Source organism: Ambystoma mexicanum, chromosome 4p (genome assembly GCF_040938575.1).
Source record: "Ambystoma mexicanum isolate Mex_15411 chromosome 4p, UKY_AmexF1_1, whole genome shotgun sequence".
Classification (NCBI taxonomy): domain Eukaryota; kingdom Metazoa; phylum Chordata; class Amphibia; order Caudata; family Ambystomatidae; genus Ambystoma; species Ambystoma mexicanum.
The window spans coordinates 1139911544-1139983632 of record NC_090927.1 but is presented as its reverse complement, the minus strand read 5'-3'; positions in this window follow the sequence as shown (position 1 = coordinate 1139983632).

The window sequence follows — 72089 nt, the reverse complement described above, 5'->3', positions numbered from 1 at the left end:
TCAGTCCTCCCCTTTGGTTATCCACTTCTGTTGTACTGTTTCCTTAATTTCTCTCTGCTAGCTTTCTCTTGTCTTTCCAGTCCTGAGTTACCATTATTGATTCCCGTGTACTGTTTTCCGGTCGCCGTTCCCTACATTTAGATACTAGTTTTCTGCCCTTCCTTTCTTCCGGTTCTCTGTCCTGAACCTTGATCTCTTTGACATCCTTTTCCCTGGATATTTCTGTTCTTGTCTTCACTTGTGTTTTATGTAATTCCTATGTATAGAGTTTGGCTGCTGGATTTCCAACAGGCAATCTCTGCCCCTTCCCTTGTCGCGTTTCAGTGTTGTACTTCGTGCCATTGTTTACAGTGTACTGGTTCCTATTTCAGGAAGCAGTCATTGTTCGGTTCCTGCTGGACCTGTACAGGCTTCCGTTTTATGAGTACTGTTACCTTGTTCGTGCCTTAGGGTTCAGATACAGACACCCACTGCTGTTGCTCCAAGCCATGAGCATTCAGAGTGGGCCCCTGTAATAGCAATCTGTTCAGAAGGCTGGATTTTCCCAAGTTCCGTGGAACACTCTTTCCCCATTTTGCGTACACCTCAAGAGGGAACCCAATGTGTTTGTTAACTTTGTATTCCCTGGCCCTTTTTGTTCACAGCCTCTGTTGCCTATCCTTTCTTGTCTGCAGGACTCTTCGTAATCCAGCTTCTTGTGTGCCTTTTTCCCTTTGGCTTAGTGGGCACACCTCTACCCTCAGGCCCCTCCTGACAGCGGGAAGATAAAAATATTGGCAAAATTGCAAAAAAAAAGTCAATATAACACACAGATCCTGTTTAACAAAGTGTTTTTCAATGGCATTGTGCCATTGCAGAAGTTGACCAATCCACAAAATCACTATCTTTGTATTTATTCAGGGCCTTCACAGCACAGAGCCTGTCTTTTGTGGGTTCGAGCCATGTAACCAAGGATTAAGCACTACAGCGTATATATAAATGAACAAGAATGCCCCAATGGTATTCAGATACGGCAGCGAGTAAGGCAACATTATCGTCCTTCAAAACACCAATGGCGTTTTTTGGTTTCAAAACGCCACACATGCAGGGTGGAACAGAACGCCACTGGGGGATGCAGAAAAGAAACATCAAAAGAACATTGGTTTTGGGAGGGAAGACACCAGTGCAAGGGGATGGACAGTGGAGCCCCCAGACATTTTTCATATGGGTGGCCTGATGAGGTCACTTGTGGTGGCACACGAAGTGGCATGCATAAGAGGCAGGCAGTGCCGAAGGGGGGGCAGTGTTTTTATAAGGGTGGTCATGGCCCCAGTTGGACACCTCTTGGTGGCCCCGATGGGGATGGAGATTGGGATTCAGACCCTCACACCAAAATAGACTTTCTACAAAACGAAAGCGGGGTGCAATGAAGGCAAAGATGCAGCCGGGAGTCATGCCATGTTATGTGCTAGGGGCTCAGTGATGGATATCCTGCCGGAGTGTCTTTTGACTGATGCGATGATGGTCAGCAGCAGGGAGGAGAGCACTGAGGAAGCCCCAAACCAAACTGCAGACAATTGTCAAAGTCATCACAGCCCAAGAGTTTCACTGGGTGTCTTACAAAAGAGGAAGCAGGTGGTTTGGTTCAGACGCATTGATACAGCAAATTGTCCCAAAGTAGCTTGATGGACAGATCAGAGCTTCACACCAGGCATCGTGGCAGTTGGGATGGGAAGGCGTGATGAGACATTGCTGGGCCATGTCCACAGAAGGTGAGCAGGTGCATGAGGAGACAGCTTCTAAATTACAGGTTCAATTGCAGTTCAAAGGCTCACAATTTAATTAAATATCTTTTTTGAAATGCTGAGCAAAACTAGGATCAGAGGTACCATGTCTCCACTTTTGGTACTGGGGTGTCTTGAGAGCAGGTACCCTTATAGTTCTTCCAGCCGGTGTTCCTTCTATCCCCCACAGAGATTGAAAAAAAGAGTCTATTTCTCTACCCTGAACAATGGGGCTTTGAACTGTCCTGAACTCCAACAAGAATCAACAGAGTGGCCGGTTCCCACTCCATTAATAGCAAAAAACTATCAGGAGGTTGGTGCCTTGAAATCAATCTGCCAGAATCCAATAGGTAGACTTCCTATATAAGTGACCATTCACATTTACTGCACTTCACAGATGCCTCAGCTGTCAGGGGAGTCCTGTTTGGTTAGAAGAAGTATCAATGAAGTATCTTTTTCTCTACTTGTGGTGTCCCCCAGGGTTCTAACCTCTCCCCCTGGCTCTTCAACCAGTATCTGGCACTCCTCGCCCACCGCATCGCCGCTCTCTGCCCCTACTTTCAGTGCTATGCGGATGATACCCAGCTCATTTTCAGGCTACTCTCGGCCTCCTCTTCTCCTTCCCTCATCTCTGACTGTCTTTCTGCTATCCAGGACTGGTGTGCCGCCAATGACCTCTGCCTTGATGCCAGTAAGACTGAGATTCTACTCATCGGCACACCCACTCCCTCCTTCCCTGCAGCTCTCTGGCCGGCCTCTCTTGGCCCTCTTCCTGCTCCTACCTGCAAGGCAAAAAACCTCGGGGTCATCTTCGACTCCACACTCTCCTTCCCTCCTCACATATCTGACGTCTCTAAGAAGTCACACTACCAGATACACCTCCTCAGAGGTATCCTTCCTTTCCTCTCCTTCCCCCAGAAGCTCACTGTCTCTAGAGCCCTGGTTCTCTCGAAGCTGGACTACTGTAACATCCTCTATCTAAATCTGCCTGCCTCTACTCTCCACCCTTTGCAACTCATCCAGAACAGGACTGCGAGACTTGTCCTTGGCCTCAAGCCCAGGGACCGTATCTCTTCAGGACTGAAATCACTACACTGGCTCCCAGTGACTGCGAGGATCAAGTTCAAAACCCTCTGCATTGTCCACAAGGCCTTCTGGGGCCTTGGGCCAAAATACCTTCAACTCTCTCTTCCTAAATATCTTCCTTCTCGAGCTCTTCGCTAATCCGCCTCCAACTCCCTCAGGGTCAGCCGCTTCTCCAAACAACGAGTTGGTGGCAGATCTCTCTCCGCTGCAGGGGCCTCCCTCTGGAACAGCCTTCCTGCCTCCCTGAAACTTGAGGAGAACCATCTCCGGTTCCGGAAGCACCTCAAAACCTTCCTCTTTGCCTCTGCTTTCTCTCCCCCTCTCCCCTGCTAAAATCACTGAAACTGCACTGAATCTGCAACTGGGCCACTCGCCGTTCTCGGTCCTTGGCCCAGCCACTCTCCCCTGCACTGCCTCCCTGGCACCCCCTGCACTACGGGACTGTGTCCGTATCCCACAGCCCCCCCTTCCCAGCACTTATCTGCACTTACTTGCACAGCCACTAGTTGGCCCTTGTTATTTCCTGTATGCTATTGACCCTGTAATGCACTTTCCCCTCTCCCTTTTGCACTTCTCCCTTTCCCCTCTACCCTTGCACTTGCGCGATCTGAATGACACCTGGCCTAGTAGGATCGTTGTCTGTCTCCCTTTGTTTCCCCCCCTTGCCTCGTCGCGCCTTGAAACACTTGTGTATAGGCGCGTTACAAATGCAATATCATATCATATCATATCAATGGAGTTATCCTAATCGTGGAAACAACCTTGCCTTAGTCAAAGCTCCCTGGCAGCCTCCTGGAGAACTAAACACCTTCTGCCAATACGTATCATGCTATTACATTAGCAACCCCTATAGAGGAGGCTCCATTAGTTTGTTTATAGTTTCAGCATGACATTTAGAAACTGACCTCATCAGCTGTTAGGGTGTGAAAGTGTCACTCCAGGCAGCACAAAGGAGGTTCTGGGTGGGTCTGTAGCAAAAGCCATCTGTTTAGAAGTTCGAAAACCTCCCCACCAACTGTTGCCTCTATCTAATGAATCAATGGGAGTAATGGGAGTAATCACAACTATGGGTGAATCCAGAATTTCCATGTGTTTTTCTGTACAATTTTATAACTGTTGCTGCACTTGTATATGCTATTATGGCTGATGGTCAATTATAGGTATCAATGACTCACCACTATACTCAGCAAACCAGTCAACCGACACGCCGGTACTTCCTGGCGCTGTGCCTCTGTCTGGTTTAGCATTGTAAACCATGTATGTGAGGGGGGGCACCACGCAGTTCTCTAACTGCGGTGGTGCCCCCCCCTCACACACCCTACACATTTACACTTCATTAGACCATGCACTCCCAGCATGCATTTACCCCTTCTCTCTAGCTAGGCCCTTTGTCCTGGGCTGTAATCCATTTTCGTTATATGCCATTTGCACCGGTGCTCCTTCGTAGGAGCAGGCGATGCTTTATACAGATACCCTCCATTGCAAGGCTTGACTGGGTTTTACTTACCTGAGTCGATTTCTCTTCTCTTTCCATGACATGACTGATTGGGATTAGACGCTGCACTCTGCAGCGCCATGCATGTTGACGATTATCACCATGACAACCTACTCGCGTTGCGAGTCTCACATAGATCGGAGGTGAATAGTGTCATATATGGCTTCGGCTTGCACCTAGAAGAGTTACACTATCTAAACTAGTAGTTTAGAGTTTAGGTATGCTTAGAACACTTTTTGTAATCCATTTTATCCTGTTCCTTATGTCCGCCGTATGCCCCCTCCAACATGGCGTCCACTGCAGGACCGCGCATGCGCGCGGCTGCCATGACGACCTCTCAACAATTCGCAGTTGGGAATCGACAGCCCACCTGGCGGATCTCGCATACACCGCGTCCGCATCGTGAATGCAGGTAAGAATGGACCTGCAGGAGCTGCATGCTCAGTCCCAATGTCTCTTGTAATAGGTTCTTACCAGCTGCCATAATCGGGTGTGATAATCAACCCTTTCCATGAGACACTACTGACTCAGTTAATACAATGACTCTGAAATTACACTGTCATGAGACGAATTCTCCCTCGTCACGGAATTCAACTGAAAAGTAAAACTTACATTTTTTGATTCTTTACAGCACACGTACTGTGCGAGCGGCTGTCAGTCTATCCACTCACACCCGGGGTGCCTTAGACTTACCTCTGGACGCGGTGAGTCATATTTTTACTCCTCCTTCCCTCTTAGAAGTTTTGAATTCTAGGATAATACAAACCTAGTAACTTACTAGCTGATACTATACTTCTTGCTTCCCATACAGATTATATCACATGGTTTAGAACTCTCTCCATTAAGGTCAGTGCCTATCTTTGGATGTTACAGACAACCTTCATTTTTTCGAATTCCCCATGAGCTAATCAGTTTCCTTACATTTCTATAGGAACACTCACTTATGCACGAAGGAACTACACATTTCCTGCCCTGAAGATGGATTCAACTGAATCCGAAACGCGTTGGCACTCGATTACACCCAGGAGTGTTTAAGACAAAACACACTACCATTACTTTGGAATGTGAATTACTGTGAATGTGTATCATTGGATGTTATGCTACAACCCATCCACATTTTTTTTGTGTCTACGTACACTGTATGTTAACTTGGAATCTAAATTACCACTTGTATTATACATTTACATCAAAGGAAGTTTTCTTTGACGTTATCAGTTATTTGCTATTTGCTATTTGTCAATGTTGAGTTCGACCCTTAAACCAACTGTATGTTTTGACTTGGGTTTGAACTGATTTATTTTTTATTATCATTTCATTCTTTGTAATGAGTTTATTTACATATGCCTATATAAAAACATGTTATGCTCCTGCAGTTTGAAGGTTCTCGGTGGTTCTTGAACTGACTTTACTAGGTGCACATCTTTCTTATTTAAATACATGGCCTATTCTAGTGATACAAGTACTAAACTATCTCACTCCTGAAGAGTTTTTTGTATACTATGGAGGGGGTGTCTCCCACTTTCTAGGAGATTCCGACTCACAACTTGCTATTCAAATTGTTAAGGGATTCTATCCCACTAAGAGTGCAATACAGGGCTATCGGTTGGCAACACCCGATGTATGTTTCTCTTCCTGAATCCAGAATTGCCACACCACAACATTCTCCTACTGGCAGAATTTTACTTTATATTTAGATGTTTCTAGCACCCAATTTTTAGGGTTCTAGGACCCTGCATCCAGGCGAGAAAGAGAGCACCCAGGAGAAGCCAATCGAAATTAGCATGGGGTTTTATGAAATAGAATAAAACCCCATTATCAGACTTCCTTAAATAACTAGATACTTTCGGCAGCTTTATCTTTGAGTAGAGAGAGGGGTGGAGGTGCCACATCTGTCTGACAACAGCCAATTTGCCGAGTGACAAATGGACTTTTAAAGAGATTGCATGAAAAGGTGCAAGACAGTTTCTGCATTTGTACATTTGTACCTGGGATGTGGCAAATTCACACTTCAGCAGCTGATGTGTCTTCTGGGCCTGCCCAGTAGATGAATACTTCTATCCGCTATGCTGAGTCCAGTGATATTTTCACACACACGTTGAGCTTGAAGTCAGCCTAGCACCACCTATGATTATGATACCAGTTTCTAGCCATAGAGTGTACGTGGAAAGTGTGTCAGCTTAGCTGAGCCCACTTTTGTGCAGACAACCCCCCAGCACATTGAATCACAAACATCATATATTGCTGAAATAACGTGCTGTGATTCAGTGAGGCGGTTTACTCTGCTCCTTCTGCAGTGTTTTAACATGTTGCAGGTCAAGTCTGAAATACTCTTTTGTCTCTCAGACATATTCCTAAATCACTGCATATAGAAATTGTTTCATATTTTTCTGAAATAGAGATACTTATGTAATATTTGCCAAATACAGCATGACATTTGGACGTCACGTATGCTTATGACATGATGTTTTTTTCTTTTTCTGCAGTAATGTTTTCATATGTTCTAAACATATGAAAACATTACTGCATTGTGCATCGCTTAAGATTACTAATTGAGAGTTTTGTTTTGGCGCAGTAAAGCTTTCACAAGTTTAGAATCCCTGAGTTTTGGATGGAGCGCACAAAGCACATGCATGTTTAATAATAGTCGGATTGTACTAGCATCTTTAGGAACGTTTGATTTCAATACATTTCATGTGCACATATATGAACGTCATGATTTACAACCATGGGGGTGGGTGGGTTACAAATTGAGCCTTGTTGCAAGTTTGCCTATGCAGTACATTTTTGGCAGTAATTCTGTTGCTTCCACTTTTTTTGGGTGATTACAGGATTACCTCCAACTGTACCACGTAGTGCGGAATTCCAGGATTGGAGGTGAGGTGGAGAGTTCACTTCCAGGTTAAAGCTGGAGGCAAATCCTTCACTTGACCTGGAACCATTCTCAGATTTCCTGCTTCGGATTCGCCAGGCTAGGTACATCCCCAAGGAGGTAGTATATGGACTTCAAAAATGAGGATTAACACTGCATTCCCGCTGCCGCAAATCTCAGTTATTCTGCGTGACCAAGTGGAGGTAATCGTAAACGTGCCAATGAGGCCTATTGCTATATTTACTGTTTCAAGATTGGTTCTTTATACGCATTTTTTAATGTGAAATATATGTGAGAATTCACCTGGACATTTTGAAAGCAGTGAGTAAATCTGCTTTTAATTAACAAGTAGCTAGTAAACTATAGGAATTGAATGGCCCAATCCCATAGGAAACCATTCTGTGAATCAGGCCTCTTTTTAATCTTTGTTTTACAAATTACAGCTGGCTCGACGCCACGATTTTAAAACCTACGTGGATTAAAGCAAATACCTGTCAACCAATACTGTTTTGATAAAAGTATAATTGTAAACACTTAGGCCATGATTCATGGAATTTTTTGCATGGAAAATCAGGGATTTGCACGACATTTGGCACACAAATCCCTGTTCGCCGATTCATAGAATCGACTGCGCAGGACTTATCCAGGACTTGCGTGGAGTATGCGCAGACTCGGCACATCTTTGTGAGCCAACGAGCAACTTGCGTGAGAGACCACGCCCATCAGGGTAGTGGCTTGCACAGAGGGTTTGGAAGAGGAGGGAACTCAGAAAATGGGGAAGTACATGGGAAAAAGTGGGCGTTAGGGGGGATGGCCCGCAGGCAGCCCCTCGCACTCCCATATTTGCGCCAAACGACACTTATTCATGGAAACACCCGTGCAGCCTCTTGGCATACGAATGGCCACGCAAATTCCTCGATAACTATGCCCCCCGAAGGCAGGCGTAACTACACTTGCGTTTAGGATTTGCAGCAGATAGGTGGGTTTGCATTTCGGATTTAGGGGTGCGTGTATACAACCGTGGTTCCGATCTAACCTAGGGGTGCGTGCATGCAGTGTGGCGGTGTGCAGCAACGGTTACAGGGGTTTGCATGCAGATTTTCCAAGATTAGATGAGCTATGATTTTCTATACGCATGTTGTCGGGGTGCCGGCAACAGTTACGGGGACCCTGTGCAGGGTACCCAAGATGCAGGCCTGCTTGCCGGGGAACCCATGCAGTTTTTGAACGGCGTGTGTAACGCACTCGGTCGTGCACGCAGTGGTAGCTGTTCTGGCTGTTCATGCTTTGCGTGTGGGTGTGTCGGGGACGTTCCGAGTGCAATTTCTGAATAAGATTACTTTGTGCAGTAAATTCCAGGAATACGTGGAGTGAACACAATTGATTCTGTGTGCAGTCTCATGCAGTGTCCTTCTCGGCGCGTTGCCCTTGAGGGATTTCTGCGCACATTTTCCATGAATCAGGCCCTTAATGTTTGCCTGCAGCCATTAAACATATTGGGCCTCATTACGAGGCTGGCGGTAGCCATGCCTGTAATACAGGCATGGCTGTCGCTGGTATTTTCTTTCCGGCGCGCAGGAATGGGCAATTACCGAGTCATTACGGCCTTGCTGGACCCGGTAATTGGCCATTCCTGGGTGCCGGAAAATATTCTTCCTCATTCCCATTGAGCCCCATCGGGCTCAATGGGAATGGGGAAGCCAGATGCCCTGGCATCGTTATCAACGGTGCCAGTGCATCCAACATGCTCTGCTCGCGGGTGTCGGTACAGCCGCCAGGTCAGACCTCGCAGCCGCAATAGCACCCGTGAGAAGAACTCGTAGTTTGCTGGTCCGGGAACTATGGTACCGGCATTCCTACTGGTACCGTAGTTCCCGGCAACCTTATAATGAGGCCCAATGGCTGGAAATCGACTTTTTGCCCAAGTAAATAGGAATCAGTCAGATCCCTGTGGGTTCATTAGACATATATCCAAGCTTAATTAAGTATAAAATAAATGTCCATACATAAGGCCAGAGATTATTGACGAGATAGATGACACAGCACAAGAGTACAGGAACCGACAGGGCAGACCAAATTTTCAAGTGAGAGGGAGGGGGAAATGCAATATGATACCAAGGAACCAAATATGCAAAATGGAGCCAAATAGTACTCGGCTAACACTGCAATCTTGAACAATCTGCACGGTGATGGATCCCGGCATCTGCAAGTAGGTCTAATCAAGGAGACCTTGCAGTAGTACAGCGGAGGCACATAAAACAGCATGGTGTACGAAGTGTATGGCGACCTGTTAACAAATATCGCCAGAAGTATCTAAACTTTGACATAATCATAATCGAAAACTGCACAATATGTAGCTGAGCAGAGAAACAGGATAGGTTTGTTTGTTTGTTTGTTTATTTATTTGTAATGCGCGCCAGACCCAGGGGTAACCGGGCGCAGCAGAAAGAATATGCAAAGCTTACAATGTTGCAGGGAATTACAGTGTTACATAATTTACAGTAGTAAAGAGATATGTTGGTACATACTTAGCAAGATGCAGATCTGATCAAAAGTCTGAGGCACTAATGTCAGGCGAAGCAGTGAATTATAAACAGTGTTAATATAAATATTTACAATTGTGGTATAAATCTAATGATACATATATACAGTTCAGATATAGTAGCACAACAAAGGTATCTAGCAGTGCATTACATGTTATTGGCATTGATATGTTTGATATGATTCTTTCTGAAGTATAAGAAAGGTAGGTCTGTTCTCAGGTTGTGTGGCAAGGCATTCCAACATTTAGCAGCTAGCACAGGGAAGCTAATACCGCAAATTTTAGCAAGTTTAAATCCGGGTACTACCAAGCAGTTGGAGTTTCTTGTTGGTCTACTAGAGGTTTTTCTTTTTATTTTGTGCATCAAGTAGCTGGGAGCAGCGTTATTGAGAGCTTTGTGTGTCAGGGAGGTCATTTTTAAGTGGATTTTATTGTCAGTGGAGAGCCATTTATATGGGTGTCTAATGGAGGAGATATGTTCCCTTTTATTTATGCCAAGAGCAGCTCTTAGGGCATTATTTTGTAGGATTTGTATCCTTTTAGTGATGACTTTGTTAGCACCACTGTATAGGGCATTGCAATAGTCAAGTCGGGATAATATTAAGGCTCTCGCCAGGATCATGCAGCTATCATTGGATAAGAAGGGCTTACCTGCTCTTATTAATTTGCAGGTATATGCTGTGGTGGAAGCTAAAGAGTTGACTTGTTTGGTGAAAGACATGGTAGAATCAAGATAGAAACATATTGTTTTTACTTCCCTCGAGACCTTGATGCTATTGCCGTCTATGTTAAACATGGAATAGTCTGTGCCTAACTTGTTGATATTGGCCTGGGTAACGAGGATAATCAGCTCGGTCTTATCATCATTTAGGCAGAGGCCATGGGATGCCATCCATGCCTGAATAATGAGGTACACCCTATTCACCAACCCCCTGTCCTCGCTGTGATCCCTGGAAAGCAGGAGGAGAATCTGTGTATCATCTGCATAATTAGTGTAGGTGATACCTAGAAGGTCCAGATCATCGAAGAGAGGGTGGTGAATATGTTGTACAAAGTTGGTGAGATGCAAGAGCCTTGAGGGACTCCACATGTGATTGGCATGGGATCTGCTGCTGCCGAAGGGGAGAAAACTCTCATTGTTCTCTAGCTCAAAAAGGATTCAATCCATTTGATGGCATGGGTGGAGAAGTGGGCTGCAGAGTCCAAATGTTTGCAGAGGACCTTGTGGTCCACAAGATCGAAAGCAGCTGAGAGGTCAAGTAGAAGGAGGAGTGCTGTCTTGCCTTGATCTCTCAATTCATCTATTTGGGTCCTTAAATCAATGAGGGCAGTTTCAGTTCCATGAAGTGGACGGAAGCCCGATTGTCTAGCTCCCAGTAGTTTGTGTAATTCAACGTGTCTTTGAATTTGTGTATAGGCAACTTTTTCTAGTATCTTCAGTAAGAAAGGTACCGTAGCAATGGGCCGGTATTTAGTGGGGATGCGGGGGTCTAGAGTCTGCTTCTTGAAAAGCAGGAGCACCCATGATTGTTTTAGGTTAGCCAGGATGTTGCCTGTAGCGAAGGAGACATTGATCAGTTTGGAGATGAAGGGTGATAGGTCTCTGGCAGCGTCTTTTATTATTTGTGCTGAGCAGATGTCACCTTTACAATTAGAGGGTTTGAGAGAGAAGATCATTTTCTCTACCTCTATAGTAGAAGGAAAATTTGTTGGTGGGGTCGTTAATGGTGTCATTAAGCGGCGGCTTATTTTGAAGGTTTAGAGATTCTTTTTTTTAGTTGGATTTTATTTTGTAGCGTGGTTATTTTATTTGCTAAGGCAGTTTGGATATCTGCGCACCAGGTCTGATCCTTGATACAGGTATCTGGTGTGGCAATGGGAGACTCAAGTTCTTTCAAAATAGAGAAGAGTTCCTTCATGCTTGAATTAAAATTGGCGATGCGATCATTGTAGGAATTACACTTTGCCAGGCAGATTTCATTTTTATAGTGCAGAGAAATATTTGTTAAATTAACCTTGTTTTCCTCAGTTGGACATAATTTCCAATCTAATTCAAATTTTCTTTTTGTTAGGCGTAAGGCTGTGAGTTCTGGCATGAACCATTTGTTTAAGTATGCCTTAGGTTTGCTTGTTCGCATTTTGAGTGGGGCGACTTTGTCCATAGTAGCACGCATGATACTATTGTGTTGATGAACTAGTGCACTAGGGTCAAGGTTGTCTGGCAATGCATTTAAGGTTGGAAGGATAGCAGGAATAATATTATCCAATGTCATATTCTTTTTGTTTCTGGTAAGGCAGGATGGAGCCGTATGTGGGGCTGGAATGGATGGTCTGGTGGTTAGTAAGTTAAAGGACACCAGTGAATGGTCGGTCCAGGATAGACAGGTGCTTCAAGCAGTCGGGGTCTGGTGCTTGGTGCTGAAGCACACCGCTGCCGGAGTGGGGAAGGGAGCTGCATGACCTTGCAATGGTTGAAAAGGTAACGAGCGAGGAGTAGGTTGCGCCGATCAATTGTGCCATAGCCTCGAAAGCAGAACCAGCGCTGAATAGGTGCTGGACAGCAGTGCGGCTGCCTAGAATTACCTCATAGTGGACAGTTAGGCAAACCCCTCAAAGGGGAAGAGGAGCCTTCATTATCGATAGAGGAAACTACTACACCACATATGGTTAGTTCACCAGATCAGTGACTGGATAACACTATTTTGCCATGCATTAAAAGACGGAAGGGATGAAGAGAAATAAGAGAGCACACCAATTCGTAAAGCATCAATAATAAATGCATGTGAGGACTGGAGCTCTGAAGAAAGTATGAGGTCAAGAAGATTTTTACCACTGGCCCGAAGAATGTGTAGAATAAACAAGATATAAGGAAGATGATCAATATACCAACCATTTAAAAGAAGTGTCGGAAAGTAAATTGGAATAAGCAGAACCATGAACAGCAATGAGATATACACATAGAAAGCTGAGCTGTACCATTGAACCTCGATGTAGAATTGAAGATGCACCTCTACAGCTTGTACCACTCCCTCGATATGAAAGGAGAAGGAATCCTGCAAGGAACACAGCAGCTGCACAACCTGGATCCCTCAAGCAACTCTATCAAGTCCCTCACACATATAAGCTGCTTAGAGACACCTCGAAGAAACAACAGTAGAATGTGGACCATACATACCCTCAGAATCTTGAAAACATATATGTAGAGTCTCAAGCCTCAGAGTTCAAGTACATTTGTGTAACCCAGGATTAACTAAACTCATGCAATGGCTAATCAAATCCGGGAGGAAGGTAAGCAGGTGCTTGAGCTATCAAAATGAATCCTTGTACAACAGTTTTCCAAACTTAATCATACATTTATTGATATGAATATGTGGGTGAAAGATACACACACAGAGATCCTTGCAGTAAAATCGAATATGAAAAAATTCACAGTCAGGATAGCAGAGGTGGAAGAAAGAGTAGGACGTGTGGAGGAAAAAGCGGACAAGGTGCATGCCTTCCAATTACAAGTTGATAAATTGATGACAGCAAAGAATGAATTAGAAGACAGTAGCAGAAGATGTAACGTCTGTTTCTTCTGCTTCCCTGGAAAAAATAAAAGGACGGGACACAATAACCTTCCTTGAGGAATAGATCATAGCTACAATGTGAACAGGGTACAAAAGAGTAACAATACCAACTCAAGGACACCTCAACCGCCCATAGCTTGCTTCTTAAGGTATCAATAGGTTCAACAAACACTCTCAATTGCCAAGAAAGAAAACCTAATATCATGGAAGGGACATAAGATAGACCACTCAGCCGATTTCTCAAATAAAATGATGGAGGTGAGGAAAACATTCCAGCCATGAGGCTATTACTAAAAAAGCTGTGGAATTCCTACAAGATTAGGAAATAAAATCAATGGACACATCACATGAAAACCACTCTTGACCCCTCATCACCAAACAACTACAGGCCCATAACCACTGTCCCTTTTTTGCTGAAAATACTGGACAAAGCAGCATACATAAAGGTGCAACAATACATTGAGGAAAAGAAACTCCTTGGGCTGCGTCAATCAAGATTCCGCCCAGGACATGGGACTGAAACAGCCCTATTCAACCTTAAAAACCAGATGGATGATGCAAGAGACTCTGGCAAACCTGCTTTACTCCTATTCTTTGACCTCCCTGCAACATTTGATCTTGTTGATCACAATGTCCTTTGCTACCACCTGATATCAACAGCCAAATTCTCACCTTAAGCCACCACCTTGGTTACCTCTTTTCTTCAAGGAAGGACAATGTAAGTTTTCGTTGACCTAGCCTCCACCTCACTCACTATCATACTATGCGGCGTGCCACAACAATCATGCATCTCACCCACCCTCTATAATGTTTTCACACAACCCCTCTTCCACATTTTGGACTCATTAGGTATCTCCTACACCAACTACATGGACGATACGCAAATCCTCCTCCCTCTAACAGGTGACTATGACACTGACTCTAAAACCCTCAAGGACATCTACATCACCACTCAGACATGGATGGCGGCTAACAGGCTTTGTCTGAACTCTGACAAGACTGAGCTCCTACTGGTAAGATCTACTGAAACACTTAAGAATCTCGACGCACAGTTCAGCCCCTTCACCATTGACTCCATCTCAATCCTAGTCTCAGACTCTGAAAATACTAGTTTACCTAGACTCCAACTTATCCATGATGCAACAAGTCAATGTCATCGCCTCTGCCGCTGCATATCACGCCAAGCTCCTGAACGCAGCTAGACCTTTTCTCTCTAAGTAGAACTGCATTACCATAGCAAGAGCTATTACAGGGTCAAGACTTGACTACTGTAATGACCTCTTCTTGGGCACTTCAGCTAAGAACTTGAAAAAGCTGCAAGTCATTCAAAACAGCACACTTCGTGCATCCCTGGGCATAACCAAACGAGAACACATCATGGTCGCCAGGAAACAGGCACACTGGCTTCCAATTAAAGAGACAGTACTCTTCAAAGCCCTGACACTGTCCCACAAATGTATCCACCAAACTGCCCCCTCACCTTTCCCAAAGAATTCACCTTACTGCACCCACAAGACTGACCAGAACGCCATACAAAAACCTGCTCACTGTTCCCAGAATCAAGAGAGTAAGAGCAGAGGGGGGCAGCTTCCCCTACCTAGCAGCCTTATAATGGAATGCCCTGCCTCCACACCTACAAGCGGAAAATTCAGATATGGCGTTCCGAAGAGCTCTGAAAACACTACTCTTTACCTAACCACCTGCTACACACCCTTAGATCTATGACCTAGGCATGCTTGACCTGTACCCTATCTGATTCAAATGTATGATTGTATATGTCTTATCTGTACCTGCATTTCTCCTGTAACTAAGCTCCTCAAAAGTAACACTGCCTCGATGCTCAAGGGATGTTTGTGCGCTATACAAATGTAAAAATAAATGAAAAATAATAACGAAAAAAAAACACCTGCAGCATGGAGGTGATGAAGAAAAAGAAGAATCTCACATAACTCAAGAGGAAGCTGGAGATGTGAAAATGCTACAGACAGGCCTCAGACTTGTTGGCAAAACCTATGGCTGTAAGAAGATATGTGACTGAAGGTGCTAGCACGCACAGACATTCAATGGGATAAATCCAGATCGCCACTAACGGCGCATAAATGAAGATTGATCAGGTCCGGAGCTGGAATAAAGATCCTAGGAAGATCCTTCCACTTACAGTTTATCAGCTTGCATGCACCAGGAACACTGTGTTCTCGGCGCATCTCCTTCCTGAAAATGGCCACTATGGAAAGGGCGAAGGGACTACATTTAGGTCCCTTCCCCCAGATCCATGGTGGCCATCTTGTTTTGTAGATTTTTCCTCACGTTGAGAAACAGCAAACACACCATTTTCTAACTTGAGAGAAAAACACAATTAGTAGCCCGATACTAAAAGCAATATAACTCTCACAGGGTGTTCATTAGCAGTGAGTTAAAACCATGGGGCTAACATTTAGTCCCCTTTTCTCTTTGGCTTCTAACTTATGGCCCGTGGCATTACCTGAGCAGAAATGCCCCCCTGCTGGGGTTACATTGCTTAAGTAATACCTCCATGAACAAGATTTATCTGCTTCTTCTGCCCATTGATGCCCTATTGTACTACAGTCGTAATTCAAATGGGCAACAAATGGTAGGTTGGCAAGAACCTGGGAACATTAGTACAATGGCAAAGTCAATCCCGCAATGTGAGGGATACATGAGTATTATACATAAGCTGAGATGATGCTCCCTTTCCGTAGTATTATGGGATTCTGTTTATTTTATGTCTCAATTTGTATATTTGCCTCAATATGGATAGTTTTAGGTGACTGTTTGGTCTCGGCACATGCAACAGTGACTTGTTTATTGTCAACATTATGAAATAATTCACGTATTGTCCGACACATGTTTTTACAACAAGAGCCATTCTCCAGATGTGTCCTATCACAGTGTTCTGTAGGGTGGCTTTTTGACAATTAGGGCCTCCACAGGGAGACCATCCAATCATGGTCAACTGACCCCTGATTATGTGCGGGATGTCTAAGAGTAGAGTCACCTGGCACGGCTCTAGGTTATCTGATAGTGTCCTAGCATGTCAACATACATGTTTAGAAGTGACCACTTGTCCTAAAGTATGTTGCTGTACACTCTGTTATTATTATTAATAGGGTACTTATTGAGCCCAGACCTAGCTTCTGGAAGCATCAGAGCACTTAACAACCATAGGAGGAGGAACATGGTGAGGGCAGAAGAGAAACAAGGGAGTGGGCAGCTAACAGGAGAGGGGGAGAGTAGTCAGTTTGGTAGCAAGGGATCTACAAGCAACGGGGGACAGGGGGGTCAGTGAGGAGCAGATCACCCAGTCTCAGGTACGGGAGTGGAGAATGTAAGGATCCGGCTATTCTCTTCTACTATCTAGACCTTGCATACTTGCCAGGGGGTTCAAGTGGGCCTTTTCTACCTCTCTGTAAACGGATCCTGGTGTAGTGTAGTTGTTGGAAGCCGAAATGTGATATTACAATCTGTTTACAAAAGTAAATCTGTCCAGTAGGACCGCTATAAGTTTGAAATTTGTATGTAAACACTATTTTAAATAACATTGAAAAATGGAAGACGTGGCTAGAAACTTTGATTAAAGTTTTCATTTATAACTAGAAATGAAAAAAGTAAAAAACCAATTGTAGCCATTGCCCTAGTACAGCCTCTAGGCCTGCAATTGTTAACTCACAAATATATAGAGTCCACATTGCTGGCATTCTGTGCGCTGTAATTACTGAAATCAATTTCAGACTCAGGAAATACATTGGATAATTGGAAAGGATGTACAATTGGAAAGGATGTACAATTGTTCAAATATTGAACATAGCAAAACAAATTATCCCTATGAATCCATGTCTGTGTTTAATCAATGGATTTTCTAAATTACATTACAAAATAATTTCCCATCATTTAACAGACTGAAGCATTGAGTCAAAAATGATTGCACGAGAGAAATTGGGTCTTGTCATGGGGAGGACACTTTGCACTCTGCCGTCTATTTCTTTCATGCTTAACTTATTCAGAAGATGCATTGGTTAGGATGAAAAAGCATTCAGTTGTGTCAAATCAACTTGCCTCGTTTCTCCGGTTCTGTTCCATTCCTAGTTTCCTAAATGAGGTTACATAAATAACACAACAACAGTCACAGGAATTATCTCTGCAGTAATCTGGATAGAGTCATTATTTGCAATGGTTTGCTAAAGCTATTTGCATCTTGCAATTTCATCAGGAGACAATGATATCAGTGAGGCATGAAAGATGTAATTTGATTTCGCTTTTTATTTTATAATTTTGTAGGGAACTTGTTCAGCCCTAACCGGGCATCTAGGCACTGAGAGGAATACAAAGGAGGGGCATGATTACATATTTGTTTTATTTGGTGTTTTGTATCACGCTGTATGACAACAAGATGATTCCAATCACCGGCACATACAGGGGGATGTGGAAGGGGGAGGAAGGGTGATGGGGAAACAGCATGTTTCGAACTTGTGGATTTGGTTATTATAAATAGTGCATCCCAGCTTCTGAAAGCACGTGTTATTCATTATGAATATCATCATTGAAGGTAATCTTGATAAAAACATAGAATGCCAGAGAGAGGCTGAGAGGGCTGCTATGAGTAGTGAGCACAGGAAAAACATAAATCACCTGCTGGAGCATTCATGATGAAATAGATGTGTGTGATGAAATACTAATCTGCCCATAAAGAGTATAATTTAGAGCAAAGGCTTCTGTGTGCTATGCCAATGCTTGCACCACAACTTAGCCCAGTGGTGGTTCAGTCATAAAGGTCAAAAAGAAATACAGTCAATAGTGCAACCTCCATGGCCTCTGAAATGGTAGCATGAAGCAACAGGGAAGCCTCCATAAAAGAATGGTCAACCCAGGTTCAATCAAGATATATGCTTTACTCAAATCCAAATAGTCAAAAATACAAGTGCCATGCCCCTGCAAGAAAAATATGCAAATAACAAAGTATAGATATATATATCCAGGATGAACACTCTGGTAATAATGCTGCGGGAAGGTATACAGGCAAAAAAGCAAATAAAACACAAAGGCCCTGTTTAAAAAAAGCGTTTTTCAATGACATGGTCGGCTCAGTGAGACGTAGCAGGGCTGGGTTCCCAGAAGGCGGCAGGTGCATGAAGAGTCAGCCTCCAAATCAGAGGTTGAACTGCAGCTTAAAGGCTCAACATTCAATTAAATATTTGTGATGAAATGCTGAGCAAAACTATTGCCAGAGGAACTGTGTCTCTTCTTTGGGTACTGAGGTGTCCTGAGTGCAGGTACCAATCAAGCTCCTCCAGCTGGTGTTCCTACCATTCCTCTGGGACATTGCGAAAATAGTCGCTTTCCGTACCCTGAACAATGTCTTCACCCATAAAGAAAGGGGCGTTGAGCTGTCCTGAACTCCAACAAGAGTTGGTTCCCACTCCATTAATAGCAACATACTATCACAAGGTTGGTGCCTTGAAAGCCCACTGCCAGAATCCAAAAGGAATATGTCCTAAATAAGTGACCACTTACTGTTACTCCAGTTCCCAGATGCCTCAGCTGCCACTAGAGTCCCCTTTGGTTAAATCAAACTTCAATGGAGTTATCCTAATCGTGGAAACCACCTTGCCTTAGTCAAATCTCCCTGGCAGCCTCGTGGAGAACTAAAAACCTTCTTCCAATACTTATCATGCTATTACATTAGCAACACCTATAGAGGAGGTTCCACTAGTCTGTTTATAGTTTCAGCAGGGCATTTAGAAACTGACCACATCAGCTGTTAGGGTGTGAAAGTGTCACTTAAGGCAGCACAAAGGATGCTCTGGTTGGGCTGTAGCCAAAGCATCTGTTTAGAAGTTCAAAAACCTCCCCTGCAACTGTTGCCGCTGTCTAATGAATCAATGGGAGTAAGCAAGTAAGTAACAAAACAATTGGTGAATCCAGAATTGCCACACCACAATATTCTTCTCTGGCATAACATTACTTTATATTTAGATATTTCTTGTACCCAATTTGTAGGGATCTAGGACCCTCCCTCCAGGTAAGAGAGAGAGCGCACAGGAGAAGACAATCAAAGTTGCCATGGTCTTTTATGAAATAGACCGCAATCATGTCTAAAGTTGATCTCCCACTCAAACAATGTAGCCAAAAACCTATAACATTTTCCAGAAATAGACAGAGCGATTTCCAATTTGAGCAGGACATGAAGCTAAAAGATGCTCCATCATTTCTACTTCGTCCACCTCTTTACAAAAGCGACAACATGCTTCATTGTGACTACGATTTATGTACCGGAGCATTAGCTGTCTGTTTAGTAGAATGCACATTTAATCTAAACCTAATCAAAAATCATTTCTTATATGCCTATTGGGATAAAGTTTTAAAGAACAGGGAGGAACCCCCCCCCGCTTTTTATGTTCAAACCAAAGATGTTCTAACGAGGAATGCTTATGAACTTCATCAATGGTTTTACATGCATCCTAATCGTAAAGGCATTTTTCACAAAATCATGGTGTAAAACTAGACCCTCCCCAGTATCGCCAATGAAGCCTAACAAGGATTCATAATGTGCAACAGAATTCTTTACTTGAATTACCTGGTTGCTGGTGAACATTAACTCCAATTCCAAACATAGTGAATTGGCTGGAGGCGCTGAAATCTTTAAAAAGAGGGTTAAATAATTCCAATTAGCAACAACCAAAGATTTACAACCAAGCTCATATCTCAAAATCTGTGCCGAGGTAGAGGCGGGTAATTCCATAATTCTCCTACAAACCCAACCTTCCAACTTGGGAAGCCACTCTAAAATCCACACGTCTAAAAGCTCTATTCCATACAGAATCTTTGGTAAAGCCTTTGAATTATAAAACATTAACACTGGGATTAAAGAGAATTTTCCATATCTCCTGTCGATTATATACAATTGATTACACAGCAGATTCATTTGTTCCCACAACCACCCTTTAGTTCTCATGTGATGTCCTTTTTCAAGATTGGGAAACCCAAATAAATGAAATGGTGTACCCTTTCCAATTTCTCTTTCCCATGCCGTGCCATAAACAAACGAAGAATCATTTTTGTTTATAGTGTATTGTATCATTTTAATTTTGCTGGAGTTTAACACTGAGTTCACATAGACTACAAAATAATCTATCAAACGTTGAAGCCCTATGGGATGACAATCAAAGAACAAAAAATCATCTACGTATGATAGCCAAGTCAGCTTTAGCAAGTCTAACTTGGAAGAAACAAACGCTTCTTTCTCGATAAAATCACCAATGTCCGAAACATATAAATTAAAGTGGCAAGAGGCAGGCAGCCAGAATACACCCCTGCCACACACCCCAATAGGTGATGATCTACCTAGAGAGTGTTCCTTCATGATTCAGATTAATTTGAATATTTGAATGATCATGTAATGCTAACATAATGCAGAGCAAACCACTAGGTGTGTGCCACTTTGCTAGTTTCTCCCAAAGGAGACCCCTATTTACTTTGTCAAATGCAGCAGTTAAACTAATTGATACTACGTAGAGCTGTCCAGATTTCCTACCCCATACCTGCTGATGCAGACATTTTAGTAACAGAATGTTCAAATTGGTACCATGGGACTTTTGAAATCCGATCTGCAATTTCTTAATTTTTTCTGGTTGAGAGGCCCATTTTTGTAGATGTAAAAGGAGCACTGAAGCAAACATTTTGGTGTCAGCATCAAGGATTGAATTTGGCGGATAGTTTTTCAGGACCTCCCTGGAGCCACTCTTATAAATTGTTATCACATTAGCAGTTTGCCAGGAAGTAGACGTGGTTTCCGTCACTAAAATATATATATTTTTTTTAAATGGTAGATCATACCACGGGTTCTCCTTAAATAACACATTACAGTTTGTTTGGTCCTGGGGCCCGCAAATTGGTAGAGTGGGTAATCAGGTTAAAAATACATTCTTGATCAAAACACAACCTCCATTCCCTGTTAACTTCATACAAATCCAAGTTTAATTTATGAGGTTGAACTGCTCCAAACACTCTGATAGTAATCAACTCAAATATCCTCTGCCACAGCATTGAGTTGTATGCTCGATTCGGTTACCCTAATTTTATTAATAACCTTCCAGAAAGGAGATAAGTTCTTACCTTGCAGCATCTCCAGTATTTGCTCAGAATACCTGTGGTGAAGGCAAGCCCTATAACCTTTCTTCCAAATGGATGTATTTGCCTTGCTATTTTAATCCATAAAATTCCCTCCTCATGAGCCTTTCCAAAATGTTTCATAATAGTTCTAACATGACCCCATGAAGACCTCTTTTTCCCTACCACCTCCGGATCGAAGGCATGAGTATGTTGTACCAGGATACCAGAATTCTTCTTTGGATGAGTCAGTAAGGAGCAGTTCATAAAATGCATATTTAAAAAGCCCACAAAATTTCTCAAATTAAAAGCATTCAATTTATAGTCCAGTGTAGTACTGCTCAAAATAAATGACAGTTCCGTTGCTTTCACCCCATTCCAGCCAATACAATTATTACCAGGATTCACTGTCACAATTGGAGTCATAGCCGGGTTCCCACTTCAACAGAAACATCAAATTCAACCACTACCAAACAGTGATCACTCTGGGTGCTAGAAATCATTCTCAGAGACTGACATCTAGAGAAAATATAGTCATCTGTAGAAATTAATCCAAAACTGACCTTTCTCGGCCTCACAACCATGTATGCCGGGCAGGGATATCTCCAGAGACTGCACCATTTAACAAATATAATCCCAGATCTTTAAGACAATACAGCCATTTGCAACCCCACCATTTCTTGCCCATTTGAATGGTGCCAGATGGCACAAATACATCTGTTTCTGTAGGGCTCTCTTGCAAACAGTCAGAATTAACATCCCCACCCAGCAATACCGGTCCATAATTACGTCTGGCTGACCATTCAGAAACAAAACCCATTATCTTGTCAGTTACTTCCTGGATAGAGCTAATGCCCTGGTGCCAATACACGTCGACGATAAGCAGTTTCCTAGACTCACCTGAAACCTTTAACGCAATCTCCCCATCCATCACCCCATGAGTGAGTAATTTAAGCCACATACAGGGTCTAGAGAGAATGAGCAGTTATTATGATAATAGGGTACACATTACACAGCTGCGGGTGATTGTGCAAACAAGGTCTCCTTGCACAAAGGGCCCTAGGTAACAATTCACACAATAGAAGCCCAATCACACTGCACTGTAAAGAAATGAAGCATGCATCTTGATTGAGTTATACTCTTAGAACAAAGTCGACATGTGTTTCGACCTCACAGCCTTCCTCTAGGCTGATCTAGAGCACTCTTTTGACACCCCCATTGGGAATAGGTATGAGCAAAGCTAACTGAATGTGCTACACAAGTCAGAAGACCGTGCGGTCTATTGATTCTCGTATTGCTCTGTTGAGTGAACTGTTACTGATGGGGTGACTGCAATTGTGCTTCTATTGTGTCTCTTTTAGAATACATTTGCACACAATTTTAGAAGTGATGTTGTGTAGCACCTACATCAGTTCTCGACATGTTCAGAAAATCCACCCTTGCCAGGTCCTTAGCTGGCATTGCTCTTAAATTTGGTATCTTAGCCAACAAGGCCAAGATACAAGAGCGATTCAGGACATATCACCTATTCTCGAAAAGTAGGCTTTCGACCCGCAATCTGAATCCCACCCTAGAAGAATGGAATTTCACTGCTTTCTCACGCTGGCTTTTATCTTGAAACTTGATTAACTCAGGACCTTTCAGTCCTCTCTCCAAGTTCAACACATTATCAGCTCCTAACGCCCCTCACAAAAGACATACTTCTTTAGATCTAGGCCAATTCACTCCCCGACGCTCACTAGTCTGTAGGTCAGGCTGAGTGCCATGCAATTGAGTGGCAGGAGGAAGGGTCATCATATCCTTTTCTATGAAATCTAAACCCCAACCCAGCTCTATACCTCTCCCCTTCATACCAACAATGCTTTGGCCAATTTGAAGTATAGAGAGGCCTGATAGGGAAGTTGACTGGGGAAGGAACCCTTGTGGCCCATGGTAAAATCAATGCCACTGGGTGCCGCCCCCACCCCAGTGAGTTGATATAACATTGTGTTTTTTGAGCAAGGATCCTCATTATGTGCATTACTGAGCACATTTGTTCCCATGCCCACTACATTCACTAAAGTATCCCTGGCATCCAATCTGTTGTTAGTCAGTCTGAATAGAAATATCGACCCATGCCGCAACCTTTGGAGCGGGTATCCCATGCTGGCAGTACAAATCCACAGCCTAAACTTGTGTGGTGCTCATCTTACTGGGCATCCAGTCCCCAGTAAGAGTTGTTAAAGGTCTCGCCTCTGGCAAACACAAGGCTACAGGAGTCTGCACAGCTGCGTTTATACCCGATAGCCCCATACACCGGTCCTTCCTAATACATAGGTCAAAGGTTCTAGCTCCTCATGCTGATTGCAAGGTTGTTTGTTCACAGTTGCTTTCCCAACTTAATTACCAGATGTTCAATGAAATTCAGACATCCCATGATGTCCTTGATCCCTTTCTCAAGTACTTTTTCGGTATCTATCTAACAAATTTCTTTGAAGATCTCCTGTTCTGTTTGGTCAATTTGCGATTCTTAGTTTTTTCCCATTGCACTCCTTGGATTTTTCCCTGTTTGAGAGCTCTACCGGGGTTTCCACCACTGTAAGAGTCGTGCTATCCAAGTCCATAACAATAATTGGATTCTGAACCTGCTGTGGTTGTAACACTTCCCACCCTGTGCAATGAGTACATGGAGTAATCATAAGTGTCTCTACATTAGGGCCCGGCACATCCCCACCATTGCAGGAGGGCTGTTGCTTTCCACCCAATAAGTCCCACTCTATGTGCGATGGCTGGCCACTTAAACACTCAGATTAAAAAAACTCTTTCAGTTTAATGTGGTTCCCCATGGTGTCTACCTTGAAAAGAATGGACTCTAATAAAGTGGAATTGACTTTTGTTTCTTGTTTAATTCCTTCACACAAGGAACTCAGTGCACACAAAATCTGGTTAATTTCTTGAATCACTGGGTCTCTTTTATCTGAAATAACCTGGCTTATATGTTTCAGCATGGCTGACAGTTTACGCGGTGGCACTGAATCTGGAGTTGAAGAATAAGAACTAAAAGTCTTATTTGAACCATCACTCGATTGTTCTGCCTATGAGAACATCTGGGAGGTGTGAGAATATGAGTCCTCCATACAGGGATTATCCCGTTGTAGGGTTAACTCCGTCCTTGAGACAAACTTGTAGGATCTGGCGTGTTTAATAATTCTGTATCCCAAATGGGATCAGATGTTGGGAGATTAGGAGTACAATCTTGGAACCTTTGTTGAGTTGTTTTAGAGGTGAATAGCGTGGGCTCTCGATCCGCCCCACATTTCTGAATCGGTTTGAAGTAGGAAGGTATTGCAGCTGACATCTTAATTAGACATGGAACAGGCTTCACAATTGTTCCCCTATCACCCTCCCCTCCATTATCTCACAATCAATCAGGGAAGGGGGAGAGGCAAATGAATTGCCAGTTGTAGTGCCTGCGACGCATCCAATAGAAGCGTGTTAGTTTGTGAGCCCATAGCCCTTCCCTCTCGAGTTATACATTTTGACGACCTTCCCAGACTTACCTTTGAGGAAAGAGCGAGTTTTTAGAAGCATTCAATCCTGTTTACATTTTTTTTTTTTTTTACACCACCTCCTAATTCAACCTAAAATCAATCAATGTAATGTCTCTCAATCATTCATTCATAAAAAATAAACTTATCACTGTCATCCCCTAAAATCAGAGTCAATCCTTAATCATTTCTTGTGACATGCCATAATCTACAATCATCTACAATTCATAAGTAGCTATACATTAAGCTACAATTCCATCATCATTTTATCCAATTTTCTTTTTCAACAATCAGCTCAATGTCATCCTAATCAAGGTAGAGTAACGTCATTACCTATTGGCAATACATTGTCGAAATAGTCAACCACTGCACAGGTCAACAAAACATTCTGACCAGACAGTAACCTAGCCCACCAGACTGTCATGTTTTCGTGTGCAGGTGCAAATTTACCTAAATACATAGACCTTTTTCCTACCACAACCAGACATTCATTGACCAAATGTTTCAATTACTCAACGTCAATATCACAGAATCGACAACGATTATTCAGAGTATTTGCATCATGTTTTAGAAATAACATTTCTTTCGTTGGTAACAGGTTCAAACACAGGCACAGAAAATGATTACAATGGTTCTTAGATGGAAACTTCTCCAGGTATTTGGGAATTTGATTTATACCACGAACCTAACCTTCTAAATGAAGACTGGAAACAAGCTTTTATCTTATATCCACAGTATTTTTCCAGTCGTGTTAAAGCAATTTCTTCTTTACGGCACATGGATTTCATTGAAGGGTCTTAATGTTTGTTCCTGCATCTGCCAAATAAGCATTTATCAACTGAAACCATTTTTTCATCAGCCCTTGTGTGGATTCTCTCTAGTCACATGTAATATTTGATAAGGAGCAGAGGATGAGTCCATTGACATTTTTCTCATCAGTGAGACTGACTTCCACACTACTGTTGAGTAGAGGGACTGCGACAATACCTCCAAGTACAGAAGCAGGATCCTTTTTCATCACCCACCACCGACTACCAAACACGTCCTCTCTCACTTTGTGTGAGCGCTTCGCGCGCCATGTTGATTTTGAACTGTTTGTGGGCGGAGTCTGCACCCGGTTTTCCAGCCTGCAGCTTGCAGGAAAATGTTGAGGAAAATAACTAGCCTTCTGCCCTCTGCTCTCCACCATCAACACCAAACACCTGTTCTAACATGTTGCATGTCAAGTCTGAAATATTCTTTTGTCACTTAAACACATTTCTAAATCAATGCATATAGAAATTGTTTCATATTTTCCTTCAGTAGTGCTACTTATGTAATATTTAAACATTAAGTTATTTAGTCATGTCACACGTATTCAATCATGTGTAGTCAAAGTGAGACCTAAACACAAATAGACTTGGAGATTCACATCTTCACATAAAGTAGAGTTGCATTTATTAATTATGCATTTCAACATAAAGGGATTAGTATTCAAAAATATTTAGTTTTTTATCTTTGCTTTGAAATTTGAAAATTCAAAAAAGTTTTTTTGACGAATGTAGTTCCATTTTGGTGCTTTGGAATTTAAATAGTGACCACCACCTATAAGTGACAAGTGATAGTAAAGTTTAACTTAAGTAAACATATTACAACCAATGTTCAAAACAGTACAAAGAGCTATTGGTTTTCCGTAGCCAGGCTTGGGGTGACCTAACACTTATAGGTGGTGGTCACTATTTAAATTCCAAAGCACCAAAATGGAACTACATTCGTCAAAAAAACTTTTTTGAATTTTCAAATTTCAAAGCAAAGATAAAAAACTAAATATTTTTGAATACTAATCCCTTTATGTTGAAATGCATAATTAATAAATGCAACTCTACTTTATGTGAAGATGTGAATCTCCAAGTCTATTTGTGTTTAGGTCTCACTTTGACTACACATGATTGAATACGTGTGACATGACTAAATAACTTAATGTGTACTATATACAAAAAGAGTACCCCCCCTTAAACTTAGTTGTCAGAGCGAACCCCCCTGTGTATTTCGTTTTCTGTAGCCCTCTGCTCTGACACTCCAAGGGCATCTCCCTCTAGTTACAAAAACTTATGTAATATTTGCCAAATGTTTACATAGTCACAGTACAGCATGGCATTTGGACGTCACTTATGCTTATGAACCATGAGTTTTTTTTCCGGCAGTAATGTTTTCATACGTTTAGAGCATCGCTTACGATTACTAATTGGGAGTTTTGTTTTGCTGCAATAAAGCTTTCACTGGTTTAGAATCATCATTCTTTTGGATGGGGAACCGCCTGCATGGGTCCTCCCACGCATTCGATAATTTGAAGAAGAAGAAGAAGAATCCTTGGGTTTAGAATGGAGCGCAGAAAGCACATGCATGTTTAAGAATTGTGGGATTGTACTAATATCTTTAGGAATGCTTGATTTCAATGCATTTCATGTACCCATATGTGAACGTTATTTCTCTAAAACCATGGACAGATTACATACTGGGCCTCGTTGCAAGTTTGGCTGTGCAGTACATTTCTGGCCATTATTCTGTTACTTCCACTTTTTTGGTGGTAACAGGATTACCTCCATGTGTAACCACACTGTGGAATTTCAAGATTGCAGGTGAAGTGGAGAATTTACCTCAAGGTTAAAGCTGGAGGTAAATATGTTTAGAGATGGAGATAAATCCTTCACTTGACATCGAAAAAATCCTCAGATTTCCTGCATTGGAATGGCCACTCATGATAAAGCCCCATGGAGATATATGGACTTCAAAAATGGGATTAATTACATCTGTCTCAACTCTCACAAGTAATTCTGCAGAACAATGTGGCAGCAATGGTAAACGTGCCAAACTGTTTCAGAATAAGCTCTTTCTAAAAATATTGTAATCTGAAATGTGTGTGAGGAAAGGGTCACCAAACATATCGACTGGTTGCCATCCCTACTGATTATTTGCAACCTTCAGCTAGATGACAATCATCACCTATTGTGTTTGGTGCTGGAATAGAGTGTCAAAAGCTTCCCACCCATATCCCAAAGCACATGCAGGGGAAGGGTTAAGTCAGGTGACACGTTTATTGAATTTCAAATGATAAACAGTAACATATTTAGCTGCTAGAAATCATAGCGCCAGAGCAGATCGGTGTGGGCTGAAACTCACCTAGGAACACAAAGTGCACCAATGAAGATAGTTTTTTTTTGCCTAGATTGTTTACAATCTCTTAAAAACTCCACAAACAAAACTACATTATTTTGACAAAACTAACTACCAAAATGTAGGCCCTGCAGAACAGGAACTACTTCCAGATGGCACATTACATATACCAAAAAGCCTGGCAGGTGCAGATTCAAGTAAGCTAATTGAGTTGTTAATTAGCTGTGCATGTTAAACAAGATATTGTATTGATACTGTAATGAAATAATACTTAGGGCCTGACTCATGGAATATTTTGCACAGTGCAAAGTGACTTTTCACCGGTACAAAGTGACTTTGCACTGCCAATTAACACCCCGATCCATGGAACAGTACAAATTGCCTTTTTGCCATGCAAAGTCACTTTGCACTGCAGAAATACACTTTTCACTGCTCCATGAATCAGGGTGGAGCAGTGCAAAGTGTATTTTTGCCGTGCAAAGTGACTTTGCACGGCAAAAAGACACTTTGCACAGTTCCATGAATCAGGGTTTGTGTCCGCAGTGCAAAGTAACTTTTCAGAAGTGCAACGTCACTGTGCACCGTGCAAAAAATTCCATGAACCGGGCCCTTAATGTTTTGGACCAGCTCGTACTGGACCAGCAGACGTTTTTCGTCCCCGTCATTTTAAAACACTTGCAAGCTTGTAAAAAATATATTGCTAAATTGGAGAACAGTGGGAAAACTATAGCTGCTGCACCTGCCCAAAATTAAGGGTTCTGTTTAATCTTTGTTTTACAAATCACAACTGGCTTAACTCCATGATTTTAGAGCCTATGTGACTTAAAGCAAATCCCTACCAAGTAATATTGTTTTGATAAGAAGTCTAATTGTAAACACTAATGTTTGCCTCCAGCCATTAAACAAAATGGCTGGAAACCCCCTTTTTTACCTAAGTAAATAGGAATCAGTCAGTTCTCTGTGGGTAGATTGGACATGTAGCCAAGCGTAAATAAGTCTAAAATAAATGTCTGCACATAAGGTCAGAGATTATTGACGAGAAAGGTGACACTGTCATGATCCATCGATCACGCCTCTTTTGGTGCTCCTGGTCCCTGGCATGTCGGGGGTTACTCGCTGTAGTACACCCAACATGGCCGTATTCACAGAACAAGGCCTATCGACCTTTACGTCCATGCAGCACGTTCCATAAATTAACCACGCCCCTGCGGCTCCGCGCATCTCGACGCTATCGTTAGCTGAGGCTAGACTTGCGTCTCAGTTCGTGCTCCTGGAACTGAGTTGCTGCTCGAATTCCCGGACCCATTCCTTCTCCTTCTCCTTCCCTTCCCCTTGTACCTGTATCCATCCGCGTTCCGCGCAGACCGCCCCCAGGTGCGGCCTGCCTTCCTGGTCTTCCTGGAGTTTCCTTGATCCCGGACGAAGAAGCTGAACGAATCCTGGAATCCGACGACGGCTGAGCGGGCTTATACAAGACTCGAACAGCACGGAAGAAAACCCCGGCGAAGGATCCCGCAAGGCAGCAAAAACAGGTGAGAAAAAAAGAAACCTTTGACAGATTGAGACGCCACCTGATTGAATTCGACACAGACATGGAAGCGGCCATCCAGGACCTTATGCGTGGCATGCAAGAGCTGACGACCGAAGTGCAAATTTAAAGTCAGAGAACGCCGCCTTAAAGCAATTGGTGTTGTCCCGTGAATCCGCTACGAAAGAGAGTTTAATACTGGGCGTCGTTGTTGATAAATATGATGGTTCCGCAAAGAGCCTTCGTGGATTCCTTGACTCATGTTTGGTCCACTTTACTTTCAAGCCTTATTATTTTTCTACGCCCAGGGCTAAGGTGGGCTTTATTATTTCGCATCTTTCCGGCAATGCCTTGACTTGGGCCACCCCACTGGTTAACTCTGGGGATTCTCTCCTGGATGATTATGATGGCTTCATACAGGTTCTTAAGACCATGTTTGACCGCCCAGAGCACGTCTGCAGTGCCCAGGAACGTCTACTTGACTTTCAACAAGGTACCCAGGATATGCTTACGTATGTCACACGCTTCAAACAGATGGATAAAGAAGCGGATTGGTCCTCTGAGGCTTGTTTTACCCTATTTCGAAGAGGGCTAAACGAAGACATCAAGGATGAACTAGCCAGAGTGGCGCGCCCAAGTTCTTATCAGGCCCTGATGGATCTTGCCCTGCAGATTGACTTTCGCATTCAGGAGAGAAAGGCAGAGAAAAAGAAAAGCAAGTTACCACTCCAGAAGAACCCCATTGGGATACCCTCGAACCCGAAGGTATTTCCACTTCGAGTAACGAGTCTGAACCTATGCAGCTAGGGGAATTCCGTGGACCCATATCCTCCCAAGAAATAATGCGTAGGATCCATACCGGGTTGTGTATGTATTGTGCATCAGACAAACATTTAGTGAGAGAGTGCCCAATAGCCCCCCCACGGCGCTCGGGAAATGCCAGCTCCCGATCCTAAATGGAGCACAGGTTCGGGAGAGAGATGCCTGCTCCACATCAATTCCATCCTTGAACTCTCCTGGACAAAATTCTTTGGTGATCTTACAGGCCTTCTTATCGCCATGCAAGAAGGAAACGTATCTCATCCTGACACTGGTGGACTGTGGAGCTATGGGGATTTTCATAGACCAAGAATGGGTTCTTAAACACCATATTCCTTACGATCCCGGACTATCATGCAACCTTTAGAAGCAATTGATGGAAGACCCCTTTCTTCAGGACCCATAACCCTTCAGACCAAGGACGTCGAACTTGCCATAAACCACCATCGAGAAAGGATAAAATTTGACATCATCAAGTCGGCCCATTACCCAATGGTTTTGGGAATGCCCTGGCTTCAAAAACACAATCCGTACATCAATTGGGCAGCGGGTTCCTTGTTCCTGGGCTCAGAATTTTGCATGTCCCACTGCATAATGTCAGACCTTGCTCCGACACCATCAGAAGGACCTCCTACGAATCACCAAGGTACAATCTCAGTCTCAAACATTATCCGGGTTCCAGAGATATACCAGGAATATTCTGATGTTTTCTCCCCTGCCATTGTCCAGGCGTTACCTCCCCATAGACCAGAAGACTGTGCTATAGAAACGGAACCTTCCGCTGTGATTCCCTTTGGAAGGATGTTCATCTTATCCGAACCTGAAAAGAAAGCCCTTCAAGAATACCTGGATACTAATCTTGCAAATGGCACCATACGATCCTCTAAATCCCCAGCAGGGGCCTCACTGTTTTTTGTTCCCAAGAAAGACATCAAGGAACTCAGACCGTGTCTGAACTATCGAGGTCTAAATCAATGCACCCTTAAGGATCGCTATCTGTTACCCTTGATCTCGGACATTCTGGAGGCAGTAAGGGGCACAGTTGTTTTCACCTAGTTGGATCTCAGGGGTGCCTACCATATGATTCGTATTAGGGCAGGAGACGAGTGGAAAACATCCTTTAGAACACCCTTCGGTCATTATGTATACTTGGTCATGCCCTTTGGACTTGCTAATGCCCCGGCGGTCTTCCAACGCTTCATGGATAGGGTGTTCTCAGACATGCTATTTCTTTTCGTGATTTTCTATCTAGACGATGTCCTAATATTCTCAAAGGACATTTCCAAGCACGAAGAACATGTAAAGGCAGTGTTATAACGACTACGCGAAAACAAGCTCCTGGCAAAGCCTGAGAAATGCATCTTCCATGCTTCTACTATACACTACCTAGGATTTGTCCTTAGTCCAGAAGGCATCGGAATGGATCAATCCAAGGTTAAGGCTATATTATCCTGGCCAAGTCCCACCTCTGTGAAACAAATCCAGTCTTTCCTGGGCTTGGCTAATTTCTACAGGAAATTCATACCTTCCTTTTCCGAGATAGTCCAACCAATCATTGCCCTGTTAAAGAAAGACGTTCCTTTCCTATGGACCACAGCTCAAGAGGAAGCCTTCAAACAGTTGAAGACTGAGTTTACACAAGCCCCCATCCTGGCTCAACCTGATGTCAACCGACCATTCATAGTGGAGACAGATGCCTCCAGCTACGCTATTGGAGCCATTCTCAAACAGCTATTCGGGGGCAGGATGGAGCACCCCATCGCTTACCTTTCACGGACATCAAATCCCAGTGAAACCCATTACTCAGTCTTGGAAAAGGAACTGCTAGCCATCCGTCAAGCCTTCACCGAGTGGCGTCATCTACTCCTCGGAGCGAAACATCATGTCCAGGTCCGCACGGACCATCGAAACCTACAAGTACTGCAGGCCTTGGATTGTAGGAATAGCCGTCAAGCTTGGTGGGCCTTCTTCTTTGCCCAATACCAGTTCCAGATTCACCACGTTCCCGGAACACAAAATCTAATAGCTGACGCCCTCTCTCGACGTCCAGACTACGAACCTCCGGGAGATCGGGCATATCCCAAGATGTTTCCTCATACAATATTTGTAGCTCAAGCAAACAATCTCCTGGAAGACATTCGCATGCAAACTCAGACTTCGGAACTCTGGAAAGGTCTTTTGAAAAGGAATCAATGGGATCTGAGAACCAAGGACGGATGCTAGTTTAAAAATAACAACCTGGTCATTCCCACACAGAAACTATAACACAAGATAATAAACCTCTGCATGATACCCTTCACTCCGGTCATCGTGGCATTTCCAACACCCTCCGTCTAATACAAAGACAATTCTGGTGGCCCAGAATGAAGGCTGACATTCAACTGTACGTTCAATCTTGTTCCGTCTGTAATCAAAACAGACATGACAACCAGAAACCAGTAGGACTCTTATTACAGCCTACACTACACCACCAACAAGACCTTGGTAAGTCATCGCAACAGACTTTATTGTAGAATTACCTCCATCCAGAGGGTACACCACTATCATGGTCACCACTGACTCGTCTACTCATATGGCTCATTTTACATCTCTGTATAAGTTACCATCCTCGTCAGAACTTGCTTGAATCTTCCTGGAACACATCTTCCAACTGCATGGACTTCCTTCCAAAATTATATCGGACAGAGGACCACAGTATATCTCTCAATTTTGTAAACACCTCTGCAGGATACTAGGAATCCAACAAGCCCTCTCCTCAGGATATCATCCCCAAACCAATGGAGTCACAGAACGAGTGAATCAAACCCTTGAACAATACCTTCGTTGTTTCTCTACTAAGGTCCAGGACGATTGGTCGCTTCCAATACCAGTGGCAGAATTCGCCTACAGCAATTCGGACCATTCGGCTGTTAAAACCAGCCCCTTTTTTTGCAGCCATGGATTCCACCCTGCGGTATTACCTTCAGTCCTTCCGCACCCTACACCAGTTTCAACAGTCGACTCCTGGATTGAAACCCTCATCAATGTACAGAGAGAAGCCAAGGAACATCTAGAAAGGGCACAGATGCAAACTAAGCACTATGCAAATTCGAGGAGAAGACCAGGGCCTTCTTACACCATTGGGGATAAAGTATGGCTATCCTCGAAGCTACTGCCCCGACATCTCAGACCGAATAAGTTGGCTCCTCGATATTATGGGCCTTTTCCTATAAAAGAAGTCATTAACCCTGTGGCCGGACCCATTCCTTCTCCTTTGCCTTCCCTTCCCCTTGTACCTGTATCCATCTGCGTTCCGCGCAGACCGCCCCCGTGTGCGGCCTTCCTTCCTGGTCTTCCTGGAGTTTCCTTGATCCCGGAGGAAGAAGCTGAACGAATCCTGGAATCCGACGACGGCCGAGCAGGCTTATTCAAGACCCTAACAGCACGGAAGAAAACCCCGGCGAAGGATCCCGCAAGGCAGCAAAAACAGGTGAGAAAAAAGGAAACCTGTGACAGACACAGCACAAGAGCGCATGAGCCGACAGGGCAGACCAAAGTTCCCAGGGAGAGGGAGGGCAAATGCAATATGATCCCAAAGAACCAGGCACTTAGGTACCTCTGCAATCTTGAATGATCTGTGCGGACATGGATCCAGCATATGAAAGTGGTCTATCCAAGGAGACCTTGCAGCATCACAGCTGAGGCACATAAAGCAGCATGGAGGCAGAGAGTATGGAGACCTGTAAACAAATATCACCAGCAGACTGGAGAAGCATGTAAACCGTGACATTGTCATAATTGAAAACTTCACCATACCTAGCTGAGAAGAGAAACAAGATGGCTGCTCCAAGCAGTCGGGTCTGTTGCTTGGAGATGTGGCACAATTCTGCTGCAGTGGAGAAGGGAGCCGCATGACCTTGCGAGGGGCAAACAGGTTGGGAGCAAGGAGTCGTTCGCATTGATCAACTACGCCATATCCTCGAAGAAGAGCCCTAGACAAATAGGTAGCTGGACAGCGGTGCGGCTGCAGAGAATGACCCTAGTGAAGGGAGGTAGGGGAGCCCAGAAAGGGCAAGAGGCGCCTTCATTGTTGATAGAGGAAACTGCTAGACCGCATATGGTTAGTTCATCAGAAATAGGGCTGCAGAATGACTCACTGCTATTCAGGATGACACTATTTTGCCATGCAAGGAAGAAAGGAGGGGATGAAGAAAAATAAGGGATCAAGCCAATTCATATTAAATCATTAATAAATGCATGTGAGGACTGGAGCTCTGAAGGAAGATTAAGGTCAAGCATATCTTTAGTGCAGGCACTCACAATGTGAAGAGTAGACTTTTAAACAAGTAACTGATAGAAAATTGGAAGAAGCAAGACCATTAACAGCAAAAAGAAATACACATAGAAAGCTGAGTTATACCTTTGAAACTCGATGTAGAATTGAAGATATACCTCTACAGCTTGTAACGCTACCTGGAGATGAAAGGAGAAGGAATCTTCAAATGAACACAGCAGCTGCACAACCTGGATCAATCGAGCAACTTTATCAACCCCCCGCCCATATATAAGATGCTTAGGCACACCTTAAAGAAACAACAGTAACACGTAGACTACACATACCCTCATAATCTTGAAAGAATATATGAACAGGCTCAAGCCACAGAGGTCAAGTACATTTACATAACCCGCAATTAAGTACACTCATACAATGGCTAATCAAATCTCAGAGGAAGGCAAACAAATACTTGAGCTATCAAAAGTAATCCTACTCCTACAACAATTCTCCAAACTTAATCATATAGTTATTGGTACTGATATGCGGATGAAGGATACATACACGGATATGAACAAATTCACAGACAGGATAGCAGAGATGGAAGAAAGAGTAGAACGCATGGAGAAAACCTTGGAAAAAGTGTATGCCCTCTAAATATAAGTTGATAAATTGAAGGCAGCAAAGAATGAATTCCAAGACCACAGCACAAGATGTAATGCCCTTTGCTTCAGCTTCCCTGGAAAAAATAAAAGTGGGGGACACATCCTTCCTTTAGAAATGCATCCAAGCTACAATGAAGATAGAGTTTACAAGACAGCTGGAAATTCAAAGAGCGTACAGGGTCTGAAGAAGGAACAGTGGCAGCTCAAGGACGCCATACTGTTCATAGCTTGCTTCTCAATATAAGAAAATGTGTGACAAATATTCTTGTTTGACAAGAAAGAAAACCTGATTTCATGGAAGGGACATAAGATTTACATCTCAGCCAATTTCTCAAAGGAGACAACGGATGTGAGGAAAGGGTTCCTAGTCATCAGGCAATTAGTAAAAAGAGGGATATAGGATACAGGCTCTTAGAAACCGCTAGTAAGGTCGAAAAAGGCAAGAGAGTTTGCAGACCCGGAAGAGTTGTGAGAATTCCTACAAGATCAGGATATACAATCAACAGACACATCGCAACAGCATCAAGAAGGTGAAGAAGAAAAAGAAGAATCTCAACATAACTCAAGAGGATGCTGGACACATGAAAATGCTGCAGAGAGGTGCCAGACATATTGGTGTAAACCTCTGGCTGACAAAATAACTGTGACTTAAGTGCTCAGCACAAATATGCAAAGAGAGAAATCCGGATTGCCACTATAGGCACATAAATCAAGACTGGTCAGGTCCAGAGCTGGAATAAAGATCCTAGGACGAAACTTCAATTTACCTTTTGACAGCTGTCAATCTTGGTGATTGAGGAATAATTATTTGTGTAGCGATGAATACGGGAAGAGAGGGAGAAGAGTGTGCTGACTGCCATAAAGACATTGGGCCTCATTACACGGAAGGCGGTAAGGGTTAACGGTCACTGGTAATGGTACCGGTGACCGTTAACCCTTACCGCCTTACTACGAGGTCCCTTTGCGGGTAGGTACTTTAACGCCTGCTGTTTAGCAGGCGTTAAAAACCAACCCGCAAAGGGACCAGGGTGCTAATTACGGTACTGCAATTTGCGGCACCGTAATTAGCGCCGTCCCCATTCCCATAGAGCCCTATGGGGAAAAAATGGGAATGGGGAAGGGCAATGGGGAAAGGGGGAATTACCGCCCCGCCAACCTTGGAATAGGGCAGTAATTCCCCTTTCCACCAAGGCGGTGCTGGTAGTTTACCGGCATTGACCAAGGTGCTAATAGCACCTTGGTCCTCCGCCTACCATGTAATGAGGCCCATTGTGCTGTAGCACCTTGAAGCATTTACTGTGCTAGATGGAATTACGATGAAAATACTTCGGACCCAATAATTGGACAGACTCAAAGGAGCTGGTAAGATACTGCTTTAATCTCAAAAAAGTAAAACAGCGCGAATATACACTCATCAACTCGACTCATGCAGGATCACACTGTTTTTTCAATCATGCGTAGTTTATATAATGCTAGATGTGTCCTCTATGACGTCATCCTTTGTGACAAACTTCAAAAACCTATCTAGGGGAGGGATTGGATTAGGGGATCATTTCTACATATAGAAATTGTGCATGTTAGTCCCTCATTGGTGGTCTCTTTTCTGTGGGACACAGCCTAAACTACTTCTAATCACATGGTAGAAAGCAATTGTCACAGCAGAAAATATGGCAGCGGGCTAATATTTTGCAACATTGTATGAAAAAGTGCATGCCACGCTATTCTAACTGGTTGGTAACCCAAATCCAACCTTGGACATTCGGCTTGTTAGCAGCACATACATAGAAACAAAACCCAGGTGGATGGAGATACATCAGTTCTTCTTTCGTTTCCCAATAAGGCCATCCTCTTTCAGCAGTAGGCCTCATGCAAGTGTCTTCAGTTTGAAGGTTGACCTTGCCTGACTGCACACTCTCGGGGAAATCCGAGGGAGTGTAGGTACACTGCTATCTTAACTCCAGGCCTAATGAATTTGCGAGCTCGCCATCATGTGTTGTAAGACCATGAATTTGTTCATATTGATGGTGTTTTAACCTTATGTGATTCAGCTTTTGCTGGGTGCAGTTTTTTTTATCCTTTGGAGACTTACTCACTCTATCCCATATTGACATTATGTTTTTTAATCATCCAATATTTGTCATCAGTAGATGTTTGTGTTCCTCCAAACCTTTAGAAAAAATGTCCTTGCGCATAGTCTACTATAGACTCCTTGCTTGTTTTCTCTTCATCTCTCCAAATAGCATCCTTGGTTCAAAGCCAATGTACTCCCTAATTTTGCAAGGAAACAGCTTTCTGCATCGTCTCTCCATGCTTAAGATCCTGGGTTCGTGCTTTTGAGGTAGAGTCATAGATCTTCCTTTGGACATTCTTTTGCTGTTATAAGACTTTGTTTAAAGTAAATCCATGTCGCGCAACATTTTGTTCATGGCTGCTCTTCGACGACCTAGCGAGAGACATCCTTCTTGGTAGGTTTCCTCCATTGTTTCAACGTAGGGGTATCTTCTGAATGGCTGCCTGAGTGCATATTGTTTTTCATGTAGTCGACATGGTGTGGACATGTCTCATAAATTTGTGCACAGGATTCCCAAATATAGCTCTGCGCCTGTTACTCCAATAGGGTGGGGGTGGGGGGTGCATTGAATAGGGAGAATGCTTCCATTTGCTCCTCTACATTGCCCCCTCTGGTCGCATTCTCGACCAGACTCTTCACTTCCTTTTCTGCAATTCCTGCTTCATCCTCTTCATCATCTCATCATATTTTCTTCTATTTGGAAGCCATATTTTTGTCATCCTCTGCAGTCAGTGTCTAGCATTCCTTATATGTTAATCCACCCTCAAGGTCATAAATCGACAATCTCCTGCTGGTGCTCAAAATATCAATCATTCCAGGAGGTAAAAGATTTCTCTTCTTTATATTTTTTCGGGTACCTTCTTCTGTTTGCCTCTGTTCTCCAGTATGTGTGTTAATGGCAATCATTATTTTTACTTCAATAGCTTTTTTGGCTGTTTTCTGGAATTGTCCCTAGGTGATCCTTATAAGACAGAATCCCAGCATTACTAATAATAATATTGCTCCAAGTATTTTAAAAGCATTTGCCAACCAAGATGGAATCCATCCAATCAATGATGAAAACCAATCGTCTCCTGCTGTCTTATCAGTTTCATCTCCCATCTGTGTATGCAAAGTCGTCAGCATTGTAATTGCCTCTGTCAGTGTCCCATTTTTGAGCAGTTAAATAATTACAGCAAGAAGGTCCGACCTTGGTGCACACGCCTCCTTCCATTGCTGTTATCAGATCTAGAACATACCTATTCTGGAGAGTCATCAGCCTGGTGGCTCTCAGTTCTTCATTTATTGCATTGAATCCTTTTATTGTTGCATTGATCATCTGCAACAGCTCCCCTCATGTAATCTGGAGCCACTTGGTATTCACTGCCATTTGAAGTCCTGGTATGAATCTAGACGTCATTAGCGGTTTAGCTGAATAGTTTGTACTCACACGGAATATCATTGTAAGCCGCTATGGACATTGATGACAAGTAATTCTCTCTTTTTATTATACGAAGATGAAGTGATCTCTTCCTTCTGTTCTATTCATTCATTTTTGGGAACTCTTCAATCTGGAGGTCACTTTGAGGGATCACTTTTGCTGGGACATGTACATTCACTATGAAACACACCCCAATCCTTAGGCAACTGCATGTAGGCTCTGGATCCACAAGCCCAATATCGATCCATTAGAACTGCTGTTCCTCCATTCATTCCCAGTACTTCACTTATTTCTCCACAGCCTTTATTTTTCCAACATAGACCTTGCCATCAATCTTGAAACAGGTTATTGCATGCTTCACTTTCAATATATGCACTGGTCCTGCTTCGTCTTGCATGCTTGGCCCATGATTCTAGGCATTCATCGTTCACCTTCTGCACCTCACAAATCCCTTCTTTCTTCAATAAATGTGCCATCTTCCCACCCAGTGTTGGTTGCTATGCGCCCATACACCAACAGCTGTGTTCTTTCCCAGCATCCTGGTTCTCCTGATTTTTTCAGTCATGTAAGAGCAATTCATTCTCTTCATATTAACAACTTTTTTGTTTGTCCACCCTAATCCACTCTCCATCCTTTTTGTCCTTACATATGTATCTTCGTACGGAAAAGTTTGACTTGATCGCCATCTTAAAGTTGCCCACTTCCCTTTGAAATGGCCTCTCCTAGTGCAGGCTGCTAAATGACTGAGACATTTTGTATCATGTGGAGATAAATAAATGTTCTTACCCCATTCATGGCATACGGTATTAAGGAACAGACACTTTCTTCTGACGACTCTCTCCCACCTCTTTCATGTGCTGAGACCAGGCATTATTTTGCCAAATGAGCCAATTTATCTAAATACATTACTCTCATTATCTTTTCCAGCATCTCTTTTCATTCTTCATTCGGGAAAAGGGTTTTTCAATGTCAGAACGTAATGGGGATCTTGGTCTCTTAATGTGGAAAATAGGAATATGGGACTGGTAGGGGATGTCTTATTTCCTACTTTCTCACTGCTTATAATATTTGTGAATGCCAAATGTTATAAGCAGAATGGTCAAAATCAGAATACCACAACATATTCCAAAAATGATTCTGCATTTGCTGCATCTTTTTCTTGGTGCCACAGCTCTCACCTCTTGGAACATTTCCTTTGTCACCACTTTATTTTTGCTATATGTCAGTTTTTATAATTTTAATTGTAAGCCATAAGTTTATAACAGGAACGTTAAAATGATTGCAAAAAGAATTCTTAAAACAATGAAGCCATTTTGTGGATCCCCAAAAAAGTCACGAAATTCATATTCCTTCTTATTAAGGCTTGATAAGACTGACGTATGTAAGAGAAAACAGCTAGTAAGAATGTATGGATGATTGGCAACATAAAACTCAAATATTGTTTTCCCTCTTTGATTATTCCGTAGTTTTCTCTATTCCAGTTCGAGAGAAGATATTTAAATATTATTGCAGCTGAATTAATCTATAAATCAATTCTAAACTAAAAATGTTTTGTTTTCTTTATCCAAGTTTTTTATCATTGATCTTGTGGTCATCCTTTGATGTTCCTCTCATGCTTCGCTGTGGACGCTTGCTTCTCTGGAAATGTTTGCTTTGCTCGAAACTGGTGCATGAGAGGTTCAATGTTGCTTCACTTTTATACGGTTTCACATTGTGGAGGTGGATGAAAGCCTTTCTTCCTTTTAATTTAACAGCAGTATGGCTTATGTCCTCCAGCTCACATGGGCCTCCAAATCGAGGGGTACTCCAGGTGTGTACAAATGTTCCGTACTAACGGTCCCCTATAAATACTGGCAATGTTTTTAATTTAATTTAATGCATTTCCAAAATTGTTCTCTTTGTTTATATTTGACCCCCCCGCTTGATCTGTTGATAAATAAAAGAAATACTTTGAGTCATCTTTTTTAAATAATCATGCATTTTGTTACCTAGTGCCCCTGCTACAGTGTGGGTGTCTTTATTTTCCTTTGTCGGGGAGGTGCGGGGGGTGAGAGCAGTTCTCATTCGGTGTCCAGTCACCAACTCATGGGTTGTTAAATGGTGATCTGAACCAGGTTGATTCCTCAATGCATATAATGCAAGAGGTAGGCAATGTAGCCATCCTTTCTTTAGTGTTAACTTTAGCTTTGCTATCCTTTCCTTCAAAAGTACATTTAATTGCTCACATATTCCGCTGGCTTGTGGGTGCTATGCAGAAGCAAATTTAGGCTTAATGCCTAATAGTGAGAATATATTTTCAAAGAGTTCATTCACAAAATGCAGGTCCAATGTCGGATCACAAACCTTCGCACAACCCCCCATCTTGGAAAGACCTTGTGGACCAAAAACCTTGCGGCACATGCAGCATCAGGATGCATGCACAACCTGCCTCAATCCTTCTAGAAAAGGGAGAAGCTACAACTACAATGTATCAATAGCCATTACATGTTTGCAACATATCCACATAGTCTATGTGCAAATGCTGGAAGGGCATTTAGGTCTGGGGATTACTCCTCTCACCATTCGCAGGGTGTGCCCTGTTGTACATTTCTGACACATCAAACAATTTATAATTAAATAGTTAACTGTGCCACATGCTCACTGAGGTTCTGTAACGCTTACCTTGGACTCTGCAGGAGTGCTCAGACTCTCCGATGCCTGTTCCATACTACTCGCCACCCCACACCAGTCTAGTACCAGGGAAACACCACCTGAGTGTGAGATGGAAGGAGTGGGATGTGTTGTTGGGATATGTTGTTGGAGCTGCAACCCAGGAATGCCAGTAACCTGATATGAAGATCCTAGGGCCAAAACAACATGGGTCAGTGTTTCTGCAATTAAACCATGCTGAACCCCCTCCCAGGGAATGCTGAACTCACCTGTTGTACAGCACAGGTGTGAATGATTCCTGGTCACATCCATGCCAGTTACATCACTAGTGCTGCCCAGACCGGCTGTGGCTAGCTGGATGAATCTGGTTTCAGGGTGTGTAATAGTTTCTTGCCTCGCCTCTCTGGAAAACTCTTCCTTTCCTCCTCTTGCTCAAAGTCTTTTATCTTAGTTGCTTGCTTTTCCATGTTGTTGTGCTTTCATGCTTACCTTGTCCTCTTTCCATGCCCCTTCGGTTATGGGAACTCTTTTCTTGTCCCTGCTTGCAGTCCTTTCTGACTAACTGTGCTTGCATGCCTTTTGCTTTAGGTTTAGCTGTGCTGTCGTGCTTGCTTTCAGTTTGTTCTGTGTGAATGCATCTTCACTTGACTTTCTCTTGTTTCTCCCTTGTCTCTCTCTTGAGTCTGGTTAACGAGGTCAGGCTGTGTGGTGGAGCCGACTCTGATGAAAGCACCTGGAAAGTCGAGGGACGGGCGCAGTGATGGTAAGTAGTTAGGAATGTCTTTACCTCCTATTCATCAACAATATCCATGCCTTCTGCTTGTGTGCTCGACATGTGATAATTCACCTTTTCTATTTCCTACTGAAGGGGACCAGAGATGCTGGATTCTGGATGTGGAGATCAGGAGCCGGAGGTAAGCGTTGCGCTGCATGTACAGAGTAACGCAAAGCGAGGAAGAAGGCATGCAGTGTGGTTTATATAGCGACCACACCCATGCAACTGGGCTGCATCTTTAGCAGATTGATTGTGGGTTTCCTGTTGGAAATGTTGGGAGTAGGTGAGGCAGCCACATAGGGCAGCCATATTGTCAGTCGTAGCCCATTGCATTCTTAAGGCAATGGCTGGGGATATGTTTGGTGTGAGCGCCAACCACCCAGAAACAGTGTCCAGCATTCCCTCATCCTCCTATGATGTGTGTGCCTAATGGAGTAGAGGGAGGCTGGTTTACAGGCTTTGCTGGTGATCATGACAGGTTCCGTACAAACCATTCTTCTGCTATAGTAGCAGCTAGACTCTCTCTCAGACTCTCTCGAGTCACATGTGCGGGATAGTGGAGCTGCTCCAATGCTACTTACAATAAAGCTAGAGGCATAACTGGCTTTCCTGTGCTATCCTGCCTCCAAATTGCCTCAGTGGGGGATAAAGAACACCCCCCTTTTTCCATAACTCCTTTTCTTCCTGTAATGCTCATCCTTGTATCTCAATTAACTGTACAATGGACATCATATTAAATCCTTCTTTAACCCACATGGATCACCCTTTTGCTTTCTTCAAATCTTTTAACTCATCTTCAAACATAGTTGAGTAATGTGCAGCACGTTGGGCATCTATGTATGCAGCTTCATTCCAGCAAGAGATTAAGTCTGTTCTTTTTTAATGTGCTGCACATTTCACGATGAATATGGTTTCTGGGAAGCTTAAGAATTCAACGAATTCATCTAATAGCCCGGATTCTTGGAATGGAGTGCCATCCGCGTGGAGGAAGCCCCTCCTTTTCCAATGTGCTAGGCCTGCATGTACAGTTGACTTCACATAGGCAGAGTCAGAGTACACCGTTACATCCTCAAATCTTTACTGTGCATCAATAAGTGTGGCTAATTCAGCAACCTGCGCTAAATAGTTTGAAGGTAATCATCTGCTCATTAGTTCTTCAAAGGTGCCCTCTCAGGTCTCCCTTACTACTGCTGATCACGAATGTCTTACTCCAGCTGTTGGTCAATTTTGGATGAACCATCAATGAAAACCACTGCCCTTCTTGTCAGAGCATTCTTTCTAACATGGGGAATATCATTATAACATTCAATGTAAGTGACACAGTCATGCACATCATCATCTCCTTCTACTGATTTAGCTATGAACGTTGCTGAATTCACTACGCTACACCTTACAATTTTAATTGCAGTGTTTTAGATAATTACTTCATACCACAATGCTCTTTGGTTAGTCAACGTGCTCTTGGGTTTCTCTAAAATTGAAAATAATGCATGCTCTGCAAATAGAGTTACAGAACATCCCATAGTTATACTTGAAGCCTTTTTTATGGCAAATGCAGCAGCCGCCAAAGATTGCTCACAAATACAGTGTCCTTTCACAACTGGATCTAATATCCCACTTTAATAAGCTAATGGTTTGTGACCATGTCCTAATGTCGTCTTTTGTGTAAAACTGCTGTCATTACCTCTTCATTTGGATGAGAAAATAAGTACAATTCTTCACTTTAATTTGCAATCCCTAACACAGGAGCGAGCTGTACTGATTGCATGTTTTAGTTCATTAAATCCTTCAGTCATGTTGTCTGTCCACATCAATTTAGTCTTAGCCATCTGTGCTTCTTTGGGCACTTTTAAAAGTGGTCAAATATATGGTCCTGATATTGGTAGCACCAGGGCCCAACAGGAGCCACGCCTGTCAACAGGACAGTACCAATATCAGGATCAGGACCCCACAGGGGGCTCAAGACCTTTTGACAATAGCCTTGATAAAGACCCATGGGTCGAAACACATGTCAGCTGACAAACAAGGCGCACCATTGCCTTTGAGTGTACTTAACGCTTATCTGATGTAATATTAAGAAACAATTCGACACTATCATTAATAAAAGCGAATCCTGTATCGCAATAACCAAAGTGTTAGAACGATCATTTCAACTACTGAAGCAAGATAGCCAGGAGACAAACTTTCTTTTTTTCTACTCAACAAATTGGGGTACTGGCTTAACCCCAACAGCTCCTGTGATCTTGCAACACCAAAGTAATACACCAATCTTGGCCAACAGAGGAGCCTAGCACAGGCCGTTTCCACACCTAGAGCCAACCCAGATTTCATGGTCAAATATATGTACTGCAGTCAAAGACCCAAGCCCTGCAGTAATTGCAAAGACGTAAAAATTGCTGCATTTGTCTCACCATGTTTGGCTGCACGGTTCTCATAAAAACTTCTGCTCTTTCAGGTGTCACTCTTTTCCCTTCATGCGATATTAACTGTCCTATGTATAAGACTTCTTCTTGACAATACTGTAATTTTTCTTTGTCTACTTTGTACCCTTTCTCTGCAAGTATCGTTATAAGTTTAACAGAGTCTTCTCTGCATCTCTCTTTTGTCTCACTACACACTAAAATGTCATCTACGCATTGAATAACACTTTCAAGCTAAACATTTCCTAAGTCCATCTGAAGGACTGTGTTAAAGATGGAAGAGGACTCACAATACCCCCAAGGTGATCTAGTGTGGTTCAGGCAAATTGTTTTATATAAAAAGGAAGTCAAATCCTGTGAGTCTTCATGTAAGGGAATTGAGAAAAATGCATTTTTTAAATTGACAACAGTAAAATACCTGGCTGTTGACAGGATATTGCATAATATTGTTGCAGGGTTTGGAACTAAAGGAAACTCTGCTTCGACTATATGGTTTAAAAGGCGAAGGCCCTGGATAGATCTCCATGACCCCCCACCTTCTATTTCTTAATAGGGTACATGTCCGAGTTGCATGGCGAATCTGATGGTACCAGAATGCCTTGTTTCATTAGTGCGGCTATGGTTTCGAATATCCCCTCATGCACTTCTCTGGACATTGTATACTGTTTTGCTCATGGCAAAATAGCTCCTGGTTTAAGCTTAATTTTCACTGCTCATACTCCTTTCAATAGGCCTACGTCATATGGACTTGTGGTCAATAAGATACTTGGCACTTTTTCCATGGCTTCCTGAAAAAATGGTGGCTTCATTTTTACCGACGCCATTCTCTGTGGTGCCTCTATGCTCTGAACCTTAATCCAATAAGTGAGACTTATAAAGAATACTTTTTGTCATCTGAATAGTCATCCTTAAATAGTTCCGCCTCTGTCAGGTCTGTCAGTCTGTATTCTTCATTGTGGGCTATCACTGTTCTCCATCCTCTTCCCTCATTGTCTGTCCCATGAAATATCACCCTTTCCTCTCTTACCACTGCTGCTTCTAATTCCAAAAGAATAACTTGCCCTTCCTCATCATCCATGGGAATTTCTGGCCTGAACAAAAATGTATCCGGCAGCCTTATTATTTTACCTGTTCATTTAGGTAACCATAATAGTAAAACGTGCACTGCATATAAAAATACTTCCTCATCTAGAGGGACTCCCCGTAAAGCTTTCCTTCCTGTAAAATCTAGTATAAATTCCCTCACATTTATATAATCTATCTCCGGGGGTTGAACACACTATACCTTTGCCAGTAAATGATATTGTCATATTAAGTTTTGTCATTAGATCACGTCCCAATGTATTCACTGGTGTCTGTTTAGAATATAGCAATGGCATAGACATGTCATGTTCCCCTATGGAAATAGGTAATTCGTCTGTAAATGGAACTAAAGTCATCGCCCCAGTAAATCCTTCAGCATTCATGTAAATGCCTGGCATTGAAAATTCTCCCTCATGGACACATGAACGAGTCGCTCCTGTGTCTACGAGAAATGAGTATGTCTTGCCTCCTATCATAACCATAACCCTTGGTTCCTTTTAGGGGGCTGGTGTTACAGATACTACTGAACACATCAGGTCGTCCTGTGGGCTGTCCTCCTGTAGGTATACATTCATCCCTGTGCCTGTGAAAGGATTTCCTCAAACCATAGTCACACTCCCTAGTTTGGGTTTGGCCACCTGTGCAGCTCCAGTATCCATCTGCCATTGTGATTCACCTGTCTGGTGCAATGGGATATATTGGATCTGTTGACTGGTTGTCTGTTGCATTTTGCAAATGTGCTTGCTGTTGTTGTGTCTGTAATGATTGTGCTTGCATGTATATGTGTTCTAATTGCTGTGGTTGTGACACTTGTGTCTGCATTGGCGCTTGCTGAAACTGTTGTGATTGTGGCCCGTATGCCTGATTCGCATGTGAGCTTGGGCATAATAACTATGCCAATCTGTGTTATATTGTGGCACATATCCCACCCCGCCCTCTTGAAGATTGTCAATTCTGCTGTGGCATGGCTGCTCTACTGCCATCCATGTGCCCTAATTTTCCACAATTCCAACATATTAATGATTATCCACTATTAAATCCTCCTTGAGGGTTTTGAAATCCTCTTCATCCTCCTCCTCAAGGCCCATTCCCTCTGCCTCTCGGCACATTTTATTTATTTATTTATTAGCATTTTTAAAGCGCGCAGCAGCCCTTAGGCATTGCGGTTACATTTTAAGCTTAGAGGTTACATAGCATTCAGTGGCTACATTACATGCTTGGAGGTTACATGGTTGCATTATAAGCTTAATGGTTACATAGCTTAGTGTTACATAGTGATCAGTGGTTACATTACAGGCTTAGGATTACATAGGATGCAGCTTTGTTACTAGAAATGTTGAATGGTGGAGAGGAGGAGCTAGTTGAACAGAGTGGTTTTGAGTGATTTGCGAAAGGAAGATAAAGAGGGTTCAGCTCTGAGTGCCTCGGGTAGGGCATTCCATAATTATTCCCATTCTGATCGTGGGCATTGAGTATATTATTTCTTGTGGGAATTGTACTATTTGTGCATGCTTTCCTCATTGCTTGTCAACACTGCTCTCTCTATGGCATACTGATAATTATTTCTGCACCAACTTCACCTCTTCTTGCTTTCTTCCCTCAGCTTTGTTCTTATCTTTTTCTTTTAATATTCTGCAATAATGCAGGATTTCCAATTGTATCTCTGCCCATGGTTTTGCTTACATTCCCACCTGTTTCTTTAACTGCCACTTTACTGGTTCTGGCAGTCCCTGAAATAATATATGGTAAAACAATGCTACAGTTTTATCCCACAATTCATGGGTCTCCGCACACTCCATTTATCTTGAATATCCTGAATAAAAGCAATGGGGTCTTCATCTTCACTCATCTTCCTAGTCAATATCGCCCCAATATCCAATGTATCTGATATTGTACTGTAAGCGCCCACCATAGATCTGCACTACAATTATTGAATGGCACTCCATCATGCACTGTATTTTGTGTACTTACGTTTGGGTACCCTGCTCTTTTCCAAATGTCATCAGCTCTTTCCCCTAGAAGGCTGACGATGGGCCTTTTGTATCGCCTATAGCTATTGTTTATCTAATTCCTTAATCCATTTTCCCTCACCGGACATCAAACTTGGCAGTGTGCTTTTTAAATTATCCTTATGCATATGGGGCCATGATATATACTGTGGTCGACACCCTCCTTTCTCTAATAACTGGAACTGTGAAAACCCTGATCCTTTGTCATACGTACCCACGCTCCTTGTCTTCCAGGAAGCATCATCATTGCCTATTTATTTTCTCCTTGGCAATGCCCTTAGTCTGCTCACATAAGGCAGGGACACTTCCCCTGTACTGTACGATTGTACTTGTGGTTGTTCAGTATATGGTACTGGTTCTGGTGTTTATCTTATAGGGTTCTCTAGATCCAGCCATTTTACCCCTTTATGTATGCTTGATTCTCTTGAAAATCCACATGCGCCTTCTTCACGTGTCTCCTTATTTTGTTTCCTTTCCTTGTCTGACATCATTATACCTCAACTCATATGGCTATTGTCCTCTTCCGAATCCTCAAGATCTAGCCCACTTAAGGATATAGTTGTTTATCCTGACATCATCTAAACTTCCTCCTGTTCCCCTAAAGGATGCTCCTTGTTTGCCCTCTTGAATCCTGTACCCTTCCTTATCCCTCATTTGTCTATATAGTCTCCCCATTCTTGTTACTATACTTTCTGTATCTTATTTTCTCCATGTTGGCATATATAATGTTCCTCGCCATTCCCCATGGGATGGTTGCGATCCTCTCTCTTCTTCGGTTCTCTCGTGCATTTCTATGTGTATCATGCTTCTACGGCATAAATATTCAATATCATAATTTCAAAATACCCTGCTTCTCTTCATTTTTTCCTCCCATCTCCTAATTTGCCTTGATTACTCTTCCTCTCGCCTTCTTTGTAACCTACATGTTTTCAATATTTGGGCTTCTACTCCCTCTTGTCTTTCTTCTTCTAACCTCTCTTTCTCCCTTTTTGCCTCATGCTTCCACCTCTCTTCCCTTTGTTTACATTCCTTGTGTCTCTCCTGTTTATATAACCTCTATTCTTCCTTCCCTTTTGCTTTTTTATCTTGTTCTTCCCTTTCCTCTCTTTCTCGAACTCCAACAATACCTTTGTCATCTAACTCAAGTAATAGTCATCCTCCCATTCATTCATTCTGTACTATTATGGTACCCTTAGCCATATCTGTTGTTCTCCTTTGTTTTTCTGCCTCTTCTTCTATCTCTATCTGTTCATACCGTCTATCCTAATTTTCATCAGACTGTTTACTTTCATTGCGTGCCTGTACATATTTACGTTCTCTACTTTTAATCTCTTCTTCTGTCTCTTCACTAGTATAAGCAGGGGGTTCATATGGTGGAGTAACATACCCCACTGCTGTTTTCAATTCCTTTAAAGGGTAAAATCCCTCCTCCTTATTCTCTACATCTTACTTCTCAGAAGGGGAAAGATGAGCTGAAGGCTTTACATCTTCCCCCTTATGTTGACTAAGCATATATAGACTGGATCATCCTTCTCATTCTGATACATTTCCCAGAGCTCTAATACTGCCAATCTCTTCTCTAGCTTTTTTCGTAACACTATATTTGATAATGAGCCTCCTGGAGGCAGGGCACACATGTTTTATTGACCGTGCCCTTAATCCATTCAGAATGGTACTGCATAATCTTGGCTGTATATCTCGGCAATGTCCTGCATAGGTGTGTGAGATGAGTCTCCTCCATTACGGCAAGCTGATTCAGGCTGTCAATACTTACTGAAATGTTTCTCTTACTTCCAAATTAAATAAATATATTGTTTCAATATTTTTGAGTAGGCGCCATCAATTGCCACTCGTATTCCAGAAGATCAGGATGTTTCCCCTATCTTTGTTTATTATTTTTGAAAAAAAATGTAGCCAACGCTATTTTTCTAACTCCTTCGTTTGTACTTTCTGTTAATTATTTTTATATTGTTCTTGGTTTTTTCATATCTTTAGAGTAACTTCTTTACTTCTATTTTGGTTTTATCTAACTCTAGCTTTTCGATTGACATCGATCCTTTGCCAAAAAAGTCTAAGTACAAAAACGTTATTTATTTATTTATCTTGTTCTATTTTTTCTTAGTTTTTTCTGTTTATTTTAAACACATTGGGCCTCTTTACAAGCATGCTTGTCCGAAAGCAACAGTGCCGGTAAGCTTACCGGCACTGTTGTTTCCGGACCGGCACAGTACAACTCTGCCGGGCATGTGCCCTCCCGCCTGGCAGTTCTGACCTGCCCGGTGGAACGGCACCTGCCCGCAGAGTTTCATGAAAGAACCTGCACCGTTATTAACGGTGGCAGTGCTTCGGTGGTCCCCACTCCCATAGAGTCCAATAGGACTCTATGGGAATGGGGAACAACATTTTACCGGCACCTGACTTCCCGACCACCGGGGTTGTAATTCCCTGGTGTTACCGGGAAATCGGGTGCTGGTAAATATTTACAGGTCCGATGGCAACCTGCCGGTATCACTGTCACGGTTACCGCCAGACTTGTAATGAGGCCCATTATCTTTTATATAATCATATTATACCCTTTATATTTATTTATTTATTTGCATTTATAAAGCGTGCAGAGCTGCCCTGAGGCATCGTGGCGCTGTTACAGAAGACTTGAGAGTAAACATAGCATAGGATGTAGCAGTAGATAGCAGTGGTAGAGCTTGCTAGGGTTACAGTGCAAGCATAACTGTGCAGATTAGTTCTGTGACTTTAATGGAATAGGAAGGTTTTTAGATTTTTTCGAAAGGTGGTGTATGATTAAAACACCTATTTGACAATCAAGACATTATAATATGCAGGGCAGATAAAGGAGGAGCCACAGTAATTTTGAATCGTATTGACTACATAAAAGAGTGTGATCGTCAATTGCTAGATCTCTCCTGTTACCAACTACTGACAGAGGATCCTACCTCTCGTCTACTCAATGTGATCACAGCCAAAGTCCTTAAAGCACGAGAAAGAGGGTGGATAAGTAAGAAAGAATGTGAATTCTTAATCAAAGATAAACCCCAGATCCCGCAATTCTACATTCTGCCTAAAATTCATAAGGCCACGACTAATCCACCAGGGAGACCTATTGTCTCGAGTGTGAATTCAGTCCTGAAGCCCCTATCCAGACTTGCAGATAAATTTCTGCAACCGCTAGTGAGAAAGATGGCCTCATTTGTACTGGATACTACTCAAATCATTTCGGAGGTGGAAAATCTAGATTTCGATCCACAAAATGAATTCCTGGTGGGCCTCGATGTAGTGGCCCTGTATACCAGTATCCCGCAACAATTATCTCTAGAGGTACTCGAGCAAAAACTGCTAAGGGATCATACTGTTATAAACACTCCGGTATCATTTATATTATGCTGCGCAGAAATGGCCCTAGTAGAAAGTTACTTCCATTTTAACGGAGAGTTCTACAAACAGATACAGGGAACTGCAATGGGGGCCACACTGGCACCTAGTGTAGCCAATCTCTACACGGAGGGATTCGAAATTACCACCATTATGAATAATTCCAACCTGTTCATCGAACACATTGAAAAATGGCGTCGTTATATAGACGATTTCCTCCTGATTTGGACAGGCAGTGAACAGGAGTTGAAAAACTTCTTTGAGTGGATTAATACACAGAATGGCTTTTTGAAGTTCACCCATCAATATAGCAACACGTCCTTAGATTTTTTGGATTTTACTATCCATTCAGATCCGGACAAGAAAATACTCTTTATCAAACCATTTAATAAACCAACGGACAGGAATTCATTACTGCACTACTCAAGTTTCCATCCGCGCCATGTACGCGATAACCTGCCCTAAGGTCAGTTCCTGAGTTTGAAAAGAAATAGCACTAACAGAAAGGATTTCCAAAAGTAAGCAGCAAAAATGAAAGACAAACTGGAAGAAAGGGGCTACCCAAACAAAATCATTGAGGCAGCCTGGAAACGAGCGAACAATAACAACAGAGAGGCACTCCTAGAACATAGGGAACAACGTATGCAACGTGCACAGAAAGAACTGAATAAACGACTGGTATTTGTTAATACCTACAACCATCTCTCCAATGGTATTAAAAAGATCATTGGTAGAAATTGGCACATCCTGGAGAACGGGGAACAGCCAATTGCTAGACCAATAATTGCTTTTAAACGAAGCCGTAACATCAAAGAACTCCTAACTAGAAACGACATTAGTAGGAAAACGGTAATCCAAACCACATTACCACAACAATGGGGGTTTCAAACTTTGACAGGCCACGTACAATGTGGTAACTGTCACTGTTGCTCTACCACCTTTAAAAGCACAGCAGTTGATATTGGTCTCCCAACTATGTGGCAACAAAAACATTTCACTAATTGTAATACAAGAATGGTCATCTATCTATTTGGTGCCCCTGCAGGAAAATCTATGTGGGCAAAACAGACCGAAAAACTAAAATCCGGATAGGAGAACACAAAAGTTGCATTAGAAACAAAACACGAAATGCACCCCTAGTAGATCACTGGATCACCACCCCGGAAAGACGTAAGGCTGTTAGGACGCAATCGGACCCGCGACACTCCACTGTGGAGAGAGGCGGGCGAACTAAAGACGCGAGGAAAGCCTGACGAACGTGGATTTCGCACGTAAGGTAAGCGCTCTGACCAATATGATCCCAGGCGAGATAACAGGGTCTTTGAGCCGGCGGGGCCTCTCTGTCCCGAATATTTCAAATGGAACAACTAAAAAGTGCCGTAAAAAATATGAAACCGAAACTACATAGATAATCTGTTAATTAGATGAAATATGGTTAGCCCGTTTGCAGATTTAAAAGACGAGACCCCAGATGCCCCAAATAGACGCATTTACTTTGGTTTGGAACTCATGACAGGATTCAAATCGATTTGGAAATGGCTAACTCTTGTAGTGCCTTCCCCCACTCTCTCCCTCTTTACCCTCTGTTTTCTCTTCGATATAGAAAACTGAACTGGGAATACGGGAGAGAGTCTCAGGAGCAAGACTGAACAGACTAATGAACTCATGAAGTGGCGATGATGGAATAGTAACACAGAGCGATCATGGTGTAACTATCAACGGGTAAAGGATAAGGCGTGATCTTTTTCTAATCCGTTATATATATTTTTTTGACTGAATGCACCTATAGACTTTTTAACGGGCTTCTCCCTTCCCCTATACCTAGCTCCCGCTCTAGTTTGTTGAAATCGGTACCGACCTCGAATAAACAGAATATTTTCTCCGAGGTATCAGTGGAACACTAACTAGTGGATAGACTCCGGTTATCCACAAGGGTGAGTGACCAGTCGTTTGTGGTGTAAATAGTAATAGATAGGGCTAAAGTGAAAGGATGGTTCCTCCGTTTCCTTTGTTCTTGACCCTCAGTGCAGATTCACTAATAGTTAGAGACTATATGCATTTTGACTAGAACTGATTAATTTTCCTATTGGATACTCTTCCGTGCCTCTTTAAACCTAGGACCGACGTTGATTGATTGCCATGATTTAACCATGGTTATTGCTGAATGCAGTAGCAGAATGGGCCACTAATATGCCTACTCTTGTTTCTTGTGTTTTGCTGTTCCTCAATAGGTGGTGGACCTTGTTTTCCCTTATCAAACCAACGGCGACGGCGAAGGGACTTCAAATTTTGATTGAGAAGAGTTGTATGGAAATTTGAAATGTGTTGATATAGAGTTGTTTTTGTGTATTGATTTTATCGTAAGCAACTACCATGAAGCTAGAGTGAATTTTGTAGGCTACATCCATCCTTCAAGCAAGCCTCTGATGAATTTCCCTAACAATTACTGATAACTACACACTGTATGTAAAGAAACATGTTGGGCAATAGATGTGTGTGTTTTGAATGAAATTGATGTTGGATTCTGAGAGTGAGTGAACATGAGAATAAGTGAGTTGTGTGAAACAAGGTATGACCGTGTGTGAAATACTACACAACACAGTACGCTTCTACAAGCCTCTTTGAACCAAAATCACGTAGTGTTTTAAATGAAGGATTGAAGTTGTCGCTTACAATCTAGTGATCTACTTTTTAGAGATTTATTGCTAATGTTTATGAATTAGGCAGTGAGCGCACACTTTTGGTGTTCTTAAAACATTTTGTGTATCTTTTTGTATATTTGAATAATAAAATATGTATACGTTTACAACTGAACTTGCATTGAAGTAATTCCTGCTCTTGCGCCGAATAGCGGATAATAGTTAGGAACAGGGACCACCCAGAGTGAGCAGCCACGATTAGCACTAGCTGTGTTGTTACTTGTTAGTGAAGGGTTAATCCCTTGAGTTTGGGGGTGCGCTAGTGCTCCTTATCCCTCTATCTCTTTCTTTTGTTTGAATGAGTATGATTTTTCATTCCTTAGTGAGGTAGGCAGGGCATTCTAATTTTTCGGTGCGAGGTGTTGGAAGCTGAACCCCCCTGCTCTGGTTCTTTTGAACGTAGGAACATACATCTCGTTGGCGCGGTGTGCTCTGGTAGGTCTGTTTGAGGTGCTGAGGGAAATTCTTTCTGAGCGATAGGGAGGGGCGTCTGAAGTAATGCATCTGTGTGTGATGGCCATGGCTTTGAAGAGTATGCATTCCTCTACTGGTAGCCAATGGGCGTTTTTCCTTGCTTCCGAGATGTGTTCCTTTTTGGGAATGGTCAGCGCAGCCCGGAGCGCGTTGTTTTGCGTGATTTGAAGTTTTTTTATGTTGTTGATAGAGGTGCCTAGTAGTCCAGTTTGGTACCTATTGTGGCCCTGGCAATGGATAAGCAGTTTTTAGTGGAGAGGAAAGGCTTGACTGCGTTGATCACCTTGGTGGTGAGCGCTGAGGCGGAGGCTATGGCGTTGACTTGGCGGGACATGGATAGTGAGGCATCTAGCTGAACACCTAGGGTTTTGACAGTCTTGGAGACTGTGATGATGGAGTTATCGATGTTAAAGGATTTGTATTGAGGGTGGAGTTTGTTGAGAGTTTCGCTAGTCCCTACTATGAGGATCTCGGTTTTATCCCCATTTAGGCAGAGGCCATTAGCAGCCATCCATGTTTGGATGGCTGCGTAGATTTTGGTTAGGGCTGTCACATCTTCCTCATAGATCCCAGTTAGTGGGAGTAGTACCTGTGTGTCGTCCGCGTAATTAGTGTAAGCTATATTGCGACAGTCAAGGTCATTGAAAAGTGGAAGGGCAAATATGTTGTAGAGTCGGGGCGGTGCAGGAGCCCTGAGGGACGCCACAGTGGATGATGATGGTGGGGGTGGCTGAGGCAGTGTCTGAGAAGACCTTCATGAGTCTGCCATTTAGAAATGAGGCTACCCACGAGATCGCTTCTGGTGAAAAATGAGCTTCATTTTTTAGGTGCATGTCTAGAATATCATGGTTGACAAGGTTGAACTTGTCAAACTTGAGCACTTGTGATTTATATATATGTTCCACTTTACGTATGTCTTTTCCCATTACATTAGTGGGTGTATTCTCCTCTCTTTTTATTTAGAGCCTCTGGGGGTTTGACACTCACTCTTTTACCTGGCTCTGCCAGTAGTAATCCTTAAGGTTCTGCTATAGAACTATATTGTGCACACTTTCTGTCTCTCTTGAGCCTGTTAATTCGAGGTATCCTTATTTCTTCTACTTAATATAATACCCAAAAATCTAGTTACTTTCTATACTTTTTGTTTACAACATAACATAATTACAATCCCCCCCCCATATCCTTTTACCAACTATGATGGTCTACTTACGTCTGGTCCTCAGCTCGAGTCCCCCGGCATCGACTCTCCCATAATCAACCAGTTTGCCTTTCATCCGCGGGGCACCTGGGGGGACGAACAGGAATTTTTTCAAAGGGGAACCTGCCGACCATATATCAGTCATGTGACTTCAGTTTTAGAGCACCGCTCACAGCAGGGAACTCAGAGCTCGTCTGGCTTATGGTGGAAGTTGTCGATTGTCCAGGAACCTGGATCTGGGTTCTAGGTCTAAGTTCTAGGTCGATTAGACCAGAACCATCTGCACTGCTTCCAAATGTGCTATAGCACCTCGAGGCATTTGTTGTGCTAGATGGAATTACCATGAAAATACTTTGGACCCAATAACCAGACAGACTCAAAGGAATTGGTAAAATACTGCTTTAATCTCAAGAAGTAAAGCAGGGCGAATATACACTCATCAACTCGACTTATGCAGGATCACACTGTTTTTTCAATTGCATAGTATATATAATGCTAGATGCTTCATTTCTGACATCATCCTACGTGGCAAACTTCAAAAACCTATCGAGGGCGGGGATTTGATTAGAGGATCATTTCTACATATGGAAAATGTGCGTGGAAGCCCCTCGTTGGTGGTCTCTTTTCTGTGAGACACAGCCTGAGCTACTTCTAATCACATGGTAGAAAGTATTTACAGTTATTGACCAGGGGGCCACCTCATTCTTCTTTATATTAGCAAATACCTCATCATGGAGTACATATTTCTATTACTGCTTCAGTTACATTGTTACTCAAGTATTTTCATATCATTTCAGCATAGAGTCATAGATCTTCATTCGGAAATTTATTTGCTGTTGTAAGACTTTGGTTAACGTACATCCATGTCATGCACCATTTTATTCATGGCTGATTTTCGCCAACTCGCCAAGGGTCATCCTTCTTGGTAGGTTTGCTCCACTGTTTTAATGAGAGGGTATCTTCTGAATGGCTACCTGAGTGCATATCGTTTTTCATTCAGTCGATGTGGTATGGACATGTTGCACAAACGTGCGCATCGGTTCTCAATTATAGCTCCTCGTCTGTTACTCCTGTAGGATGGGAGTGAGGGGGCATTGACTAGGGAGAATGCGTCCACTTGCTCCTCTACAACATCTAAAAGGTTCTGAAGAAGTGTATCATATGAACTTCATATAAAAGAACTGATAAATGATGCCACAGCAGCAGATAGACTAGACTGGGGACACTTACTAAAGGGTCATGGGGTGAAGGTGGCCAGAGGACCCAGTGCAGAAGAAGGCCTGAGGATAGACTTGCCACACCACCTAAAGAAAGACAGAACCCAACCCTTGCTCCGAGTCCTGTCCACCACTTTGGGAAAAAAACCTGATGGGTGGGGGTTCTCAGAAATGGCGATGTTGTAACTGTTGTTTTAACTTATGTGTTACCTTTACAAATGTTAGGTTATGAAGAGTGACAAGAATCCAACTCATGCAATTTCATATAAGGGAGATCTGGAGTTATTACTCCATACACAAGACAAGAATTCAGGAAAATCCCCCCAAATAAAACAAATAATGTACATAAAGCAATAACTACATGTGGACTAATGATGAACATATCCCTTAGAATACTATCACTGACCAGCAATGGGCTAAATAACTATATTGAGCGGAAAAAACTCTTACAATACTTAGCTTCCAAGAAGCCATATATAGTATTATTATAAGCAACCCATCTCCAAAAGGCAAAGGCAGAGAAACTGCATATGGATTGGGCAGGAAGAGTATACCATAGCTGTTTGGGAAAAGGGAAAGAGTGTGGGGTCACAATCCTTCTGTGTACATTTTTGCCAATGAGGTTGACCAAAATATGGTCAGATGGGAAGGGGAATTTATAGCAATAAAGATACATGTAGGAGAAGAGATGATTGTAGGCTCAATATATGCACCCGCAAATGATAAACTCTGACGGAAATTCACAGATACCAGATAATATTCAGGGGAAATTGGAACCTACCAATTTATCCATAAATTGATCAAATGGATAGGCATACTGACACAAATGAAAAAGACAGAGACATTCTAAAACAATTAGTGGAAGACCACAAATTAATGGACCCTTGGCTTTTGCCTATCCCAACAATCAGTTCACTTCTTATGTGCACGGAACACAATAGAGGATTGATTATTATTTAGTACCATGATGCTCAATGCATTCCATCTCACAGTTTGACATACTAACACCATCATAATGAAGTGACTATACAACTCGTCACCACTCTAAAACAGGGGCAAACCGATGGAAAATTAATCAAAGGGCCTCATTACGACCCTGGCGGTAAGGGGTTAGCGCCAGCGTTAGCTGCGCCGACCCCTTACCGCCAATTACGAGTTCCCTTTCCGCCATGGCGGTTTTTACACCTGCTTTTAGCGGGTGTAAAAAACCATGGCGGTAAGGGAACTTGGTGTTAATTACGCCACCGTAATTTACGGTGGCGTAATTAACGCCTTCCCCACTCCCATTATGCCCTATGGGGCAAAAATGGGAATGGGGAAGGGTAAATGGGGATTGGGGATTTACCGCCCCGCCAAGGTCGGAATGGGGCGGTAAATCCCCTTACCGCCATGGCGTTAACGTAGTTAGCACCATGGCGGTAAAGTCACGGCCCTGGCGGTAACTTACCGCCAGGGTCGTAATGAGGCCCAAAGTCTCATCAAGCACCCAAAAGATAATTAGGAGATTGTAGATTCTGTCACAGAATACCTTATCAATAATGAAGTGACAGTAGAAAACGTGGGTACCCTTTGGGCAGAGGGGAATGCAGACATAAGGTGTATTTTGATTCAGAAGAGTCCTAGGAAGAAACAAGCGGACAATGAGGGCTTGACTGCCCTGGAAAAGAAAGTAATGATGCTGGTGCAACAATATGAAAACAACCTGAGTAATAACACTTTGATTGAATTCAGGAAAGTACAATTTGACTTAAACTGTTTCTTCTCAAAGAAGGCAGAGTTCTCCCTGTTAAGATTAAGGGCAACACAGTATGAGCAAGGAGAAAATGCTGGCTCGTTATTGGATGTTCGGCTAAAGCAAAATAATGAATTACTTTTAACAAAAAAGGACGCAGAAAAACACATTACTGATCCAAATACAATAATGCATTAATTCTGAAAATTTTATGAGGCACTATATTCCTCTGAATCTCCAACAGAACGTATAATGGAAGGACTATTTATGGATAGGCTTACCCTACCAGCCCTAGGATGTGGGGCTCAGCAATTGTTAGGAGGCTGAATTTTAGTTGAGGCGATTGTGGAATGTATTAGTGAGATGAGCACAAACATATAATCGGGAGAAAATGGGCTACCTAACTAACTGTATAACGTGAGACACACAATTTAGCAGGCATTCTGATGAGAATGTATAATGAAGCCAAGGCGGAAGGCACATTAAAAGTAGAATTTAATAGGGCAATACTTAATATTATTCATAAACCAGGAAATGACCCTCTTCTTTGCCGTAGCTGCCCAGTCTCTTTAGTAAATGCAGATATACAAATATTGCCAAATGTTGTAGCCCTTCAACCTAAAAGGTAATAGCAAAATTGGTATATAGATTACAAGTAGGATTCGTCCTCGAGGTGCTCAGCGAGAGACAATATGCATTTATTGCTAAATGGGATTTGGCAAGTGAAATAAGGAAAGGACTCAAAAACTGTTCTTTCATTAGACGCTGAAAATGCCTTTGATGGGGTGGAATCTTTTTTTAAAGAAAGTATGAATCCTATACAAGCAGCCTAGTGGATAGTGCCAAATACCTGCCAGACTACTTCCACATAAACAGGGGAATCAGAAAGGGATGCCCTCTCTACTCCTTACTTTTCGCCCTGGAGCTGGAGCACCTTTCCATGGTCATTAGACAGAACACCAAAGTTAAAGGAGTTGTGACATCAATGCTGATGACATTATGTAAACATTGACTGACCCTGGCTCTTCTGTCAAAGAATTACTATATCCAGTCTTGTATGTCCATTGCATACTTGAGGCTCAAACCCTCAACGACCAAATTCCTACTGCTCACCAACAACACCGAACACCCAGACATACAGATTTGGCTATCAACCATGAACTCTAAGGACATCACACCTGAACTCACCTCCTGTGCCAAGTTCCTCGGGTTCCACATCGACAAACACCTCTCCTTCAGGACGCACACAGCTAAGAAAACTCAGACAGCTTGGTATCAGCTCTCCCTCCTGTGAAACGTCATGCCCTTACCCCTCCGGACAGCTTTACATCCATCATTCAAGCACTGGTCCTATCACACATGGATGGGGAAATTGCCCTCCCCATCATCCTCCCTTATGCCCCTGAGAAGTGTCCTGCACATGGCCGCACGTCTCATCAAGGGCCTACGCAGATACAATCACATCACCCTGGCACTCTTAAACCTACACTGGCTCCCACTGCATGCACAAATACCCTTTAAGTCTTGCTGCATCATCTATAAGGCAGTCGTCCTCAAGTCACCCAGATACCTGGCAGAGAAACTCTGGATGTCCGGCGGACAGCACACCACCAGACGCCAAGACACATGCAGACTTGAAATCCAGCACTGAAAAAAGGAAAGGACTAGAAATCAAGCCTATGCCCCAAGTCCATGGAACCTCCTCCCCATCAGTATCAGACTCACCCACACGCTCCTACAATTCAGAAAATAACTTAAGACCCACCTCTTCAAGGAGCCTCTCCTCCTCAACACCTAGGCCATCACATCGCCCCTCGCACCACCTGACTCGCTAGATGCTGCCTACCCCTCTCCTCCCCATCACCCGTTACAGCTGTACCCCTTCTCTGTCCCCATCTGTATCCTACCCCCCACTGTATATCTGTTCTGTTACCACTGAAAAGCGCTCTGTTATGCATCTGTATGGGTGTATATCTCTGTAAAACTCTCCTTTGCTTCTTTAAGCTCGGTCCACTCTCAATAAATACCATAATAATAATAAACAATGCAAAGATCAGATAGGTCCCAATAAATAATTATATCCTTGTGATTGGGGACTTTAATTTACAAATAGAGCCCCACATTGACCTGGTAGGGTTATGGGAATACCAAGATCAGGCATGGGAAATTCTGCCCCTGATTGCTGCTCCCCCTGCTACAACGCACCGTTTGACCCTAGACTAAACCTGTAGCATCTTCAATTCAAACCTAATGACCTGTAATGGACGATTAGTTAAAGATCAACCGCTAGGAAGACTTTTGTGGGTCACAATGTGAGTTCTCTTATTGATTTACATCTTTATATCGGCGGCTGACTGGGCAAGGGTTGATGACTTTGAGATTTGTGTAAGATCAGAAAGTGATCATTTACCGCTAACCATGAGCATAGGGGGACATGTTCTGAGGTTGGGTAAAGTTAGTGGTCAATCTAATAATTAAATTGTAGAGCTACATCGCCATGCTCGTAAATTGGCAGAATGAGCTAATTTAATAAGGCGTGACATGAAACCCCTCATTTATGTATCCATTCTGTATAAACTTAGTGTCATTTGTGATGAGGAATCCAGTTATTCAGAAATACAGAATGAGTCTGGGAAATTCAAAGACAATCTAATTCCCCATATTTTTGGCCTTGCTGGTGCACTTAAAAGGGAATCTTTAGGTAGGCCTGGTTGGTATGATTGTGTATGGCGTATGGCTAAAAAGAAAAAAGAGTTATGCATAAGCTCCCAGTCAGGGGTGGATAGACAGAAACTGTGCACTTTAGACAAAATTATAAAAATGTAATCAACTCTGAAAAAGAGAAAGTTCATCCAGGGGAAATTGTGTCCTCTCCATAATACCTCCCAATCTGGGGATTATCTCCTTTTTTTTTAATGGAAACTGGTATCTGACAGGGATTTGAATTGGGGTCAGACTCTTCTGTGCTGCATCAATGAGGAGGATTGGTGGGCACACTTCTCTAGGTTATATCGGGATTCTGCATTTCTTCCTCCGTCTAGTGTCTCTGTTATCTCCTCTTCCTATGATACTTTGTTAATTAAGGTGGATGAGGTGGAATCTGCCCTTAATTCTTCGAAGAGCAGTAAAGCAGCTGGTCCTGACCTTTTCCCTATAGATCTACTGAAAGAAGAAGTAACTATCGGGGAACCTGTGTTATGTATGATCTTTAACGCCATTATAAATAATAGAAAATTCCCTAAATCTTGCTGTTTGGAAAAATCATATTAAAACATTTGCAGTAACGGGCGGATAGGCATAACGTTATTAGTGATCTTCAAACCTGATTTAGGAAACATAAGGGTACGATGGACCAGTGTTTTATGCTTTTCACACTAATTCAAAAATATGCTGTTTTGAAGAACATTTATTTATATGTCATATTTTTGGATCTAAGGACAGCGTTCAACTCTGTCTCAAGAGAGATTCTCTGGCAGATCCTCTGAACTTGTAAAGCCCCAGCGGATTTGATTTCTATCATGCACCAGCTATATTCAGAAAATAAGGCTTGTGTAGATATGAGTTGATTGGTGAGTTTACGTGAGCCTTCAATGTAGACATGGGTGTTGGACAAGGCTGTATCTTGGCTCCTCTCCTTTTTAATATTTACATCCAAGAGGTCATAGACGCTCTATTGAGGGAATGCCAAGACTGTCCCAAGCTGGCATCTGTGAAATATCCTGAATTGTTTTATGCGGATGATGCGGCCTCGATTGGCCAAATGTAAAGAATAGCTGTGTCTTAACCTGAATACTGATACATCTAAGGCAATGGTGTTTAAACCCCAATCTTTCAAATATAGACCAGTAATGTTGAAAGTAGGGGGCTCTCGAAATGAACAGGTAACCCATTATGATTATCTTGGAGTGAGATTTCACGAGTCTGGTGCCTGGGTAGCACAAATAATTACATCTGCAATCACCTTGGAGAAATTCGGTGGAGCCATAATGTACAAGCTACATCTGCTTCCATGTATGGTTCAGAGTTATGGGGGTATGCCAATGTTGGAAAGATGAGCACCTCTGAACATACATTTTAGAAATAATTGTTGATTCTCCCACTTAGCACCCCTTCTCCGTTGGTTTATCTGGAGCTTGATAGTGCACCAGTTGGCTATCAAGTCACCATTAAACCGGTTCTTTTCTGGACCAGAATATGGGAGTAACATGCCTTAATAAACAATTGGAACACGCTGTGACACTTTATGTCATTGGAGGGTAGAAAAAGCTTGAAATGGCTTTTACGTGTTAAGAAAAAGTGAGAGTTAGTGAAAATCATATGGTAGATGCTGCTAAATTAAAGCTATGTTTAGAGTATCTCGAGTTCAGTTTGCAGTTTGGATTTAAATCCTACCTGGACACAATCTCTTCGCCACTTGAACAACCTTTGTACTTGACTTTTAGATTGGGGATACTCCCAGATGCCTTTTCAACCAAATCACGGAGGGCCTCAGAGCCATTCCCATGCCCATTGTGTGGGGTAGCCTATGAAAGATTGTACATGTCTTGCTGATTTGTGATAAGACTTTGTGATTGATATGTATGTATCTGAGACCCATTTTAAGGGAGACAGGGATTTGTTGCTCTGCCCATGCTCTGAGATTGTTGAGCCACTGCCTACACCCTCACGTTGTTTTCTCAGTTGGCCAGTATATTTATAGGGCATGGTGGCAAAGAACCACCAATGCTTTGAAACATTTTAGCCTTGATCTTGGTGGCTGTTGATGGCCAGGCAAGGTTGCAAGTTGTTATTTCTTTGTCTTTTATCTTTTAAGGATCTTATATTGTGTGGTGATGGGTCTCGGCTGAGAAATGTATGTTGTTTGTTGCGTCATGTACTGTTTTTACTTTTAACATAATAATTATTCTCTATTTTATTAAATCTTTATTTGTATATTCAACTTGATGGTTGATTTCCGAATAACAGTCTGAAAATGAATGAATAAAGAATAATGGAAGAGATACAAACTTTCTTCTCCTTCTCAGGATATGAAAAATAAATGTGAAGCTGTGCCCTTGAATTGCAGTACGAGCAAACACTGCATTAAGGAAGTCCAACTATATTGGGTGGGGACATGCCTGAAATATTACGAGATCCACCTAAAGCGGGTTTGATAGGAATAGTTAAAGGCAATTTCTAAATGTTATGGACGTAGGCACAACAAGAGATAATCAAAGGGATCTAAATTAATACATCCATCTGGGGTCACATCCAAATAATGACAAATGGAGCAATAGCATGACTAACCTATATATATTCAGTATACTACCCCTGAAAATACTGTCCACTCTTATGAAAAAGAAATCTCAGGGAATAAAAACATTTATATGGGGAAGCCTTCACCCGAGACATACATTAGAATGAATTGGGCTAACACAAATAAAGACATGAGGAGAAGAGAATTGATGTATTAGCTTTGATATAGCAAAATCTAAATACTACTTGAATAATACTGATGCTTGGTAATACAGGCAATTATCACATTGCTTACAGGAAGCTTGAAGATACCATAAACACCATAAAAGCAGCTCCCAAATAACACAGTTAATTAGGATATGGAAGGATATCAGAGGCCTGGTGAAACCCTTTTATGCCACACTTGCAGAGGTGTTGAATACACATCTAAGGAAGAAAGGGATTATAGACAAATGGCAGAAACTGATAGCGGAACCGTTGGCAGAAGAATCCATTGACAGTATAATGCTGAACTTTGAGAAGGGGGCCAGAGAATCAAAACTGAAGTTAAGACACTTCATAATAATTCAGGGCTGATATTGGACTCACAAGAAAATGCATGTAACAGGGTTATCTCAGCATGGAACCTGCTGGAGGTGCTGAAAGGCAACCAGAGACAAATGTCTCATCTTATTGTCATGCTCTGATCTGCAATGATACTGGTCAAACCTACAGAGGTTGTGGGGAACCAAGACCAAGCCGCAAGTACAATCATGGGAGGAAGAGATGATGAAAACAGCATCTCATAAAAGGTGGATTTACAGCAAGCAAGATAGGGAAAATGGCGGGGTACATTTCTAGAGCTTCCACCGGGAAGACCTTGGGTAAAATAACCCGAGTAAGACCCAGGTCACAAGCCCATGCCCAGCACACACCTAACATGTTTTGTATAGTAGACATGAGTCTATTATAACTGGATGATGCTTGTTACCCTCTTTTTCTTTGTTTTCTTTGCTCGTGTTGTTCATGTTATCAATTTTGAATTTTAAGTTACCCGTGGTTACATTGAATTATTGGGCCTCATTACGAGTCCGGCGGTAACCGAGGCGGTAAAACCGCCTGGTTACCGCCGGACTCGTATTACCATTCCGCCTCCGTGATTCCCGGAAATACCGTGGCATTACTCCCCGGTTTTCCGGGAATCACGGAGGCGGAATGGTGTTAATCCCCATTCCCATCGAGTCCTCTGCGACTCGATGGGAATGGGGATCATGGAAACACCAGCAGCATCTCGTAATGCTGCCGGTGTTTCCTCGTCCGCCTGCAGGCGGGCGGTATTAAAACCGCCAGGTCAGACCTGGCGGGAACATCACCTCCCGCCTGCAGGAGTCGGGATCAGGCGGTCCGGAAACAACGGTGGCGGCGGGTTTACCGCCACCGTTATTTCCAGACTGCCTGAGTTATAATGAGGCCCATTGTCTTTTCTCTGATTCTTGAATACAACATAAACCAGACAAGAGATCTTAAAGTTTTTTATAAAGTAATTACTTACCTTTACACAGGGTTAGGCGAGCAAGCTATCTCAATGTACAAGAAATTGTATCAAATTGAGTGATGATGTCAGACTGTCTTTTGTTGGTATTGCATACACACTTTATGTATTGGTCTGTAATACTCATGTTCCTCATATTTCTTCTGTTGATTATACTGATAAAATGAAAGAAACGTCATAATTGATACAAAATAGAATTGGTGTAAAACTGGCAGCTTCTAGCTAAAGAAAAATCTAAGTATATGATTAATTGTGAAAACTGTAGTGCAATGATTGTTAAATATGTGTGCAGCCTCTGAAATGGTAGTGCAGTGCCGACGAACAGTATTAGTTACTAAACAAGTAACTGAACCATTCTTGTGCAAAATGGAGATGAGGCTTTTTGGCCAAAACTGAACCATTAAACTACATTGCCTAAAATGTATATGCAGCACTTACACATAGATTCTAAATAGCATATTTTGTAATAAAATACAGAACAATCCTACAGCATGAGTTTCTGATTTCAAATGCCAAGTATTATGACTAAATACATAAAAAAGGTGTTTGATATTTCTAATACAAAGAAGCATTAATCCAAATCAATGTAAAAGATTACGCATTGTGAATCAGATTTGTACAGAAAGCAAACAGGACTGTTTAAAGAATTCTATCAAAGCAACTTTGACATCATTTTAGTAGAAAGCCGTGAGTAAAAGACTAAGCTCTATTAGTCTAAAGCATTTATTTACAGTTCAGGGTGGAGATAAACACTCACTGATCTGTGTTTTTTTCTAAATATGGGATACACAACATAGCTGCATGGAAATCTAACTAAAGGCCAATGGATTGTTCTCATATTTCCACTTGAAGTCTATAGGCATAACAAATCTGTGAGTTTGACTAATTGAAAATGTGGAGGTCATGCAGAACAGACAACTAGGGCCTGATTCATGGAATTATTTGTGCGGTAAATAGGGACATTGTGTGGGACTTCGGCCAGGCTCAGCATGTCTCTGTGAGCAGCCGAGTGCCTTGCGTGAGACACCATGCAGAGCGTGGGCATGGCTTGCGCAGAGGCCATGGAAGGGGGCAGAAACTCGTAAAATGTGGAAGAACAATAGAAAATGTGGGCGTTATGAGGGACAGCCCACAGGCAGTCCACCGGATGCCCCCTATTGCGTGGAATGATATGTACTCATGGATCCGACCGCGCAGCCTCTCGGCAGGGAAATGGCCATGCAAAGCGCTCATTCTATCCGCCAGGCATACAGACACTTGCGCATAGGATTCACCACACAAAAGCAAGATTGGGTGTCCAATTTAGGGGTGCATGTCTGCAGCCGGGGTTCCAATCTAACTTAGGGGTGCACGTATGCAGTTTAGTGGGGTGCAACTGTTTACGGTGGTTTGTACGTAGATTTTCTGAGTTTTACCCGCGTTACGAAAAAATCGTACCCATGTTGTCGAGGTGCCGGTAACAGTTATGGGGAACCCGTGGCAGGGTCTGTGAGATGCAGGCCTGCTTGCAGGGCCCTTACTGGATGTGATTGTGACATTGCCACTGGGCCACACGGAACCCACACAACACTGTGCAGATTTATAACAAATATAGCCGTTTACAAGACCAGCTCCAGACTAAGCCTACCAAGTGGTCCAAAATCCGCTGCCTGACCGCCAACGCAACGAACTAACGGACTAGGTCCTACGAAACACATAGATTCTGCTCTTTTCAGAATGACGCTAAATCCTCACATGACCTAGGTCCCCAGCTGGAGAGTGAGTACCATGCTCATTAACCTTTGATGCTCAGTCCGATTACTCCGTCGCCACAAAGAGGACTTACAACTTTGATAATTCCTACAGTGAACCTGGGTTGGTGGATTGATACTCCTATGCTCTCATCACTAGCATTTACCTGTGAGAACGAAATATTGGAACAGAACAATATACATCACACAGACTGAATGGCAGAGACCCGGCTATTTAGAACAATATACCAAAACCCCTGAAGAATCTCCCCCGAATATTACACATTGATGTACAGATGGGAAAGAAACACGTCGGGCTAATTTTGAGCTTCATTGATATAGCTCTTTGTTCTGTATATATTTCGTTTTGATTTTATGAGAATGTTTTACAGTAATTTAGGTGGGGCAACTGTACTGTTATGTATTTTATGATCTCTAGATCAATTTTGAGTATGATATATGTTTTTACTGTATGTGTTTTTTGTATAGGTGTCTCTTGTCACCACTGCAGTGTCAGGCAGGTATTATGCTTAATGGTACCTACACTTGCTAAAGTGGTCTATATTTATTGATACTAACTTTTTATGATGATTAAATTGATCTAGAAATAAATGTATATATTTTTGATTACCTACAACTAGTGACTATTGAATCCTTAGTCACAGTCTGACAAGTTGCTCTGTTCATAGAACTCTCTGCAATCCTGACAATTCACAGAGACCGGTTCCATTGTTTGGTTGCTGCTTGAAGGGGACACCATGCACTGTTATAAGGGTGCATGTATTCATGCCCGGGGAGCATGCATAGGCAGCTGTTTCTGGCTGCTTTTGCTTTGCGTGGAGGCATGTTGGGGGCATTCCATCCGTGACTTGCCTAGACGGTTACTTTGAGCGAACAATTCCATCAATACGCGGAGCGTGGCAGAAAAACCTCTGCATGCAGGCTCACGCAGAGTCGCTCTCGGCTTGTGGGAATTGCGGATCTCTGCGCACTATCCCATGAATCGGGCCCTAAGTCTCAAAACCATCAAAAGTTACTGAATGCCTTTTGACACAAAAAGACCAGGAATGTCTAAATAGTTTCAGATTGCTTTAGTTACAATACATTGCTGAACAATCCCAGCCTTAGTGAGAGCAGTAATGTTTAAATAGTTGAAGATTGCTTTATCCATAAAAAATCACAAAGTCATCTGCCAGACATGAAGATAACATACTGTAGGGCATTGCATTGGACAGGACAAATGTAGACCTGTTATACTGTGGGAATGTCCATGGAAAGCTCAGGAATTGCTTTATAAAGTGGCAATTTGTAGAGGTTTTAAGAGTTATCTGGGACGGGAAGAAGGTGACACTTTGGTGGTAGTAAGCCTGGAAGGCTGATAGGATGGACCAGGGATTTTCAAAATGTCTCAAATAAGGTGGCAGCTGTAAATACTTTGGGGGTATTACGAGTTTGGTGGTATCTGGGCAGTGAATCTGCCATGTTATAACTGAACTGTATTTCCGTTACCGTCACTTGGTTCGGAGGAATTACCGCTGGATTACAAGTGGCGGTGGCGGTGCAACTCCCCATTTATTCTGAGTCCACAGGACTGAATGTGGCTTTTTCAGTGGAATTACTGCTGTGGAAATTCTGCCGAAAATGGGCAGAAATTCAATGGATTTACCTCCAGCTCATGAATCGTTCAACTTTTGACCCACCTCATAGTTGGATGGTGAGGGAATGCAGCGGTATACGCTAATACCATCACATTTATCCTGCACCTGTGTCTCTTCCCATCTTGATTTTGAGAATAATATATGTTGGACACGCTAAAAATGTGATGGCTCACTTCCAGGTGGTCCAAAATGTATATTAAACATCAATAGATTTTGACACATTTCTCCTGGAATGGTAGCTATGCACTGGCTACCTACCGTAAACTGTGTTCTTTTGTATATGTTTCATTCATCAGCACACTCATCATCAATTTTAGGTTTATTTTGAACTCTTTTCCTATGAAACCAATAGACACTTCATTGTGTTCCATAGACATCAAACAACAAAACAACATTGTTAACATCTTCCAATAAAAACTTAAAGTCAGGAATAAAAACAGTATAATAAAATCCTGGGATCATAAAGAATAGCATATCATACAAATTGATATATGACACATCTGCAAAATTATAATTATAACCATAATGTTTTATTGATTAAATTTAACTTTAAACATAGATTAAAAAGAACATTCATGCATACAATAAATAATCATGTATACAATCTTTCACAGTGCAAAGTGCTAAATATAAAATCACTATACAGAGAGAGTGTATACAAATTAATAACAATCCAGGTTAGTTCATGGTACAATCTTAAGAATTTCCTGCCATATATAAAATATAGTAAAATTCTTAACCAAATTTTCAGCTGTAACAAAATAAGCCCAACATTGGTCTGTATTTATAAAATGTAAATCATATACCAATTTTATATATTCCTTCATATAAAATGTCATAAGGCTTTACAATCAGTCAGTAGGTGTCTGGCAATCTCTGTATCATTCCCACACAGCTGACATACTCGATCTTCAAATGGGATATTGTGCCAGGCACCAATCTTTGATTGTGCCGGAAGTTGTTTCAACCTGAGGCACATAATAAATCATCTCACCTTCCCAAGTTTTTAAATAAGAGCACAAGGTATTCACGCGAATACTCTAAATAAGAGAACTTTCTTACTAAATTTGTAGCACAATGGTTCCGATTCCAGATTGCAGCTTTTTGTTTAATTTCCCTACATTTTAAGACCAAATTATCTGTGGGAAGGCAAGAACATCCTATATCATGGAGGAACTTCATGATCTCATTATACCAGGGTTTTAAGCCTTGCTGAGTACCTTTAAGAGCTTTATCTTTTAAAAAATATGAACAGACAGACTTATGATTATTCTCATTCATTAAAATATTCACATATAAAACACAGGCAGAAATCATTTTCTGTGCGTAGAGAGAAATACTGCACAACTGTCATCAATCGCAGGGTGCGCCCCTTTTGGGCCTCATGGTCCTTGTCACAACGGACTTATACTCATTAATACCTCCATTATGGCCGTCCAACGCATTCCCTTCTCACTCCATGCGTTGGACGTAACCTTCTCAATATCTAGACCACGCCTTGCGCGGCTCCGCGCGTCTCAATGCTATAGCTATTAGTGACCAGACGTGTGCTCCGTAGCTCACGGTTCTTCTCCTTTCCACTCCGCTATCCCTTCCTCGAACCCCCCCCTTCTTCTTCCTCCTGGATTCTAGTTCTAGCGAATTTACCTTGCCTCCTAGATTATGGATTCGACCTCCTGGAAAACTGAACGCATTCTGGATTTGGCAGAGACACGGGCCGCCTTCTTTAAAACCCGATCCATCCGAAAGAAGGCAGCATCCAAGGACACCGGTAAAGAACGGATTCAGGTGAGAAGGGGGGAACTCCTTGACAGTTTGAGACACCACCCAATCGAAAGTGATATCGACATGGAGGCTGCCGTGCAGGACTTGATGCGTTGTATGCAGGAATTATCAACTGAGGTACAGAATCTGAAAGCGGAGAACGCCGCTCTCAAACAATTGGTCCTATCCCGGGATTCTGCTACAAAAGAGAGTGTTATACTGGGCGGAGTCGTGGATAAATACGACGGCTCAGCCAAGACCCTTCGTGCATTCCTGGATTCGTGCTTGGTTCACTTTACCTTCAAGCCTTACTATTTTGCGACCCCCAGGGCCAAGGTGGGATTTATAATCTCTCACCTTTCTGGGAATGCCTTGACTTGGGCCACTCCCCTCGTTAACTCTAGTGATGCCCTCCTGGACGATTATGATGGGTTTATACGGGCCCTAAAAGACATGTTTGACCGCCCTGAGCAGGTCTATAGCGCACAAGAACGCTTGTTAGACTTTCAGCAAGGGACCCAGGATATGCTCACGTATGTGACCCGATTTAAACAACTGGCAAAGGAAGCCGACTGGTCCACTGAGGCAAGTTTTACCCTGTTCAGGAGAGGATTGAACGAAGAAATTAAGGATGAGCTGGCCAGAGTGGCACAACCAAGCTCATTCCAGGCATTAATGGATCTTGCCATGCAGATTGACTTCCGTATCCAGGAAAGGAAGTCAGAAAAGAAGAAACCCAGGGGAACTCCTTCCAAGGTATCATTTGAGGGTACCCCCAGACCGGAAATCAACCCAATCCCAGTTTCAGAATCCGAGCCCATGCAGATTGGGGCCTTTCGTGGACCCATATCTCCACAAGAGAGAATGAGGAGAATTCATATGGGCTTGTGCATGAACTGTGCCTCAGATAAGCATTTGGTTAGGGAGTGTCCTTTAGCACCCCCTCAGCGTTCGGGAAACGCCAGCTCCCGATCCTAGATGGAGCAGAGCTTCGGGAGAGAGATGTTTGCTCCACATCCATTCCATCCTTGAACTCTCCTGGACAAAACAATTTGGTGGTACTGCAGGCCTTTTTATCACCATCCAAGAATACAAACTATTCCATTTTGGCCCTGGTAGACTGCGGAGCTATGGGAATTTTCATCGATCATGAGTGGGTTGATAAACATCAGATTCCCTACGAGTCACAAAGCACCATGCAGCCTGTGGAGGCTATCGACGGAAGACCCCTCACATCAGGACCCATAAGCTTTCAGACCAAGGAGATACAGCTTTCAATAAATCACCATCGAGAGCTGTTCAGGTTTGACATTATTAATTCAGCTCATTACCCCTTGGTATTGGGCATGCCCTGGCTACAGAAACACAACCCATATATCAACTGGTCTGCGGGTTCCCTATTCCTAGGCTCAGAGTTTTGCATGTCTCATTGTCTATCCCTAGAACCTCCATTAACACACCCAAAGTAACCAACAAAGGAACAACAGACACCACTAATGGTATCCAATGTCATACAAGTTCCTGAAATCTACCAAGCTTATGCTGATGTGTTTTCGACTGCCATTGTCCAGACCTTACCCCCACACAGACCTGAAGACTGCGTAATAGATACAGAACCCTCTGCAGTGATTCCCTTCGGCAGGAT